The sequence below is a fragment of the Zingiber officinale genome, chromosome 5A (assembly GCF_018446385.1).
Source record: "Zingiber officinale cultivar Zhangliang chromosome 5A, Zo_v1.1, whole genome shotgun sequence".
Lineage (NCBI taxonomy): Eukaryota > Viridiplantae > Streptophyta > Magnoliopsida > Zingiberales > Zingiberaceae > Zingiber > Zingiber officinale.
The window spans coordinates 2,493,184-2,565,272 of record NC_055994.1 but is presented as its reverse complement, the minus strand read 5'-3'; the positions used below and the strand labels follow the sequence as shown (position 1 = coordinate 2,565,272).

The 72,089-nt window shown below is 40.9% G+C and overlaps 4 long non-coding RNA genes across 4 annotated transcripts; all 4 read right to left on the bottom strand.

The window, feature by feature from the left end:
• Nucleotides 1–46,913: 46,913 nt before the first annotated feature.
• Nucleotides 46,914–49,122, bottom strand: LOC121982576. The gene is made up of 3 exons (XR_006112135.1): nucleotides 48,569–49,122; nucleotides 48,375–48,490; nucleotides 46,914–47,090 (listed from the first exon to the last, which is right to left on the bottom strand). It is a non-coding gene; the product is annotated as an uncharacterized LOC121982576 (long non-coding RNA).
• Nucleotides 49,123–53,772: 4,650 nt separating this feature from the next.
• LOC121982575 lies at nucleotides 53,773–56,392 on the bottom strand. The gene is made up of 3 exons (XR_006112134.1): nucleotides 54,338–56,392; nucleotides 54,020–54,254; nucleotides 53,773–53,901 (listed from the first exon to the last, which is right to left on the bottom strand). It is a non-coding gene; the product is annotated as an uncharacterized LOC121982575 (long non-coding RNA).
• Nucleotides 56,393–59,898: 3,506 nt separating this feature from the next.
• On the bottom strand, nucleotides 59,899–70,183 carry LOC121982574. Its single transcript, XR_006112133.1, has 4 exons — nucleotides 70,105–70,183; nucleotides 69,684–69,948; nucleotides 69,253–69,310; nucleotides 59,899–60,117 (listed from the first exon to the last, which is right to left on the bottom strand). It is a non-coding gene; the product is annotated as an uncharacterized LOC121982574 (long non-coding RNA).
• On the bottom strand, nucleotides 60,999–62,581 carry LOC121982573. The gene is made up of 3 exons (XR_006112132.1): nucleotides 62,223–62,581; nucleotides 61,802–62,066; nucleotides 60,999–61,428 (listed from the first exon to the last, which is right to left on the bottom strand). It is a non-coding gene; the product is annotated as an uncharacterized LOC121982573 (long non-coding RNA).
• Nucleotides 70,184–72,089: the final 1,906 nt, after the last annotated feature.

Genomic DNA, 72,089 nt, shown 5'->3' with positions numbered 1-72,089 from the left:
ATAATTTATTAAAGAGAATTAGAATTAAAATATCTCTCTTGTAAAAGATCTACAAAAGATTAAAGAAAGAGATTAAATCTCTTTCCTTATTTGTAGATTGATGAGATATTTTATTTTCTCTTTAAAATTATCCACACGTTGATAAAATTAAAATTATAGAAATTTCCTTTTATCAACCATATAGAGATTTTTAAAGAGAAATTTTATTTTTAAAATTTCCGGAAACAAATTAGGAAGTTTTAATTTGTTGATTAAAACTTGTCTAATTTATTCCCTCTTGATGTGGCCGGCCATTAGAGATTAATTGGGGAAATATTATTTTATTTTTCTCAATTAAATCATGTCAAGGAAATTAAGAAAATTTTATTGTAATTAAATTTCCTAATTTGCCTAGGCCAAGGAATATAAAAGAAGGGGTGAGGTTGCCTTCAAGAGGAACAACATCTATTATTTCTCTCCCTCTTTTGTTCCTTGGTGTGGCCGGCCAACCTCTCCCTCTCTTCCTCTTGTCGTGGTCGAACCCTTCTCTTTTCTTGGAGCTCTTGTGGTGGCCGGATACTACTCGGAGAAGAAGAAGAAGAAGGAGAGAAAGATAGCATCTCTTGGAGCTTGGTTAGTGTTTTGATTTTCCTCCTTGGTGAAGCTTTTCCTTTGTGGCCGAACCTAGCTAGGAGGAGAAGAAGGTGGTTGGTGGTTTCTCATCTCGGAAGATCGTTGCCCACACAACGTCCGAGGTTAGAAGAGGAATACGGTAGAAGATCAAGAGGTCTTTCTAAAAGGTATAACTAGTAATTTTTCTTTCCGCATCATGCTAGTTATTTTTGGAAATAATACCAAATACAAGAGGCTTACGTTCTAGTATTTCGAATATGTTTTTCGAAGTTGTGTTCTTTTGTTTTGTATTTTTTTTCCCTTGTGATTTGATTGTTCTTTTCGGTTAACCTAAAGTTATTTTAGGAAATTAAATATTAGTTTTCTATAAAAGGTTTTGTCTAGTCGGTGGTGGTTGCTCCCATATCCAAGAAGGCCGTGTGCCTCGCCACGTCAGTACTGGGAACCAATTATGGAAATTAATATTTAATGGAATTAATAACTTAAGGTGATTTGGGTCGAACGTGTTAAGTTCCGCAGGAGACCCAAGTCAAAACCTAAAAGAACAAATAGATTAAGTTTTGGATCAAACGTGTTAAGTTCCGCAGGCGATCCAAAATTTAATTTAAAAGAACACGTGGTAGCTAGGAAAAGGTTCAGACCTTTGTACAAAATTTTTGTACAGTGGAACCTCTAGGCTTTCCGAGTAGCAACCAACAAGGTGAAAGACCTAGTGAGTGAAGCTAGGCAGAAGAGAAATCCTGGTGAGTGAAGCCAGGTGAAAGACCTAGTGAGTGAAGCCAGGTGAAAGACCTAGTGAGTGAAGCTAGGCAAAAGGGAAGTCCTGGTGAGTGAAGCCAGGTAGACATGAAGTCCTGGTGAGTGAAGCCAGGCAAGGAAAATCCAGATGAATCAAAGATGATCGGAAATCTGGTGTTGGGAAGTCCAAGTAGGTCGAAGGGATTGACAGGATACTTGGCACGAGAAAATCCAGATGGATCAAGGCTGATCGGACATCTGTTGTTCGAAAGTCCAAGTAGGTCAAAGGGATTGACCGGATACTTGGCATAAGTTGGAAAGACCAGGTAGGTCAAAGGGATTGACTGGATACTTGGCATGAGGAGGAAAAGTTCAAGTGGGTCAAAGTGATTGACCGGACACTTGGTGAGCGAGTCCTAGCAGGTCAAGGGTGATCGGATGCTAGGCATGATGGACCAATAGGTTATGGTTGACCGGATGTTGGTTTAGGGGACTTTTGACTTGTTTTTGGGCAAAAATAAGAAGCCGGATCAATTAGCCGATCGATTGGCACATGCCCAATCGATCGACCGATCGATTGGGTGAGTCCCTGCGACAAGCTTTCTCCCAATCGATCAGTGGATCGATTGGGGAGAAGTGTCGCGCGAATAGAAGAGCTCTGGATTGATCGGCCAATCGATCCAGAGCCCCCAATCGATCGGGCGATCGATTGGGAGGTGCGATTTCGCGCGATAAGCCCTGGATCGATCTGTTGATCGATCCAAGCAATTCCCAGGAGCACAGAGGCGCTCTGGATCAATCAGCCGATCGATCTAAAGCCTCCCCGATCGATTGAGAGCAATCCAATCGATCGGGATTCGACCGTTGGCGTCGATTAAAGTCGTTGTCGAGCTCTTTCTTTGCCAACGCTTCCACTGTTCAGCACCGATCTTCACAGCAGCTTCTCCACAACGTTTTCCACTATCACCGCCAGTTCTTGAAGGATCTTGGAGAGACATCCAAGTCAAGAGGCGTGACTACAACAAGAGGAAGAAGCTAGTGTTAGGGTTTTCACTGCATATCTTGTAAGATTCATTTGTACTTGTCTTCCCTTGCTTTCTTGTTGTATTGAGAGTTTGTAAGGCTTCTCTGCCGTCGGTAGTTACCGTAAAGGAGTGTTTTCATAGTGAAGAGTGCTCGTATGTGTGGATCCTTGGATTAGTCACCTCATCTTAAGGTGGATACCAAGTAAATCCTTTGTGTTAGCGTTGTATGTTTTGTTTCTTATATTTTCGCTGCATATCATTGAAGAAACAAGCAACGAAGAGCACGAGAAGTGCACCGAGCTATTCACCCCCCTCTAGCTACATAATCGGTCCCAACACTTTCGTATCATGGGACTAACTTCTCTCAAATTCTGCTTCACCTTGGGTGCCACTCTAGCCTTTTTCTTCATTAATTTGGGATATTTGTTCTTATAGTGTCTTTTCTCCCTACACATAAAACATATTATCAGAAGTTTATCATTATGAATTGTGTTTGCTATATCTTCTTTGATCGTAAAGGTGATACATGATTCTTCTTCATTGGTTCAGGATATCAAGGTTTCTTCTTGTTACGATGTCAATGACACATACTCCCCCTCAATCCTTGAAGTGGATACTTCTTCAATTTCCTCCTTGGATGTTGAATTCCTCTCAGAGTCCTCTTCTTCTTTATCTAATGAGTCTCCCTCTTTGGATCCGTCTTCATTTTGCATTGAGGTTGGATCTTCATGGAGTTTGACCAACATGCTTATAACTCATTTGCATCCTTGCATTTACCTATCTTGTATAATATGCCATTAGGAATCAAATTAACCAAAATGTTGGTTACATTTAGAGTTGCTACTCAGTCCATTTCTTCTTCTTAAGAAGTTTTCCTTGTCCATCGATTGGAGTTTCAAATCCCTCCATTAGGATCAACCACTCATCAATATTCATCATGAAGAAGTTCTCTATTCTTGCCTTCCATTGTTCAAATCCTCCCACTCTGAAGTATGGAGGTGCTTGAATGTCATATCCGAATCCATCCTGCGGTTCTATTATAAACTTGAGCTCCCTTGATACTATATGTATGCCTCATATGTTTTAACTTTTCTCTTCTACAAATGTTTAGATGCAGAAGATGACAACTTTTTATATCTTTATAGATTCAAATATACTTCCAATCAATTTATTTTAATAAATTATTAATAATAAAAAAAATAGCCTGATGCACGAAGCTTCTGTCATACGTGGTCTCGGGGAAGGATCCATTGTATGCAGTCTTACCTTGCTTTTTTGCAAGAGGCTGTTTCCTGAATTCGAACCCCGTGATCTTTTGATCATATGACAATAACTTTACCCTTGCGCCAATACTCCCCTTCTTAATAAATAATTAATATGAAATTAAAATTAGACTATAATAATTTTAATAAAAACTTAATTAATTATTTAGATGAAGGTGAAAGTCTGAAAGAGAAGAGCAAAAACGGAGCCAACAAACCAACCAAAATGACCTACCGCATGTCTATAGCTGTGGCTTGTGCAAAAAGGTCAAGAGTAGTGCAATGGATGGAGAAGATAAGATCACGAACACATCAAAGAAAGAAGTCAATTAATAATAGAGTTGTACGTGAAGTTAATTTAATGGTCACTTGGTTTGATTAATGGGGTTAAATATAACCATATTTGTTTAAGAGAATAATAATCAATTTTGAAAATTTTCGAAGTTCCCTGTGTAATCTCGAGAGAGAGCTTCACATGTCTTTAGCATAATAAATAGAAAATAATTAATATTAGACACGGTATGTAAGCTATTTTTTTAATAGGAAAAGAGAGTTAGTTTTTATTTAATATATATTTTTATTTTAAAAAAAAATATAAGAAATTTTAATATAGTAGATTTTTTTTATAATTTTTAAAAGAATAAATTTATTGTGTAAATAAATCTTTTTAATTTTATTTTCCAAAATAAATTTTAAACCGACATGAATTTTTTTTTATTTTGCACAAATTCTTTTGTTAAATTTTCATAAGAGGGACATCTTTTATTAAGCTTGCGATAAATGGCCGATCAAATGTTTAAAAACAAGGTGAGAGACAAATTTATTAATGATGAGTCCCCTTTAAAAACCTTCTCCTTTATGGAAAAACGCAAGATCCATGAGCTGCCAAATATGAATGCAAAAAAACTAATTAAGAAATTATCTAATAAAAGATGAACCCTATCTGAAGAACATGAACTATTAAAAAAATTATTATCGATCTTAATCAAAATCAACTTACATGGATTAGACACCGTTATGAATTCATCACCAGTACAAAATTATTGCTGAGACTGATGATTTTTATAGTTGAGGTTCAGGGCAACAGAGGCATGATCCGCTACTGTGTTGGGATTGTAGCATGAGCCCCCTGGTTGAATCGAGCTACAATCAACAATTCCATTGCATAAGCTATCGATGTCCCTTTGTAATGCAATTGGGCTTGCAAGGGGGTTTGCTATGCACCATGTTTTTGCCTATAAATACACAAACACTTATTCAATTAAAAATTACAAAAACCTTAGCTTATACAAGTTAATTGAGAAATGAAGTAACTTACGACGATGCGATATCCTCCATAATATCTCGACTCTTTACAAATAAGAGAAGTAAAGAGATATTGTTAGAACCAAAATTTACATATGAGAGTCAAATTTAAGCATGAATATCTCTAAAAAGCATGGTAAAATGATAACTCTTTCTATTGAACTATGATCAAACCTGTTACAATAATATAACACGAGCAAATGATCATATTGAAGAGCACACAAAGGATTACTCCTTTTGTCGATGCCATCCTTCACTCTAGTCTTCTTATGTGCAATGCTTGTTAAGTGATATGTATTTCCTCACTTCTTCGTTGACTTTTATAGAAGTGCTATGAAATTTCTCAAATGATTTATGGAAATCCAAAACAAGAAATAGTGACTATAGAAATTTACCATTGTCCATGTACTGGTCAGAAGGTATATTTTTGAGGCATATGTATTTGTTTAGATTTAAAATAAATATATTTTATTTATAATACCATCTATACCCTAACCATAGTAAGCATGCATTCATGTTTCACACAATTTATAATGAAAATAGTTTTTTTTTAAATCAATTTTAAACAATATTAGTCTTGTCACTTTTTAATAAAATAATATATTTTAATGCCAAGTACCACGTATATAAAAATAATAACATTGGAAGTTATGGTTTAAAAAACTAAAAATATTTATCAATAACTGTTTTTGACATATTCTATAATGAAAATGTGTGATAGTAAAATAGAAATATTTTAAAAATCATTTGATAATAAAAAATATAAATGAATAACGACAAGTTAATTTTTATTAACATTATTTATTATTAATATTATAATTATTCTTGCAGTTGTAATTTATAATTATCTTTTTAGAGTATTTTATGAGATATATAAATTTAGTTAAGTATTAAATTTATTATTATTTTAATGAAATATTTCTGTGTTTTGTTACGATTGGTGATGCCATTAGTCAGGGATGAATAGCGATACACATTATTTTTGTTCTTCTATTTTCTGTTGGTCTACAGAAGATTATCGAAAAATATAAAGAACATATACAAAACAAAACAAGAATAAAAATAAGAGATACAATGATATACTTGATTTAGAAGTATCTATTTTGACTCCATGGCCTAGATTTAGATCGATAGCATCACTATCTCTTTTCTTACCGAAGACCTTATAAAAATGAATAAAACCTCATATCAGACATATTCTTACCATCAAATACAAGAAAAATACAAAGATATTGTCACGCCCCAGAGGAGCCCCTGTCCGAAGAAATTTCGGCAACATCTCCCCTGTACGACGGACAATCTGAAATTTCTACATATCACATATACATCAGCCACAGGCGGCTGGAATAACAACAATAAGTAAAAGCAAACACCATGCAGTATTTATAATTTATTCAGCCTCTGGCTGTCACAACCACGCAGTTAAGATAATTAAACAGTAAAATAATACTCTGACTCGAAATCCACCCTACTCCACTACACTCGTAAAGCTCAAATCCGACGAACTCACCTCTTCTACCATCCAGGCAGGCATGTAGTAGAATAAAATCCAAATCCAAATCCATCGCAATAATAAAATCCATACAATAACCATAAGCAGAATAATCCAAAACATATCATGTTTAAAACAGTCTAGAACAGAAAAGAAACCAAAGAAAACCAAACATATCCTCGAGGTCTGCAGGGACCAGCACTACGTGCAGTGAGGACTAGCGACTGGAACTCCCTCCTGACAGCATCAACCTAAAAATAACAACAATGGAGGCAGGGTGAGTCCAACACTCAGCAGGTACAGTTGATATGCAAAGTAAAGAAATATCACCTAGTACTAATCATGCGTACAGTCTCCTGATAAGAAAGATAAAAATGCATCTGAAGTAAACAGGAGAATACTGTACTAACCAGGTCCTGAGTATAAGGTCAAACAGTCCGAGGGATAGGGAAATCCTGTATGCATGTCAAACATAGGTATCCAAACAATATGCAGCATATAAATGCAGCAAACACAAACACAAGCAATAAATGCATCATGCATATGATGCCAATGATGCGTCCTGGTCACCCCTGACGCCAGTCGATCATCTCACACAATAGTGAGGCCGAGTGGATAGGGCTGTGACAACCGTACACTCTGTCGTCACTACTCCTGATGAGTGACCGAGTGGACGAGATGCTGTCGGAGTACACCTATCCTCCTACCCCAAATCATAAATGGGGGAGCGCAATGCTCTCATCTTCCGGTGCTCAAAGACGGGGAGGAATCCCTGCCGGATAACACGTTGTGTCACACTACCCATGAGCGGACCAACGGTGCCTAACAAAGTCCCTGCTGCAACACACTCAGCCTGAATCGACCACTAACCCATGAGTGGTGGTGTGTGCAGATCCATGTAACTGGCGATGTGCTCAACAATAATGGAGCGAACTATTGCATAGCATGCAATCATGCAAATGGTGCATGGCAATAACCATAAAAACATCCTGACCTAATCCATATATATAGAAAAGTGCACCCTAAGTCAACGAATCATATCGAATCAAAGGTACACAGAAGGTATAAAAACCTAGGTCATGAACATGGTGAAGCATGGTATATCACTACCCCCTATAAGCATGTATAAACAGTTAAAATATACATGAGATGCAAACCAATCAATCAATCAAGCATGAACCAAGATTTGGGTAGTGATTAACCGAAACAGATAAGAAACACAATTAATGCAACATGTTAATTTCATTACTAAGCATATCAAAGACAAAAAGTCAAAAGTACCTGCCTCCAATAGGAAAAATCCAATCGTCCAAGTCCGACGTCAAGATACTCGTCTTGCGTCAAAGTCCTGTGTCACCAATACAATTATATTTTATTTAGCTAACTTCATATGAACAGCTAAATAAAATCCCTAGGACCAATTTAGGGTAAAACCCTAGTCATAAACCCTCAACCTACCTTAATTAAACCCAACGGTTAATTAGGGTTAGTTATCTAATCCCTAATCAACCCATTAGATTAATAATTCAAACCTAAATCAATTATACGCGCAACAAGGCATTTACCTCAATCCAAACTCACCCAAATTTGTATTCTTCGTCGTTAATTTGTCGATGGAACACCTATTTCTGGAACCGTGGTCGTAGCTAGAGTGAGTCACTGACCTACACATCAAACACCCAAAATTTGTAGTCAATACATCCACCTCTGTGAATTGAACCCTAACCTTACCTCCACAGTTCTAAACCAACAACTTACCCTAAAGCCAAAGCTCGGTAGAATCCAGGGCAGCAACTCACGCCAATATGAGGCTCGGCTAGGGCAGAAGAAAGGGTCGGTTCGGCACTGGGGCAAAGTGTGCAGCGGCAGTGGCAGGGAGTGGCGTCGGGCTCGCTAGGGCACAGCGACGGCACTGGGGCTCGGGTGCTGGCACAGAGAGTCGACCGCTGCTAGGGCTCAGATGCCGAAAGGAGAAGAGGAAGAGAGGTGCGGCGTCGGCACCTAGGGCACTCCTCGGAGGAGTAGCCAGCGACACTGCTGCTCGGCGCAAGACGGCGGCGTCGGGATCACTCCGTGAGGGCGGCTGTCGGCAGAGGAGAGGAAACTTCTATGGGCGTCGGCGCCGTCAACAAGGACACTAGGGCACATGTAACACCCATAAGGTCCTTAGCAAAATTCTAGAATATTCTATCATGAATAAAGAAAAATATATATGCTTTAGTTGAATTTTTGCTCCTAGCCGAACACTTAAATAAATAAAATAGAAATAAAAATACATAAGGTCTAGGACTTGAACTCTAGATCTCTCATTAGATACCTGAATAAGATAACCACTAGACCAAGAGAAATTATTGTTGGGAAAGAGAGGGAAATCATAATTAAATGTAAGAAGAAAAGGCTCTTCTCTTAGAAGGAGAAGTGAGAGTTGTCTTCTCCCTCTCTAATGAAGAGATGCTCTAGAATATTCCTTTCTTACTCACCAAGAAGGGATGTATCTAGACTTTTCTTAATTATGAAGAGAGTAAAAGAAAGGAGGAAGAAAAATATATTTTTCCTTCCTCCTCTCATGATGAATAAAAGGAAGAAATTAAAATGAGTTGGCATTTTTCTCATTCACTCTCTTACTCCTTCCTCCTTCACCGTGCCCCCTTCTTCACCCATTCCTTCTTCTTGCCGAGACCAAGGAGCAAGGAAGCTTCCCCTCTCTAGGAAGGATCCACAACAAAAGGTTAAATCTCTAAGGAAAACAAGCGCAAGGATGTGAGTATCCCCTCACTGCAGTACAAGTAGCTTCGGTTTTTAGAATGTTTTTCTCTTTCGAAACTCTAAAACTTTTCTTGAAAGAAGATGGTCAAGATAAAGAATAGGTAGTCACTTAGGGTTAACAAGTGATAAGAGATGCTTCATGTTATATATATAAAAAAAAAAAGAAATTTAGAACTTGTTGCATGATTCGGCCAAGGATGGAAGAAAGGATCTAGAACAAGTTTTTCTTTGATCACATGCTTAAATTTCTACTCTATGATATATGAATTTCATATGTTGTTAGTTTAGTCTTCATTCTTCATGTTGTGAAGAAAAAAAAAAGAGAAACCTATCTATATGGTTCGGCCAAATTGATTATAAGGCCTTAGGTCAAGAATTTTAGTTAGAAACCATACTAGTTGTACCTCTTTGTGATGTATGAATTTTTACATGTTTATAACTAAAGTTTTTATGCTTCATATGGAATGAAATGGTAGTAAACCCTACTGATATGGTTGGCCAAATTGAATAAATGGGTTAGGGTTTAAGTTTTTGAACTCAAATATGCTTAGAACATGAAGTACAATACCTTGTAGGCACTTAGATTAAATGGGCTTGTTATAAGTTTAAGTTTTATGCTTCTTACGGAATAAAATGATATGGAACTCTACTGATATGATTCGGCCAAATGAAAATAAAAGGGTTAGGGTTAGAGTTTTGAACTCAAATAGGCTTATTCATGAAGGATGGTTCCTTGTAAGTACTTGTACAATATTCTATAGGTACTTAGATTAAATGTGCATGCTACATGTTTAAGTTTTATGCTTCCTAAGGGATAAAAAGACATGAAACCCTACTGATATGTTTTGGCCAAATGAAAATAAAAGGGTTAGGGTTAGAGTTTTGAACTCAAATAGGCTTATTCATGAAGTATGGTTCCTTGTAGGTACTTGTACTATGCTCTATAGGAACTTAGATTAAATGTGCATGTTACATGCTTAAGTCTTATGCTTCTTATGGAGTAGAATGATATGAAATCCTACTGATATGTTTCGGCCAAATTGAAATAAATTGGTTAGAGTTAGAGTTTTGAACTCAAACATGCTAATTCATGAAGTATAATGTCTTGTATGTGCTTAGATCAAGTTTACATGCTATGTGGATAAGTTTTATGCTTCATATGGAACCAAATGATATAAGAACCCTACTGATATGTTTTGTCCAAATTGAGATAAATGGGTTAAGGTTAGAGTTTTGAACTCAAACATGCTTATTCATGAAGTATATTGCCTTGTATGTGCTTAGATCAAGTTTACATGCTATGTGGATAAGTTTTATGCTTCATATGGAACCAAATGATATAAGAACCCTACTGATATGTTTTGTCCAAATTGAGATAAATGGGTTAAGGTTAGAGTTTTGAACTCAAACATGCTTATTCATGATGTATATTACATTGTATGTGCTTAGATTAAGTTTTACATATTATGTGGGTAAGTTCTATGCTTAATATGGAATGAAATGAGGATGAAACCTACTGATATGGTTCGGCCAAGATGGATAAATTGGGTTAGGAAAGAGTTTAAACCTAACCAAACATGCTTAGGCATTTTCATGTTATGTAGTCTTTGATATATAAGTGGAGTAAGCTTTCATGCTTTATGATATGTTGCATTTCTATGTCTTATGATAAGATGTGCCATGTTGATGATATGACATGATAGACTTATGTCATGATATGCCATGTTAATGATATGATATGCTAGACTCATGATATGATATGCCATGTTCATGATATGTATGCTAAGTTCATGAGATGATATGCCATGTTTGATGATATGAAAATGACATGTTATGCTTTATGTTATGATAAGAACATGTTATGTTTCATAATGCATATATGAATGGCTTATGTAAGAAGAAAAGCCTAAAGAGTTGCTTCCCTTAAGCTGGGACCAAGAGCACTCTTCATGTTATGGAAAAGAGTTGCTTCCCTTAAGTTGGGATCAAGAGCACTCTTCATGCTATGGTAAAGAGATGCTTCCCTTAAGTTGGGATCAAGAGCTCTCTTAATGATATGACAAGAATTATGACATGTATGATATGATGAGATATGATATGCATGATATTTTACTTTGTATGGCTTGTACCAAGGGTGGGCTCCATAAGCGCCCCGGGGTCGACGGACTATGAACGGACCTCGTTAAGGGATGAGCTCCTCAGTACGCCCCTAGGTCGACGGACTATGAACGGACCTAGATCCCTAGTAGGTTCGGGGCTAGCTACCCTGTCCTAGGGATTGCGCGCATTTATGTTTACATGTGGTACAAGCCAGGGCCCTTCTCATGATGATGATATGATATTCAAGTATGTATACTATATGTTTTGAAAGAAGCATGATGCATATGTGCATTCCATGATACATGTTTTAAAAAAAAAAAAATACATATTGCATCTACATGCACATATTTATGAAATTATGTTGATGCACCCTTATGAACAGGTATGAGTTATGATACATGTTTACATGATATGATAGGCTTCATGATATGTGCTTATAGAATGTGATATGAATCATGATATACACTCACATGATAGACTTTGATATGTTATGCTCCTTATGTGATATGATATATTATGTTCTGCTTTCCCTCATGTTATGCTATGAGTTGTTATGGTTTTTACATGATAAGATATGTTCTATGTTATGACTCTCCATGCTATGTTATGCTATGCTATGTTTTCTACATGTTATGTTATGTTATGTGTTTTTCGGATTTATGGGTAGGCAAGGATCTCACTAAGCCTTTGGCTTATAGCTATACGTTTTCCTTGTACTGCAGATAAAGGCAAGGAATGGATTGTTTAAGGGGAGCAGAGCAGGAAAGGCAAGGAAGATGTGTGTGGAAGTGCTGGTGGATAGATCTATTTAAGTTTCTTTGAATTATCTAAGTTATGCATGTGAACAATGTTGGACCTATGCTTATGATGATGATTTCAGCTAGTATTTCATACACTTATGATATTTTACTCATGTTAGAATAATGATGATATGATGATAATGTTCAGTATGCTTTGACTCACATGCCATGATAAGTAAACTAAATGCATATGATAAAAGAAAAAAAAAATTTAAATAAGTCTTCCGCTGCCATGAATCCATATGCGTATAATTGATGTCTATGTTTCAGTGATGTCCGTCCCTCCGGGGTGGCCTTAGTGCTACCTGGAAGGGCGGGCGTTACAAGTATGGTATCAGAGCAGGTATACCTTCCACTACACACACATCAAGCCTTTATCCTGCCGCTCCAAGTAAGAATTTTATGCTTAAATTTTATTTTGATGTGATGCTTGATCTATTTCTTTATGATGTTTGATAATATGCATGCTTATTATCTTTTATCTTATTTATTTAGTTATCACATTTTTAGCTTAGATATATATGATGGTAGATTAGGAACAATAACAACCTTAGGGTAGTCTGGTTATGAATAATGATAACTTATATTAGCTTATTGTGATTATTGAAGATAAAGCATGGTTAGAACACGAACTACCCGAGAAAATGAGACGGTACCTCCACCCGATCTGATGCATGTGATTACCGAGCTCCAGCGTCAGGTCACGGAACAGCAACAAACGATCACTGCATTGATGAATCAGCAAGGGAATCCTGTTACACAACCAGGGAACCCAAATGCGATACCTATTATACCTGCGGCTGTACCAGTACCTCCGGCACCGGTACCACTGGTAGTTCCTATTCCAGTGGTCCGACAAGAGGCATACCTGATTCAGTGGCAGAGGTTGAAGCCAGAAGCCTTCTCCGGAAACTGTGAGCCATGGGATGCTCAGGCGTGGCTTAAGACTGTGGAAAGCATCGTGGAGCTTTTAGATTGGCCCGAACACGAGAAGGTTAAGTGTGTATCATTTTGCCTTACAGGCGATGCCAGAATGTGGTGGGACCGAGTCAAAGCAAAGAGACAAGTGAATCAGATGAGATGGACAGACTTCGAGACTGAATTCCTTGAAGAGTTCTTCCATATGTGGGTGACCAATAAACACTACGATGAGTTCACCGAGTTTCGGCAAGGTGACCTATCAGTGAATGAGGCCGTGAAGAAATTTAACCGATTAGCACGCCTATGTCCAGAGCTGGTCAGTACAGAAAGAGAAAGGGTCAGACTAATGCTGAAGATGCTCAGACCCGAGATAGCCCTAAATGTGGCCGGCGGCGTTAATAGACCACAGACCACCGAGGAATTAATTAGCAGTGCTCTGATCACTGAACACTATCAGAAGGCGATGAATGAGGGTAAGAGTCAAGTTCAGAAACCTCAACATAACAGAACCAACTGGAAGGGAAACTCCAACGGTAAGAGAAAACAATGGAGCAGTTCTCAGGGTGGTTCAGCGAACAAGCAACCTATGTTTCCTCAGTGCACCACCTGCGGAAAGAAGCATCCGGGAAAATGCCGTGTGGGCACGAATAAGTGCTACAGCTGCGGATTTGAAGGGCACTTGGCCAGAAATTATCCTACTCAGATGCAGACACCTCAGCAGCAGAGTATCCAGAACAGAGGTACCCCCTCACAGCTACATCTAATGCAAGCTGCACTAGAAGGCCCTCAGATTGGCCAAGGGAGACTGGAAGCCCCGCCAGCTATGACGAATGCCAGAATCCATTCCCTCACCAGAGAAGAAGGGACAAGTGCTTCGACGGTCATTACAGGTCAGATACCTATTATTGGTCATTATGCAAATATGTTATCAAATCCTAAATGCGAACCGAAATATGAATTTATCGGGAAGCTGAGAAACATTACCGGTCAGGGGATCGAGAATGTGACCGGGCAACTCTCTACCCTGACCCTAGCAACAACATTATTCGACAATATATTGGAGAAACAAACTCGTGACCCCAGTATCCAAAGGATCAAGCAAGAAGTCTTAGAAGGGAAGGATAACGGATTTCGTATCGCTGATAGTGGAATACTGTACTTCAAGGATCGCCTATGTATTCCCGACGATTCAGAGATGCGGAAAAAGTTATTAGAGGAGTCGCATGCGACACCATACGCAATGCATCCTGGATCCACCAAAATGTACCAAGACCTGAAGAAGAAATTTTGGTGGTTTGGTATGAAGAGAGATGTGGCTCAGCACGTCAGTACTTGCCTGACCTGCCAAAGAGTTAAAGCAGAACACCAGAGACCTGGAGGTGTACTGCAGCCAATTCAGATTCCAGAATGGAAATGGGAGGATATTTCCATGGACTTCATTTCGGGACTTCCCAAAACGACGAATGGCTACGATGCTATATGGGTAATCGTGGACAGGTTGACCAAATCGGCGCATTATATGGCAATCAAGATGACCTACTCGATCGAACAGCTAGCCCAATTATATGTCAAAGAGATTATTAGACTACATGGGATCCCTAAGACCATCATCTCTGATAGAGATGGCCGTTTTATTTCACATTTTTGGGAATGTGTTCAGAAAGCCCTGGGTACGAAATTATTATTCAGCACTGCCTTTCACCCTCAGACTGACGGGCAAACAGAAAGGGTGAATCAAGTATTGGAAGATATGTTACGAGCTTGTGCCCTGGACTTCAAAGGGAGCTGGTGCCGATATCTATGCTTAGCGGAATTTGCCTATAATAATAGCTATCAAGCTACCATTGGTATGGCACCGTACGAAGCATTGTACGAGAGAAAATGTAGATCCCCTATATGTTGGTATGAAGGCGGTGAAAAGAAGGAAATGGGATTTCAAACCGATCTTATCGACAGCACCACCTGTGCAATACAGAAGATCCGCCAAAGAATAGAGACTGCCCAAAGTCGGCAGAAGAATTATGCAGATAAGCGACGTAGGCCGCTGGAATTTAGCGTCGGGGATTCAGTATTCCTCAAAGTAGCTCCTATGAAAGGAGTGATGAGATTCGGAAAGAAGGGAAAACTAAGTCCTCGATATGTAGGACCATATCAAATTCTGAAGAGAGTTGGCAAGGTGGCTTATGAACTAGAGCTACCATCAGAGATGTCGGCTATTCACAATGTGTTCCATGTCTCAATGCTCAAGAAGTACATGGGTGGCACAGATCAAGTGATCGAACCACAGACAGTTCAAGTTCAAGAGGACCTGAGCTACGAGAGCCGACCGATGCAGATATTAGATCGAGATATTAAAAGGCTAAGGAACAAGGAAATACCTTTAGTAAAGGTTCTGTGGCAAAATCAACGGTTGGAAGAAGCAACTTGGGAACGCGAAGACAATATGAGACAGAAGTACCCCGAGCTATTTTAAGTTCGAGGACGAACTTTTATGAGGTATGGGAGACTGTAACACCCATAGGGTCCTTAGCAAAATTCTAGAATATTCTATCATGAATAAAGAAAAATATATATGCTTTAGTTGAATTTTTGCTCCTAGCCGAACACTTAAATAAATAAAATAGAAATAAAAATACATAAGGTCTAGGACTTGAACTCTAGATCTCTCATTAGATACCTGAATAAGATAACCACTAGACCAAGAGAAATTATTGTTGGGAAAGAGAGGGAAACCATAATTAAATGTAAGAAGAAAAGGCTCTTCTCTTAGAAGGAGAAGTGAGAGTTGTCTTCTCCCTCTCTAATGAAGAGATGCTCTAGAATATTCCTTTCTTACTCACCAAGAAGGGATGTATCTAGACTTTTCTTAATTATGAAGAGAGTAAAAGAAAGGAGGAAGAAAAATATATTTTTCCTTCCTCCTCTCATGATGAATAAAAGGAAGAAATTAAAATGAGTTGGCATTTTTCTCATTCACTCTCTTACTCCTTCCTCCTTCACCGTGCCCCTTCTTCACCCATTCCTTCTTCTTGCCGAGACCAAGGAGCAAGGAAGCTTCCCCTCTCTAGGAAGGATCCACAACAAAAGGTTAAATCTCTAAGGAAAACAAGCGCAAGGATGTGAGTATCCCCTCACTGCAGTACAAGTAGCTTCGGTTTTTAGAATGTTTTTCTCTTTCGAAACTCTAAAACTTTTCTTGAAAGAAGATGGTCAAGATAAAGAATAGGTAGTCACTTAGGGTTAACAAGTGATAAGAGATGCTTCATGTTATATATATATAAAAAAGAAATTTAGAACTTGTTGCATCATTCGGCCAAGGATGGAAGAAAGGATCTAGAACAAGTTTTTCCTTGATCACATGCTTAAATTTCTACTCTATGATATATGAATTTCATATGTTGTTAGTTTAGTCTTCATTCTTCATGTTGTGAAGAAAAAAAAAAGAGAAACCTATCTATATGGTTCGGCCAAATTGATTATAAGGCCTTAGGTCAAGAATTTTAGTTAGAAACCATACTAGTTGTACCTCTTTGTGATGTATGAATTTTTACATGTTTATAACTAAGGTTTTTATGCTTCATATGGAATGAAATGGTAGTAAACCCTACTGATATGGTTGGCCAAATTGAATAAATGGGTTAGGGTTTAAGTTTTTGAACTCAAATATGCTTAGAACATGAAGTACAATACCTTGTAGGCACTTAGATTAAATGGGCTTGTTATAAGTTTAAGTTTTATGCTTCTTACGGAATAAAATGATATGGAACTCTACTGATATGATTCGGCCAAATGAAAATAAAAGGGTTAGGGTTAGAGTTTTGAACTCAAATAGGCTTATTCATGAAGGATGGTTCCTTGTAAGTACTTGTACAATATTCTATAGGTACTTAGATTAAATGTGCATGCTACATGTATAAGTTTTATGCTTCCTAAGGGATAAAAAGACATGAAACCCTACTGATATGTTTCGGCCAAATGAAAATAAAAGGGTTAGGGTTAGAGTTTTGAACTCAAATAGGCTTATTCATGAAGTATGGTTCCTTGTAGGTACTTGTACTATGCTCTATAGGAACTTAGATTAAATGTGCATGTTACATGCTTAAGTCTTATGCTTCTTATGGAGTAGAATGATATGAAATCCTACTGATATGTTTCGGCCAAATTGAAATAAATGGGTTAGAGTTAGAGTTTTGAACTCAAACATGCTTATTCATGAAGTATAATGCCTTGTATGTGCTTAGATCAAGTTTACATGCTATGTGGATAAGTTTTATGCTTCATATGGAACCAAATGATATAAGAACCCTACTGATATGTTTTGTCCAAATTGAGATAAATGGGTTAAGGTTAGAGTTTTGAACTCAAACATGCTTATTCATGAAGTATATTGCCTTGTATGTGCTTAGATCAAGTTTACATGCTATGTGGATAAGTTTTATGCTTCATATGGAACCAAATGATATAAGAACCCTACTGATATGTTTTGTCCAAATTGAGATAAATGGGTTAATGTTAGAGTTTTGAACTCAAACATGCTTATTCATGAAGTATATTACCTTGTATGTGCTTAGATTAAGTTTTACATATTATATGGGTAAGTTCTATGCTTAATATGGAATGAAATGAGGATGAAACCTACTGATATGGTTTGGCCAAGATGGATAAATTGGGTTAGGAAAGAGTTTAAACCTAACCAAACATGCTTAGGCATTTTCATGATATGCAGTCTTTGATATATAAGTGGAGTAAGCTTTCATGCTTTATGATATGTTGCATTTCTATGTCTTATGATAAGATGTGCCATGTTGATGATATGACATGATAGACTTATGACATGATATGCCATGTTAATGATATGATATGCTAGACTCATGATATGATATGCCATGTTCATGATATGTATGCTAAGTTCATGAGATGATATGCCATGTTTGATGATATGAAAATGACATGTTATGCTTTATGTTATGATAAGAACATGTTATGTTTCATAATGCATGTATGAATGGCTTATGTAAGAAGAAAAGCCTAAAGAGTTGCTTCCCTTAAGCTGGGACCAAAAGCACTCTTCATGTTATGGAAAAGAGTTGCTTCCCTTAAGTTGGGATCAAGAGCACTCTTCATGCTATGGTAAAGAGATGCTTCTCTTAAGTTGGGATCAAGAGCTCTCTTAATGATATGACAAGAATTATGACATGTATGATATGATGAGATATGATATGCATGATATTTTACTTTGTATGGCTTGTACTAAGGGTGGGCTCCATAAGCGCCCCGGGGTCGACGGACTATGAACGGACCTCGTTAAGGGATGGGCTCCTCAGTACGCCCCTAGGTCGACGGACTATGAACGGACCTAGATCCCTAGTAGGTTCGGGGCTAGCTACCCTGTCCTAGGGATTGCGCGCATTTATGTTTACATGTGGTACAAGCCAGGGCCTTTCTCATGATGATGATATGATATTCAAGTATGTATACTATATGTTTTGAAAGAAGCATGATGCATATGTGCATTCCATGATACATGTTTTTTAAAAAAAAAAAATACATATTGCATCTACATGCACATATTTATGAAATTATGTTGATGCACCCTTATGAACAGGTATGAGTTATGATACATGTTTACATGATATGATAGGCTTCATGATATGTGCTTATAGAATGTGATATGAATCATGATATACACTCACATGATAGACTTTGATATGTTATGCTCCTTATGTGATATGATATATTATGTTCTGCTTTCCCTCATGTTATGCTATGAGTTGTTATGGTTTTTACATGATAAGATATGTTCTATGTTATGACTCTCCATGCTATGTTATGCTATGCTATGTTTTCTACATGTTATGTTATGTTATGTTATGTGTTTTTCGGATTTATGGGTAGGCAAGGATCTCACTAAGCCTTTGGCTTATAGCTACACGTTTTCCTTGTACTGCAGATAAAGGCAAGGAATGGATTGTTTAAGGGGAGCAGAGCAGGAAAGGCAAGGAAGATGTGTGTGGAAGTGCTGGTGGATAGATCTATTTAAGTTTCTTTGAATTATCTAAGTTATGCATGTGAACAATGTTGGACCTATGCTTATGATGATTATTTCAGCTAGTATTTCATACACTTATGATATTTTACTCATGTTAGAATAATGATGATATGATGATAATGTTCAGTATGCTTTGACTCACATGCCATGATAAGTAAACTAAATACATATGATAAAAGAAAAAAAAATTTTAAATAAGTCTTCCGCTGCCATGAATCCATATGCATTAGTATAATTGATGTCTATGTTTCAGTGATGCCCGTCCCTCCGGGGTGGCCTTAGTGCTACCTGGAAGGGTGGGCGTTACAGCACAGCCGACGGCTTGACCAGCAGTGGCTAGCGCTCACCGGCGCTTGGGCAGGCTTCAGGGAGAAAGAAGAAAGAAGATGTGGCTGCCGGAGAATCACTCGATGACGAAGAAGGAAAAAAAAAAGGGTCGGTGAGGCTTTAATCGCGAGGGAGAGGGCGGCGGTTAGGGCTCGGGTTCGCGAGGGGGAAGGAGTGAACGGCGACTCAAAGAAAAGAAAAAGAAAAATAAATAAAGAAAAAGGAATTTAGAAATTCAACTTTTCCTCATTTAAATGGGGTAGCCTAAACAGGCTTTTTCGGCCCCGTTTTTATCCTCGTTAACTCGTCCGTACGAACTCCGAAAAATTTCCGAAAAATGTCCAAAAATTCCGGAAAAATTCCCTTATTCATATTCGCCTATTTCCGGTATTTTACAGATATAGATAAAAATGACTACAATATAAATAAATAATGTACACTAGGAATGTCACGCCCCGGGGGAATCCCTGTCCGAAGAAAATTTAGGCAACATCTCCCCTGTACGGGTAACAATCTGAAACTTTTCTACAATGACCTCTGGGCCACATATACATGTTGGTGCGGTTAGCATTAACGATTTAACCTAGGTTTTGATGAATGACAAATCAGGTTAAGTTAGTTTGTTGTTGTCTGACACTTTGATCAAGTGTGTAGGAAAAGTCCAGACAGGTCGACGAGCTGACCGGATGTCTGGCACGAAGCCCAGCTAGGTCGACGGGCTGACCGAATAGCTGGCGAGAAGACCAAGCTGGTCGACGGGCTGACCGGACGCTTGGCGAGAAGTCCAGCTAGGTCGACGGGCTGACCGGATAGCTGGCACGAAGTCCAAACGGGTCGACGGGCTGACCGGACGTCTGGCAGGTAAGTGAGGTAAGTCACTGGAGGGGAGTGACTGCGAGGACGCATTCCCGGGAAGGGAACATTAAGCGTCGATCTGGCTTAGATCCATTTCGGATATCTAAGTCGAGATCATGACTAGATTCCGGTCTTGGAAAGACGGAATCTAAGTTATACTCTTTGCTATTACTTTGTTGAACTTTAATTGTGCTAACAATCTGTTTTACAGGATATACATTTGCCTCGGACTAACTCTATTTTGCAGGAGAAGGAGTTCCTGGAAATAGGAGGTCTGGGCGCCCGGAAGGGATCCGGGCGCCGAGAGGTAAGTTTTATCCAAACTCGTGCATCGCCACGTGGAGCTTGCTGGTTGGACCTGCCACATCCCACCAGGGCGCCCGGAAGGGATCCAGGGCGCCCCGAGCCTCATATAAAAGGAGGGTCAGAGGGGAGCTTCAAAACAACAACGAAAAGAAAGTCTTCTACTGCTTGCTCTACTGCTCTGCGCTCCAGCGACGCTAACAAAGATCCGACAATACGCTCCTTTCCTTTTCTTTAATTCTTGTCGGTATTTTCTTTATTTTGTTAGCATTCCCGTACTTTAAATTGTAATCATTTTCGAACTGCTAGTGATTGCCCAACGAAAGTACTCACGGAGTACGGGCCTTCGAGTAGGAGTCGTCACAGGCTCCGAACGAAGTAAAAAACACCGTGTTCAGTTTGTCTATGTTTTTTTATTATTCCGCTGCACTTAACTCTTATTAACGCTGTTTTTCGAATCGATATTCACCCTCCCCCCTCTATCGACATTTCACGATCCAACAATTGGTATCAGAGCAGGTACCGCTCTGATTTGGTGCAACCACCAATCAGACAGGGGGTGAAAAGATTTTTTTTTCTTTTTTTTATTTACGCTTAATTCTAAGTTGATATTATTATTAATTTGGGATTTTTTTTCTCGTTGCAATTAAATCTAAATTGGTGCAACACCAATTTAGACACAGCTATTATTTTTTCCCGCACTACTAATCCAAGACCAAGTCTTGGAATATCTTTTCGTTGTTTACTTGTGTGGAGAATGTCTCAACTAGAAGGCTTCAGCACAGTACGTCCTCCCCTATTCAACGGGGATGACTTCTCCTACTGGAAGAAAAGAATGGAAGTGTACCTAAAGACGGATTACGATCAGTGGTTCAGCGTTATAAAGGCCTACCGAGCTCCAACCGACAACTCCGGAAATCCACTAGACACAGAACAGTGGACTCCGGACATGAGGAAAAAGGCGTCGACAGAAAACAAAGCAATCAATACGCTACACTGCGGCCTAACACGAGAAGAGCTGAACCGGGTCGGACCGCATCAGAATGCTAAAGAATTGTGGGACAAATTGATCGAGCTGCACGAAGGAACGAGCGACGCAAAGGTAACAAAAAGAGATTTTTTTTAAAATAAAATATTTAATATAAAAATGCAGGAAGGGGAAACGGCAAGTCAACTGCACGCAAGAATCAAGGACATCCTCAACGGACTCCACGCGATAGGCCATCAGATGGAAAACAGAAATTTAATAAGGTATGCACTAAATGCCTTTCCTCGTAATAGCTTGTGGGCATCAATCATAGATGCCTACAAAATTTCGAAAAATCTATCTAAGTTAAAATTAGACGAGCTTTTCTGTGAGTTAAAATTACATGAACAAACTAATGCTGGAGCCGAGAAAGGTATTGCTTTATTTGCAGGACCATCCAAAGAAAAGAAGAGCAAGTCTGAATCTGAAGAGGATTCCGGTCAAGATTCAGAAGACAAAGAATACCTGGTGAACTTGGTAAGAAAAATGTTCACCAAGAGAAAAAAGAGCTTCAGCAAAAAGGACCTTGAAAAGATCAGTCCTCCTGCGGAACAAAAGGATGTGATTTGCTTCGGATGCAACAAAAAGGGGCAATACAAGAGTGAATGTCCAAAACTGAAGTTCGACAAACCGAAGCCAACCAAAAAGAAGGCTCTCAAAGCAACGTGGGATGACTCCTCGGATGAATCGGAGGTAGAAGAGCAGAAACACTAGAGCCACCTCGCGCTGATGGCCCGCGAAGCTGAAACGGAACACGAGTCAGGAGATGAATCGGAAGACGGGTCGGAACCCGAATCAAGCCACGAGTCCGTACTCGTTTCCGAAGGCCCGGATGAGGTATATTTTAATTTAAACAAAAAATTCTTTAAAATTATTTCTTGCTTAAATAGTAAGTTAATTAAAATAGAAAATGAAAACAAATCACTGCTTGAGGAAAATCAAGACCTTAAGGAACAAATAAAAAAAATCAAATCCAACTCAAGATCTAATACTTGAAGAGAACTCATCATTAAAATCAGAAATTAATAACTTAAAAGAAATACTAGAAAAATTCACTACAAGATCAAAAAATCTAGACTTAATCCTGAACAATCAAAAAGCATGTTATAATAAAACCGGACTTGGATACAAGTTGAACTCAAATAAAACCTTTAAGTCATTAATAACCCAATACAAATCAACTAATCAAGTTTGGGTTCCGAAAGCGTGTTTGACCACGCAAGTAGGAATGAATCAATATTACATACCTAAAGAAAAAATATATTATATAAACTCGAATAAACCAAATCAAAAATCAAAATACACGTCAAAGAAATAAAAAACTCAACAAAATATAAATTATCACCAAGTTAATTATAATTATAAAAGAAATCGACACAAACCTAAAGCGAAAATTTAAATTAAAAGCCAATAATTCAGGGGGAGGCTCCAGAATAGCTGGCACCAACTAACTTACTCAATAGGGTAACCTAAACAAACTAACCCGGCAGGGTAATTAGGATTAGTTAAAAAGAGACCAAGTTTAACTTGAATTATAGTACTAGTGAAGTTTTTGGATGATAGTACGTTAGGGAAGCTTGGGCATCGCATGTCTAGAAAGATATGGTTTCAATCTGGTGCATTTGTCCAAGTGGAACTGACCGAAACTACCCTTAAATAGATCCTAACTAGTTAGACCAAGATTTAGTACTAATCTCCGTGGATAGGACTATTCGGAAAACCTCGAAAGGTTGGTTACTTCTAATGACGTCCATGTGACTCACCAAGCTTAGAAGTTTATCCGAAGAATGCCTATTTGTAGAGACCAAAGCTAAATCTGAATCTAATACAAATTAAACCAAACTTCATAATTAAAATCCAACTCATCTCACAAAATCATAGGATTCCCTGATTGAAAACTTAAATCGGGTGAGATGACTAAGGATCAAAATTAAATTTCAAATTAAATTAAATTTCAAATTTCAAATGAATTAAAATTAAATTTTGAATTTCAAATTAAATTAAATTAAAATTAAAATTTGAATTTCAAATTAAATTTCAAATTTTAAATGAATTGAAATTAAAATTTGAATTTCAAATTAAATTAAATTAAAATTAAATTTTGAATTTCAAATTAAATTTTGAATTTTAAATGAATTAAAATTAAAATTTGAATTTCAGATTAAATTAAATTAAAATTAAATTTTGAATTTCAATTAAAATTCGAATTTCAAATGAATTAAAATTAAAATTTGAATTTCAAATTAAATTAAATTACAATTAAATTTCGAATTTCAAATTAAATTTTGAATTTCAAATTAAATTTCGAATTTTTTAAAATTAAAATTTGAATTTCAAATTAAATTAAATTAAAATTAAATTTTGAATTTCAAATTTAAATTAAATTTCGAATTAAAACTAAATTTATTTTAAACTTTAAAAATTTTAAAATTAAATTAACTTTAAAACTATTTTAAAGATTATTTTTAATTATCTTTAAAAATTATTTTAACTTTAAACTTTTAAATTAACTTTAAAAACTATTTTAAAATTATTAAATTTAATCGATATTAACTTTAAATTAAATTTCAAATTAAATAAAATTAAAATGGTGTTTTTTGAATTGAATCAAGTTAATTAAAATTCGATTTAAGTCAATTAAATTAGTTAAGTTAAATTTTGAATTAATCAAACTTCAATTAAAAAAAAAAAAAAAATCGGGGCGGGCGCCCTTGATATTCCCTTCCGGGGCGCCCCGGAAGGGATCCGGGCGCCCCGCCCAAAATCAACCCCGGGCGCCCGGAATGGCTCCGAGCGCCCGGAGCTCCCTATAAATAGGGGGCAGCAGGCGCCCCCAACAATTGCCCCACAACCTTTCACTCTTACCAAGGTTCTATCCGAACCTCAGTGTGAGAGTGCTCTAAAATTAAATTTTTTAGCGGTGAAGACGCTGCTGCGACTCAACCGAGGTCATCAATTCTATATTTTACGATGGCTCCTCGGTAAATTTTCTTTTCTTAGAATTCTTTTAAATTTGTCTTGATATTTTCATTTAGAATATCTCTTTTATATACAGTAGGAAACGAAAGAATACTGGTGTTGGGCCCTCTAATGCTAGTACTGACCCTAGGTTTCCCACAGATGAACTTAGAGTCAAGTTTGAGTCAACCATGTATATGGCCATTAGGACTAAATGTATAGATAGATCGTTCTTTCTAGTTTCTTGTGCTCCCATTATGGAGGTTATAAACCACTATAACTTACGGAACCTTGTTGAATGTACTAGTCCGATAAACATAAGTCTGTGTGCTGAATTTTATAACAACCTAGTGAAAGTAGACGACCTTACCTATACTACTAGAGCAGCGGGTACTGATATCACGCTATCCCCTACGACGATCCGGGAGTTTTTAGGGTTACGTCCATCCACTTGTTCCTTTTTGTGCTATCCTCCCGGGGATCTACCATTCGGAGATCCCTACTCACATATCACTCTTGATACGATTTATTCGTATTTTTTTGGGGGAGAGCGAGATCCCACTATGACTCAGTTTAGGTCGGTAGAACTTCGAGTCCAGGACTACGCTCTTTATAGGGTCTTAGTCTTCTGCATTTTACCACTGACTACACGGGACATCGCTGTGATGCGTCCATTCCATTCATTTTTACTCTATGCCCTGAGTCATAGGTTAGATATTGACATCAACCTATATATCTTCTCCACTATTATCTACTCTGCTGGATACGTGACTAATAGACGAGTCCACATGCCTTTCTGTCACATTCTGACAGCATATATGTCCTCGTTGGACATTGATGTCATTAGAGGAGACATTCGCTATATGACTGAGTTTGACGTCATAGCAGCTAGGAACTTCTCTCTAGCTAGTATCCACATAGATGAGGGTGACGGTACTATGCCTTGGCGGAGGGGGGCACGACACCAGCACGATCCAGACGCACAGGGGGAGGCCGAACAGGATGAGTTCATGCTTGCACTATTTCTGGAGGAGGTCGTTCCACCTCCACCACCAGCTCGAGCACCACGTCATGCACCACACACTCTAGCTGACCGCATGACCGGACTAGAGAGAGCCATGGCGAGTCTCCAGCAGGAGAACTCTGACTTTCAGCGTGGCATGCGGCGAGAGGTCTCCGAGTTACAAGCTGACGGGCAGACCCGACACACTGAGCTAATGACACTACTCCGCTCCTTGGGATCTGGACCACCCCCTTCCTCATCTCAGTAGCTCTAGTTATGACACTTCAGTTATCTGCATCACTTGTAGAATACTTTTTTGATCTTTCTAGTGTTCTTTCTGATATGGATTGATTATGTTCGTGCTTAATAGACTAGGAGTTTCAAATTTTAAAAATATCTTTAAAAAATGGTTATTCTCAAATTATAGGTTAAAACATATTTCATTTTCAAAACTTTCCTATTTTTAGACTTTAAAATATATTTTTAGCCTTAGACTAGTTCAAAATCTTTAGAAAGCATGTACTCATAGGACTAGTTTTGAGCATCTCACCAAAACTCTAGGCTTAACTTGCTTGTGATTGACGAACATAGAAAGGGGTGAGATGTATAGGTCACTTGCCTAAGACTTAAGATGCTTATTTCAGTGCATCGATATAAGTCTGGGCGTTAAATACAAAATATACATTAATCAAGTTAAGATTGAACTTAACTTGACTAACCAAGTGAAAGCTGCTATCTTCTGATAAGTCAGTCAGTAACAAACTGGTTAGACATTTGAGTTAATGTCAGGTTCAGGGGGAGAAATAAAACTACTTCAGTATTTCAAAGTGAATTGTTAAACTTATCTTTGAAAATCAAAGTCTAAACTCAACTTGCTTAAAAATGTGTAATTTTTTATTTTTGAAATTTTGATTCTAAAAAAAACAGAATTTTACAAAATTATTTTGAAAACTCCTTTGGTTTAAAAAAAAAAATTATGTTTTGAATATTTTTAGCAAATACTTTTATCATTTTATGTTAGTAATTGAAAAATATTTTCTTAAATATTTCTTAAACTTATTTTTGAAAACTAACTCTTATAAAACTAAGTTGTTTTGGGTTTTACTTTTTGTTAAAAAATTGATTTTGAAAATTATATCTAACTTAGTTTTGAAAATTGAATTTTTTTTTCACTTAATTTTGACAATTTGATTTGAAAGTTAAAATTTTACAAAAATTAGTTTTAAAAATTGCTTTGTTATTGAAATTGTGGAAATTAGATTTTTCAAAACTTAAGTTTACAAACTAAGCTTCTCAAAATCATTTTCCTTAATTTTGAAAATTGAATATTTTACAAACTTAGTGTTGAAAAATAAATTTCAATCAGTTTTGAAAAATAGATTTTTTCAAACTTAGTTTTGGAATTTTGATTTTGAAAACTTATGTTTGAAACCTTGAATTTTTAACTTTGGCTTTAAAAACTATACTTAAAAAAAAAATAGCTATCTTTCAAGACTTGGTTTTTTTTCAAAGATTTAAGAAATAAAAGCAAAATAATCTATGTTTTAAACTCCCCCAGATTAACTTGACAATATTTCTTACTTTGTCTGAAGTCTATGTTTATGCTTACTTAATCCATGCTTATTTTTTATGAATGCCAAAGGGGGAGGGTTAGGTGGTTAAGTTAGCTAAACCAATTTGAAAATACAAACTAACCTTTAAAACCACATAAATGCATGTTGTTTCTTGCATATGTTTTCACTAACTTAACCAGGTTGTCATTCCATCAAAAAAGGAGAAATTGTTGGTGCGATTAGCATTAACGATTTAACCTAGGTTTTGATGAATGACAAATCAGGTTAAGTTAGTTTGTTGTTGTCTGACACTTTGATCAAGTGTGTAGGAGAAGTCCAGACAGGTCGACAGGCTGACCGGATGTCTGGCACGAAGCCCAGCTAGGTCGACGGGTGGACCGGATAGCTGGCGAGAAGACCAAGCGGGTCGACGGGCTGACCGGACGCTTGGCGAGAAGTCCATCTAGATCGACGGGCTGACCGGATAGCTGGCACGAAGTCCAAACGGGTCGACGGGCTGACCGGACGTCTGGCAGGTAAGTGAGGTAAGTCACTGGAGGGGAGTGACTGCGAGGACGTGTTCCCGGGAAGAGAACATTAGGCGTCGATCCGGCTTAGATCCATTTCGGATATCTAAGTCGAGATCGTGACTAGATTCCGGTCTCAGAAAGACGGAATCTAAGTCATACTCTTTGCTATTACTTTGTTGAACTTTAATTGTGCTAACAATCTGTTTTACAGAATATACATTTGCCTCGGACTAACTCTATTTTACAGGAGAAGGAGTTCCTGGAAATAGGAGGTCCGGGCGCCCGGAGGTAAGTTTTATCCAAACTCGCGCATCGCCGCGTGGAGCTTGCTGGTTGGACCTGCCACGTCCCACCAGGGCGCCCGGAAGGGATCCAGGGCACCCCGAGCCTCATATAAAAGGAGGGTCAGAGGGGAGCTTCAAAACAACAACAAAAAGAAAGTCTTCTACTGCTTGCTTTACTGCTCTGCGCTCCAGCGACGCTAACAAAGATCCGACAATACGCTTCTTTCCTTTTCTTTAATTCTTGTCGGTATTTTCTTTATTTTGCTAGCATTCCTGTACTTTAAATTATAATCATTTTCGAACTGCTAGTGATTGCCCAACAAAAGTACTCAAGGAGTACGGGCCTTCGAGTAGGAGTCGTCACAGGCTCCGAACGAAGTAAAAAACACCGTGTTCAGTTTGTCTAAGTTTTTTTATTATTCCGCTACGCTTAACTCTTATTAACGTTGTTTTTCGAATCGATATTCACCACCCCCTCTATCGACGTTTCACGATTCAACAAGTGGTATCATTAATCAAGTTAAGATTGAACTTAACTTGACTAACCAAGTGAAAACTACTATCTTCTGATAAGTCAGTCAGTAACAAACTGGTTAGACATTTGAGTTAATGTCAGGTTCAGGGGGAGAAATAAAACTACTTCAGTATTTCAAAGTGAGTTGTTAAACTTATCTTTGAAAATCAAAGTCTAAACTCAACTTACTTAAAAATGTGTAATTTTTTTTATTTTTGAAAATTAGATTCTAAAAAAAAAAGAATTTTACAAAATTATTTTGAAAACTCCTTTGTTTAAAAAAAAAATATATATTCTGCTTTGAATATTTTTAGCAAATACTTTCAACATTTTATGTTAGTGATTGAAAAATGTTTTCTTAAATATTTCTTAAACTTATTTTTGAAAACTAATTCTTATAAAACTAAGTTGTTTTGGGTTTTACTTTTTGTTAAAAAAATTGATTTTAAAAATTATATCTAACTTAGTTTTGAAAATTGAATTTTTTTTTCACTTAATTTTGACAATTTGATTTGAAAGTTAAAATTTTACAAAAATTAGTTTTAAAAATTGCTTTGTTATTGAAAATTGTGAAAATTAGATTTTTCAAAACTTAAGTTTACAAACTAAGCTTCTCAAAATCATTTTCCTTAATTTTGAAAATTGAATCTTTTACAAACTTAGTGTTGAAAAATAAATTTTAATCAGTTTTGAAAAATAGATTTTTTCAAACTTAGTTTTGGAATTTTGATTTTGAAAACTTATGTTTGAAACCTTGACTTTTTAACTTTGGCCTTAAAAACCATACTTAAAAAAAAAAATTAGCTATCTTTCAAGACTTGGTTTTTTTTTCAAAGATTTAAGAAATAAAAGCAAAATAATCTATGTTTTAAACTCCCCCAGATTAACTTGACATTATTTCTTACTTTGTCTGAAGTATATGTTTATGCTTACTTAATCCATGCTTATTTTTGATGAATGCCAAAGGGGGAGGGTTAGGTGGTTAAGTTAGCTAAACCAATTTGAAAATACAAACTAACCTTTAAAACCACATAAATGCATGTTGTTTCTTGCATATGTTTTCACTAACTTAACCAGGTTGTCATTCCATCAAAAAGGGGGAGATTGTTGGTGCGGTTAGCATTAACGATTTACCCTAGGTTTTGATGAATGACAAATCAGGTTAAGTTAGTTTGTTGTTGTCTGACACTTTGATCAAGTGTGTAGGAGAAGTCCAGACAGGTCGACAGGCTGACCGGATGTCTGGCACGAAGCCCAGCTAGGTCGACGGGCTGACCGGATAGCTGGCGAGAAGACCAAGCGGGTCGACGGGCTGACCGGACGCTTGGCGAGAAGTCCAGCAAGGTCGACGGGCTGACCGGATAGCTGGCACGAAGTCCAGACGAGCTGACGGGCTGACCGGACGTCTGGCAGGTAAGTGAGGTAAGTCACTGGAGGGGAGTGACTGCGAGGACACGTTCCCGGGAAGGGAACATTAGGCGTCGATCAGGCTTAGATCCATTTCGGATATCTAAGTCGAGATCGTGACTAGATTCCGGTCTCGGAAAGATGGAATCTAAGTCATACTCTTTGCTATTACTTTGTTGAACTTTAATTGTGCTAACAATATGTTTTACAGGATATACATTTGTCTCGAATTAACTCAATTTTGCAGGAGAAGGAGTTCTTGGAAATAGGAGGTCCGGGCGCCCGGAGGTAAGTTTTATCCAAACTCACGCATCGCCACGTGGAGCTTGCTGGTTGGACCTGCCACGTCCCACCAAGGCGCCCGGAAGGGATCCAGGGCGCCCCGAGCCTCATATAAAAGGAGGGTCAGAGGGGAGCTTCAAAACAACAACGAAAAGAAAGTCTTCTACTGCTTGCTCTACTGCTCTGCGCTCCAGCGACGCTAACAAAGATCCGACAATACGCTCCTTTCCTTTCTTTAATTCTTGTCGGTATTTTCTTTATTTTGCTAGCATTCCTGTACTTTAAATTGTAATCATTTTCGAACTGCTAGTGATTGCCCAACGAAAGTACTCACGGAGTACGGGCCTTCGAGTAGGAGTCGTCACAGGCTCCGAACGAAGTAAAAAACACCATGATCAGTTTGTCTAAGTTTTTTTATTATTTTGCTGCGCTTAACTCTTATTAACGCTGTTTTTCGAATCGATATTCACCCCCCCCCCTCTATCGACGTTTCACGATCCAATAATACATCAGCCAAAACGATCAAAATAATAACAATAATATAAGTACAACACACAGGCATCCACGCAGTTTAATAGTTAACAAACTAGCACAGTAATAAAAAGACTCAAAAACAACTCTACTAATCTACACCCATAAAGCACAAATCTGATGTCCTACCCCACTACACCCATAAAGCTCAAATCCGACGATAAAATCAACTCACCTCTTCTGCCGTCTAAGCAGGCATGTAGTAAAACAAATCTAATAAAACTCATAGGCAATATCCAAAAGTAAACTAATACAAGTCCAGATGTCAAAAGCTGAATAAGTCTAAACACAGTCTAAACAATAAAAACTAAAAGAGCAACACTCGTCTTCGTGGACTGCAGGGAACTCGCGACTAGAACTCTCCGGACAGTATCAACCTGAAAATAACAACGGAGGAGGGTGTGAGTCCAACACTCAGCGGGTATCAACTGATATGCATAATAAAGAAAATAACATCCAACACTAATCATGCGTACAGTCTCCTGAAACAAGAAGGATAAATGCAACTGAATAAAGTAGGAGAAAACTGTACTAACCAGGACCAAGGTATAAGTACAACAGGGTCGTCAGACCGAGAGTGTCATAAATCATGCGAATGGTGCATGGCACAATACTGGGCAGCATAGCAATATCCATGTATAAATATAAAATGTATACCATTGGAAAATGAACCAAATTAAAGGTACACAGATCAGATAAGGTATCAAAAACCCTAGGACCTTAACATAATAAATAACATGGTTGTGTCACTACCTCTATAAGTATGTATAATCAGGTAAATACTAACATGATGTGCATAACAAGTAAGCAAACAAGCATGTAACAGATGGGGTAGTGATCAACCGAAGCAAATGAGCAACACTATCATTGATATTTGTTAAAAATATTACTATGTATATCAAATGAGATAAAGTCAAAAGTACCCGCCTCCAATAGAAAAGATCAATCCGGTCCAACTCGGACGTCGAGATGCTCGTCTCGTGTCAAAACCCTAAGTCACCAATATATATACATTTTATTTAGCTAAAATTCAAAGGAATGGCTAAACAAAATTCTTAAGGCAAAATTAGGGTAAAACCCTAATCAACCTAACCATCGAGTATAATTCACCTACAACAAAAATGATCATACCTAACGAATATCTAGTTCGAAACATGAACTATAATTTACCATGTATCAAGAGCGTGCCAACTCAATCTATACACCAAACCCTTACCTTACGACTGCTGGAGCAAGATTCTGCTGGAGAACTTCTCTGCTGGAAACAGAGGTTGTTGTTGGAACACTTCTCTGCTGGAAACAACAGTTGTTGCTTGAGCAGGAATCCACCGACTGGTCCAAGCAAGATCAAGAACTGAGATCAATAACAGAGATCAAGCCACAACCCTAATTCCACACCACACATCTTACCTCAACACCAAACACTACTGTTAACAGAAATCCACATGTGTACGCTTCAAACCTAGGCAAAGGGGCTGAGGAAACCGAGAAAAAGAGATGAACCGAGGCAGCACTAGGGCACGGGATGGCAACGCACAGTGAAGTTGGCGTCGGCTGCGGTGGCCGGTGGCAGCACAAAGGGAAGAAGTCTTGGTTTCCGACACTAGAGCAGAGGGTGCTAGGGCACAGGGGAGTGTCGGCGGCGCCACTGTGATCTCCACGGCGAGGGGCGACGGGCGTCGGTGGCTAGCTAGGGCACGAGCATAGATGAAAAAAAAGATGAGAGATGGCCGGCGTTCGGCTGGCGTCGCTGTGCTAGCTTCATTTTTGTGGCATCGGCGGTGGTAGAAAAAGAGAAGTGGGTGGCAGATTTAGGGCACGGGTAGGAGAAGATGAAGAGGAGAAGAGAAAGAAATGAGAACTCGGCCACGGCTTATACGCGAGGAAGGGGCAAGAAACCACCGCGGCGCCGGTTAGGGCAAAGCACGGGTTCGCGGGGAAGAAGACTCGGGCGAAAATGGCGTTCGGCTGAGGAAAATAGGAAAATAAAGAAAAAGAAAAGGAATTAAAGAAAATCAATATTTCCTCGCTTAAATGGGTAGCCTAAACAGGTTTTCCCGGACCCCGTTTTCATCCCCGTAAACTCATACATACAGTCTTCGAAAAATTTCCAAAATTTCTGAAAAATTCCCTTATCATTATCTACCCTTTTTGGTATTTTACATTCTCCCCCACTAATAAAAATTTGGTCTCCAAATTTCGTTATCTGCCATCAGCAAATACGAACAACAGGTAAAGAGTATAAAATGCTGAATAGAAAATAACTCATGCACCTCATGTGAAAAGATGGGGATATCGAGCTCGGATAGTATCCTCGAGCTCCCAAGTAGCCTCCTCGTCCGAATGATGCTACCATCCGACTTTAACCAGCCGGATAGTCTTGTTCTGCAACTGACGTTCCTTCTGGTCTAAAATCCGTACCGGAACCTCATCATAATTAGCATCAGGCTGAAGGGGAACAGGGATATCTGTCAGCACATGTGTAGGGTCAGGTATGTATCTCATCAGCATAGATACGTGGAATACATCGTGCACGCCTGCCAGGGACGGTGGTAGTGCTAGCCGGTAAGCTACTGCTCCAATCCTCTCCAAGATCTTGAAAGGGCCAATGTACCGCGGAGCTAGATTACCTCTGAGGTCAAATCTCTTCACCCCTTTCGTGGGTGAAACTCGTAGAAATACATGGTCGCCAGTAGAGAACTCCAAAGGTCTGCGTCTCCAATCAGCATAACTCTTCTGGCGGTCCTGCGCCTCTGATCCGTCTAATAGTATGGACCAACTCTGCCTCCTGCTGAGCTCTATGAGGTCCCAACAGCTGGGCCTCTCCAACCTCATCCCAGAGGATGGGTGTCCGACAAGGCCTACCATACAACACTTCAAACAGTTCCATCTGGATAGCCGAATGAAAGTTGTTGTTGTAGGCGAACTCTACCAATGGCAAATAGTCCTCCCAACTGCCTCCAAAATCCAATACACATGACCTCAGCAAGTCCTCTAGAGTCTGTATGATCCGCTCTGACTGTCCATCTATCTGCGGATGGAAAGTTGTACTGAAACGGAGCTGCATGCCCAAGGCCTGCTGCAGACTCTGCCAAAATTGAGACGTGAACTGGGGGTCTTTATCTGAAATGATAGTCAAAGGGACACCATGCAAGCTGATGATCTCCCGATAATATAGATCTGCCAATCGATCCAGGGAATCTGTCCTCCGAATCGCTAAGAAGTGCGCGGATTTGGTTAATCGATCAACGATTACACAAATCACGTCATGGCCTCATCGTGTCCTCGACAAACCCACCACAAAGTCCATAGTAATGTGTTCCCATTTTCACTCAGGAACAGGAATCCGCTGAAGTAAACCGACAGGTCTCTAGTGCTTAGCTTTCACCTGCTGACAGACAAGACATCTAGCTACGAATTCCGCGATGTCTTTCTTCATACCGTTCCACTAGTAGGAACGCCTCAAATCTCGATACATGCAGGTCCCGCCTGGGTGGATCACAAATCGAGAGCGATGAGCCTCCTGAAGTAGCTCCTATAAGATCGGATGAGACTGAGGTACGCATAATCTGCCTCGGAAGTATATAATACCCTCCTCGTCTCGTATGAACTCGGTTTGCTGTCCGGAAGCTATCTGTGTCACGCCCCGGGGGAGTCCCTGTCCGAAGAAAATTTCGGCAGCACCTCCCCTGTACAGCTGATAATCTGAAGCATTTCTACAGACATAGTATACATCAGCCACATACGGTTGGAATATATACACAACCACACAGTTAATAATCTCAGCCTACACGGCTGGACAAATATAACAACAACCACACAGTTATATATATTTTTATCAGCAAACTCGGCTGAAATCAAAACCAACACAGAGGAAAAACATAAAGACAAGTCCATACAAAACAAAAACAAAACACTGCTAGCCGGCTAGACTTACACCACACAAGAACATAACACTCCGGAAACAAAATCGGAGCACAAATCGAAATACAGAAATTTCATATACCAAAAATGCAAATAGATAAAAACAGAGACAGGTCTTCTGATGTGATGTGGGGACCGGCAGACAGGATACTCCAAGCGACTCCATAAACAACCTGGTACCTGAAAAAGATAGTGTCCACGTGGGTGAGTTCAACAACTCAGCGAATACCAATAGACATGCCTAGTAAGATATATCTAACAACAATAAACATGGAATACAGCTTCCTAATCATGTATAGGAAAAATGCAGAACTGAAAGGCAACTGAGGAAGTTGTACTCACCAGGAACTCCTATCCAGAACAAAAGGGTCGTCAACTCAAGAGTGTCACAAATCCTGTATGCATGTCAAACATATGCATCCAACCAAATACAGCAAATAAATGCAGCAACCACAAGTAATAAATGCATCAATCCATATGATGCCAATGACATGGTCACCCCTGACGCCAGTCAATCATCTCACATACAATGGTAAGACCGAGTGAGTAGGGCTGTGACAACCGTGCACTCTGACATCACTACCCCTGATGAGTGACCGAGTTGACGGGATGCTGTCGGAGTACACCTATCCTCCTACCCCAAATCATAAATGGGGGAGCTCAATGCTCTCATCTCCCGGTACACAGTGACGGGGAGGAAATCTCTGCCGGCTACCACGTTGCCTGACACTACCTATGAGTGGACCAACAGAGCCAAATAAAATCCAACCGCCTGCCGGCTACCACGCTGCTACACTAAAACCAGCGGAGCCAAACAAAGCAGAACGGTCTGCCGGCTACCATGCTGAGTCACCAGACCAACGGAGCCAAACAGCAGAACTGTCACACACCTGTCTGATCAACCACTAACCCATGAGTGGTGGTGTGTACGGATACATGTAATTGACGATGTGCTCGACAATAATAGAGCAGACTATCGCACAGCATACAATCATGCAAGATGATGCATGACACTAAACATGGCAATATCATGAACACATAACAAGATCCATATATATAAACATAAAATGTGTACCATGGGACAATGTAACAAATGAAAGTTACACAGATCAGATAGGATATCAAATAAACCCTAGGTCCTGAACATATCCACCTCTATAAAATATGTACCAACAATGTACATGTATCAAAGCAAAAGGTCTAGGTACACAGATCAGGTATGATGTAAAAATATAGATACACATGTCAGATAATGAAAATCCAGAGTCTAGTCCTAAACTCAGTAAAGCATAGTATGTCACTTACTCTAGAAACTAAAGTACTCATGGTAATAATCATGAAGTATAAACATGGATACATAACAAGCGACCAAACAGATCATGCTATGGGTATCAAACCGTGACATACCGAAGGCAAACATGATCATTGCTTGCAGCTATAAAATACTATGCATATCTAATTGACAATATCATAAAAAGATAAGTCAAGAGGTACCCGCCTTCAATAGGAAGGATCGTATCCGGTCCAAATCTGACGTCGAGATATCGTCTCGCGTCAAGGTCCTATGTTAATCAATATATTTTTTTATTTAGCTAACATTCATAAGAATTTAAATAGCTAAATAAAATCCACAAGCATAAATTAGGGAAAACCCTAATCCGCACAATATAAATCAATACACCCTAATTAAATCTCATGGTCAATTAGGGTTAGTTACCTTAACCCCAAACAAACCATTAGATAGTAATCCAAAGACCTAAATCCAATTACACCTGAATCTAAAACATGATCAACCACATGTTCCATTCTAAATTCATAGACCACATCAATTACAAAAGGTATTAAGATTCCTACATCATACCTCAAGTTCACAGCCGATAGGGTTACTGGTTGAAGTGCTGCCGGCACAGAAACACTACTGAAATTTACCTCTCTGCCCTGATCAAACATGCTATCCACCAACCGAATACCCTAGTACCAGTAACCTCACCTTTTGGAATTCTTCCCTTTTGTTCGATTCTCAACTATAGGTGGTTGTTGCCGGAAGAAGACTCCACAACCAGATTACCTCAATAATCCACACCTCTGGTAAACAAGGGAAAAATATGAATCGATCACACAACATCTCAACAACCCACACGATACGTTGCTTACCTCCAAGATCCGGCTAGAGCACGGCTTGGCACAATTAATCAAGCATAAAGCTCGGCACTGGTCTGCCGTCGGAGAAGGTGGCGGCAGCACTGAGGGAAGGGAGGTCCGGCGAATCAAATCCTGGGTTCGGCGTTGTGCGGAGAGGCTAGGGCACATCCTTGGTTGCGACGACCGATGTGGTTCCCCGGTGGCTCGCAGAGGAGATCAGAACCGGCGCTAGGGTTCGGCTGTGAGTCGCATAAGCTATAGGGTGTCTGCTAGGGCACGACGTCGACGATCACTGTTGGCGTCGATGCCACGTAGAGGAGAGGAGAAGAAAGGGTGGCTCTCGTCGCTGGCGGCCTGGTTTCGGGTGGAAGAGAGGGAAGAAGAGGAGAAGAACCGCCGAGCGGTTAAGGCAAAGGATTGGTGGGAGAGGAGAAGGAAGGGCGTGGAGGGGGAAAAAAACTCGGGTTCGGCAGGAATCGGGGAGAAACGACGACGGGAAATAAAATAAAAGAGAAAAGAAAACAAAAAGAAATAAAACATTTCCTCGCTTAAATGGGGCAACCTAAACAGGCTTTCCCGGGGCCCAGTTTTCACCCGTAAACTCATCCATACGAGCTCCGAAAAATTCCAGAAAAATTTCTAAAAATTCCCTTATCATTTTTCACCATTTTCCCGGTATTTTACATTCTCCCCCACTAATAAAAATTTGGTCCCCAAATTTCATTATCTACCATCAGCAAATAATAGCAAAAGCTATAACAATATAAATGTTGAACGGAACCATAACTTACATACCTCAAGTGAAAAGGTGGGGATATCAATATCGAGCTCGGATCGTATCCTCAAGCTCCCGAGTAGCCTCCTCATCCGTACGATACTGCCATCCGATTTTAACCAGCCGGATAGTCTTGTTTCGCAACTGACCCTCTTTCCGGTCCAGAATCCGTACCGGAATCTCCTCATAAGTGACGTCAAGCTGAATGGAAACCAAGATATCTGTCAGCACATGCGTCGTGTCGGGTGAGTATCTCCTCAACATAGACACGTAGAATACATCGTACACGCCTACCAAGGACGGTGGTAGTGCTAACCAGTAAGCTACCGCTCCAATCCTCTCCAAGATCTGGAAAGGTCCAATGTATCGCGGAGCTGGCTTACCTCTGAGGCCAATCCCTTCACCCCTCTCGTGGGTGAAACTCGCAGAAATACATGGTCGCAAATGGAGAACTCTAAGAATCTCCGACTCCGGTCAGCATAACTCTTCTGACAGTCCTGTGCCTCTGACATTCTCCGTCTAATAGTACGGACCAACTCTGCCTCCTGCTGAGCTCTATGAGGTCCCAACAGCTGGGCCTCCCTAACCTCATCCTAGAGGGTGGGTGTCCGACAAGGTCTACCATACAATGCCTCAAACGGTGCCATCTGGATAGACGAATGTAAGCTGTTGTTGTAGGTGAACTCTACCAATGGCAGATGGTCCTTACAACTGCCTCAAAAATCCAATACACACGATCTCAGCAAGTCCTTTAGAGTCTGAATGGTTCGTTCTGACTGTCCATCTGTCTGCAGATGGAAAGCTGTACTGAAACAGAGTTGAGTGCCCAAGGCCTGTTGTTGACTCTACCAGAAACGAGACGTGAACCAGGGGTCTCTATTCGAAATAATAGTCAAAGGGACACCATGCAATCTGATGATCTCCCGGCAATACAAATCTGCCAATCGATCCAGGGAATCAGTCTTCCGGATCGCTAAGAAGTGCGCGGATTTGGTTAATCGATCAACGATTACCCAAATCGCGTCATGGACTCGTCATGTCCTAGGCAAATCCACTATAAAGTCCATGGTAATAGGTTCTCATTCCCACTCAGGAATAGCAATCCGCTAAAATAATCCGGCAGATATCTGGTGCTCTGCCTTCACCTGCTGACAGACAAGACCTCTCTCTATAAATTATGCGATGTCTTTCTTCATGTCGTTCCACCAATAAGAACACCTCAAATCTCGGTACATACGGTTCCCGCCTGGGTGGATAGCAAATATGGAGCAATGAGCTTCCTGAAGTAGCTTCAACAAAACCGGGTGAGACTGAGGTACGCATAATCTGCCTCGGAAGTATATAATACCCTCCTCGTCTCGTGTGAACTCGGTCTACTTTCCGGAAGTTATCTGACTGCTAATGAACTGCAAATGCTGATCACCAACCTAAGCCTCTCGGATCCTCGTCCTGATCGACGACTGAGCAACCATGGTAACCAGAATACCCTGCTCTATCTGTCCTGATGTCTGACTCGGCTGCTTCCTTTTCCTATCTGGAAAAACTCTCTGCTGAGCTGACTCAATAATGAGGGCTCTGTCCAACATCTCCGCATAAGATGTGATACCAAGACCGGCAAGTCTTAGTTGCAAATGTCCATCCAGCCCCTGAATGAACTGCTACATACGTGAATTGTCCTCAACAACTAGCTCTGGACAAAATATGGCCAATCTGTCAAACTATGTATTATACTCTGTCACCGACCGGTTGTTCTGTCGCAAACTCAGAAAATCCTGCTGGCGAGCCATCTGATAAGCTCGTGGAAAGAAACGGCTCTCAAAAACCTCTCTGAATCTGGCCCAAGTGATGTTCTGCTCGCCGATGATGGAACGCTGAGTAATCCACCAGGTGTCGGCCGCGTCCCGTAAGTGAAAAGCAGCCAGCTCTGCTTTCTCCCACTCGGAGCAAGCCATATAGAAGAAGGTCCGCTCCATAGTCTCAATCCAAGACAGAGCCACACTTGGATCACGGTCTCCTTGGAAGAGTGTAAATCGACTCTTCATCGACTCTGCCAACACTGGAATTCTGGCTCGTGCCGCAACAATGTCAGTGAGGTGTGTCGGAACAGTTGTCGGGACTGGCGGAACCACTGGAGCTGGTGCTACAGGTGGTACCGCTGCATAAACCGGAGGAGGTACTCCCGGTGCTGCTGGGTAAACTGGAGCATATGCCGTCGGTGGCACTGTAGGGTGTACATATGTGGCCGCGACTGGAGGTACAGTAGGTAATGGTACCGGATGTGGAGCAGCCGGTATCCCTGATGCAGGCGCTGCTGGGTACACTGTATGTACTGGGGGCACAGGTGCTGCTGGTGCCGGATACACGGTGGGTCCAAGTGGCGGAGGTGCCGGGTACGCCGTAGGCTGCGCTGGAGCAGGTGTCGGGTATGCCAATGGTACCCTGATGGTACCGTAAATACGGTAGGAGTGGATACCGTCGGTGCAGCCAAAGTAGGTACCTCTAAAGGAGCCATCGGGGTCTGAGAGCCCGACGCGCCTGCAGTACCCTGAGTCTGTCCCTGACTGACAGGCTCATCAACAGTAGACATCTCTGGCATATCCAGAGATCCCGAGGTCCTCGTACGTGGTCGTCTAGCACCACGTCTCGCAGCAATACGAGTAGATCTTCTCATATCTGTTAAATTATATTACAGATATTACTACAAGTATCAACAATTACCAAAATAATTTCATACCTAATTGCTGTCTGGAGATGTTCCATCGCTGTCCAGTCCCCAAATTGATCTCGGAATTCCGTACGAGAAAATCACCGGAAATCCATATAAATACAAAACGAAAGTCCAAAACATATACGTAATGGAAAATCCGTGCAACCAAAATAACTACCCAGTTTGACTCGCAAACTTGGGCTAGCACAATATATCCAGAATACTAAAAACAGGCATCACACCCTGCTCTGATACCAATAAATTGGTATCAGATAAATCTCAAAAATCCAACACACGAAAACCAAACAAGTATCGCCAAACATTGGCGCTCTGATACCATATAAATTGGTATCAGGTCATCCCAAATATCCAAAATACAAAAACAACGATCGTAAAACCTCGCTCTGATACCACTAAATTGTCACGCCCCGGGGGAGTCCTTGTCCGAAGAAAATTTCGGTAGCACCTCCCCTGTACAGCTGACAATCTGAAGCATTTCTACAGACATAGTATACATCAGCCACATGCGGCTGGAATATATACACAACCATGCAGTTAATAATCTCAGCCTACACGGCTGGATAAATATAACAACAACCACGCAGTTATATATATTTTTATCGGCCCACTCGGTTGAAATCAAAACCAACACAACGGAAAAACATAAAGACAAGTCCATACAAAACAAAAACAAAACACTGCTAGCCGGCTAGGCTTACACCACACAACAACATAACACTCCGGAAACAAAACAGGAACACAAATCGAAATACAGAAATTCCATATACCAAAAATGCAAATAGATAAAAACAGAGACAGGTCTTCTGATGTGATGTGGGGACCGGCAGACAGGATACTCCAAGCGACTCCATAAACAACCTGGTACCTGAAAAAGATAGTGTCCACGGGGGTGAGTTCAACAACTCAGCGAATACCAATAGACATGCCTAGTAAGATATATCTAACAACAATAAACATGGAATACAGCTTCCTAATCATGTATAGGAAAAATGCAGAACTGAAAGGCAACTGAGGAAGCTATACTCACCAGTAACTCCCATCCAGAACAAAAGGGTCGTCAACTCAGGAGTGTCACAAATCCTGTATGCATGTCAAACATATGCATCCAACCAAATGCAGCAAATAAATGCAGCAACCACAAGTAATAAATGCATCAATGCATATGATGTCAATGACATGGTCACCCCTGACACCAGTAAGTCATCTCACATACAATAGTGAGACAGAGTGGGTAGAGCTGTGACAACCGTGCACTCTGACATCACTACCCCTGATGAGTGACCGAGTGGACGGGATGCTATCGGAGTACACCTATCCTCCTACCCCAAATCATAAATGGGGGAGCTCAATGCTCTCATCTCCCGGTACACAGTGACGGGGAGGAAATCTCTGCCGGCTACCACGCTACGTCACACTACCCATGAGTGGACCAACGGAGCCAAACAAAGTCCAACCGCCTGCCGGCTACCACGCTGCTACACTAAAACCAGTGGAGCCAAACAGAGCAGAACTGTCTGCCGGCTACCACGCTAAGTCACCAGACCAATGGAGCCAAACAGTAGAAGTGTCACACACCTGTCTGATCTACCACTAACCCATGAGTGGTGGTGTGTACGGATACATGTAACTAGTGATGTGCTCGACAATAATGGAGCAGACTATCGCACAGCATGCAATCATGCAAGATGATGCATGACACTAAACATGGCAATATCATGAACACATAACAAGATCCATATATATAAACATAAAATGTGTACCACAGGACAATGTAACAAATGAAAGGTACACAGATCAGATAGGATATCAAATAAACCTTAGGTCCTGAACATATCCACCTCTATAAAATATGTACCAACAATGTACATGGATCAAAGCAAAAGGTCTAGGTACACAGATCAGGTATGATGTAAAAATATAGATACACATGTCAGATAATAAAAATCCAGAGTCAAATCCTAAACTCAGTAAAGCATGATATGTCACTTACTCTAGAAACTAAAGTACGCATGGTAATAATCATGAAGTATAAACATGGATACATAACAAGCGACCAAACAGATCATGATATGGGTATCAAACCGTGACATACTAAAGGCAAACATGATCATTGCTTGCAGCTATAAAATACTATGCATATCCAATTGACAATATCATAAAAAGATAAGTCAAGAGGTACCCGCCTTCAATAGGAAGGATCGTATCCGGTCCAAATCTGACGTCGAGATATCGTCTCGCGTCAAGGTCCGGTGTCAATCAATATATATTTTATTTAGCTAACATTCATAAGAATTTAAATAGCTAAATAAAATCCACAAGACTAAATTAGGGAAAACCCTAATCCGCACAATCTAAATCAATACACCCTAATTAAATCTCATGGTCAATTAGGGTTAGTTACCTTAACCCCAAACAAACCATTAGATAGAAATCCAAAGACCTAAATCCAATTACACCTGAATCTAAAATATGATCAACCACATGTTCCATTCTAAATTCATAGACCACATCAATTACAAAAGGTATTAAGATTCCTACACCATACCTCAAGTTCACAGCCGATAGGGTTACTGGTTGGAGTGTTGCCGGCAAAGAAACACTACTGAAATTTACCTCTCTACCCTGATCAAACATGTTGTCCACCAACCGAATACCCTAGTACCAGTAACCTCACCTTTTGGAATTCTTCCCTTCTGTTCGATTCTCAACTATAGGTGGTTGTTGCCGGAAGAAGACTCCACAACCAGATTACCTCAATAATCCACGCCTCTGGTGAACAAGGGAAAAATATGAATCGATCACACAACATCTCAACAACCCACATGGTACATTGCTTACCTCCAAGATCCGGCTAGAGCACGGCTTGGCACAATCAATCAAGCATAAAGCTCGGCACTGGTCTACAGTCGGAGAAGGTGGCGGCAGCACAGAGGGAAGGGAGGTCCGGCGAATCAAATCCAGGGCTCGGCGTTGTGCGGAGAGGCTAGGGCACAATCTCGGTTGTGACGACCGACGTGGTTCCCCGGTGGCTGGCAGAGGAGATCGGAACCGGCGCTAGGGTTTGGCTGTGAGTCGCATCGGCTGTAGGGTGTCGGCTAGGGCACGGCGTCGACGATCACCGTTGGCATCGACACCACGCAGAGGAGAGGAGAAGAAAGGGTGGCTCTCGTCGCCGGCGGCCTGGTTTCGGGTGGAGGAGAGGGAAGAAGAGGAGAAGAACCGCCGAGCGGTTAGGGCAAAGGATTGGTGGGAGAGGAGAAGGAAGGTCGCGGAGGGGGAAAAAAACTCGGGTTCGGCAGGAATCGGGGAGAAACGGTGACGAGAAATAAAATAAAAGAGAAAAGAAAACAAAAAGAAATAAAACATTTCCTCGCTTAAATGGGGCAACCTAAACAGGTTTTCCCGGGGCCTAGTTTTCATCCCCGTAAACTCGTCCATACGAGCTCCGAAAAATTCCAGAAAAATTTCTAAAAATTCTGAAAAATTCCCTTATCATTTTTCGCCATTTTTTCGGTATTTTACATTTTGGCTGCCAATGAACTACAAATGCTGATCACCAGCCTTTGCCTCTTGGATCCTCGTCTTGATCGACGACTGAGAAACCATGGTAACCAGAATACCCTACTCTGTATGTCCCTGCTCCTCAAGGTCTAACTCGGAGAAACCCTGAACCAAGTCTGTAACCGAAACTCGGTGGCAAGCCAAAGTCCCTTTGGACTTCCTGCTGAGTGCATCGGCAACCACATTAGCTTTCCCCGGGTGGTAGCTAATGGTACAATTGTAATCCTTCAGAAACTCCATCCATCTCCTCTGTCGGAGATTAAGCTCCTTCTGGATGAAAATATATTTGAGACTCTTATGATCAGTGAGAATCTCAAACATAATGTCGTACAAATGATGTTGCCAAAGCTTTAGAGCAAAGATGATAGTAGCTAACTCCAGATTATGAACTGGGTAGTTCTTCTCATACTCCTTCAACTGTCGAGAAGAATAAGAGACTACTCTATCGTGCTGCATCAGAACAGCACCCAAACCCTGAAGAGACGCGTCGGTGTAGAGTACAAATCCATCCTCTCCAGAAGGTAAAACCAAAATTGGAGCCGACACTAATCTCCGCTTCAGCTCCTGGAAGCTGGTCTCGCAATTATCAAACCACGTGAACTTCACGCCTTTCCTAGTAAGGTGTGTCAGTGGCATAGAAATCTGGGAGAAACCCTCGACGAACCGTTTGTAATATCCTGCTAGTCCCAGAAAACTACGGATTTCCTGTACTAATTTCGGCTGCTCTCAACTGGTGACAGCCTCGATCTTCTGAGGGTCTACTGAAATACCTCTGCTCGAGACTATATGTCCCAGAAAACCGACTGAGGATAACCAGAATGCACACTTGCTGAACTTTGCGTACAGCTGATGTTGTCGAAGATTCTCCAAGACTGTGCGAAGATGCATGCATGTTCCTCCTCGGAACGCGAGTAAACCAATATGTCATCGATGAAAACGATAACAAACTGATCAAGATACTCCAGAAAGACACAGTTCATCAAATCAATAAATACCGCTGGAGCATTGATAAGCCCAAATGGCATTACCAAAAACTCATAATGACCGTACCTGGTACGGAAAGTTGTCTTCTGAATATCAGATTCTCTGACTCTCAGCTGATGATACCCGGATCGCAGATCAATCTTAGAATACACTGATGCACCTCTGAGCTGATCAAACAAATTCTCGATCCGTGGTAAGGGATACTTATTTCTGACGGTCACTTCATTCAACTGTCTATAGTCAATGCATAATCTCAGTGTACCATCCTTCTTCTTGACAAATAACACCGGAGAATACCATGGAGAAACACTAAGGCAAATAAATCCCCTGTCTAAAAGCTCCTGGAGTTGAACCTTCAGCTCATTCAACTCTTTTGGTGCCATACAATAAGGAGCTTTCGATGCCGGCACGGTCCCTGGAATCAACTCAATAGCGAACTCCACTTGCCTTCTGGGAGGCAAACCTGGTAGCTCCTCTGGAAATATATCTCGGTACTCTCGGACTACTGGCACATCGGAGAGCTGCGAACTACTGCTGTCCTCAGTACTGATCAAAGATAACAGAAAACCCTAACAACTATGCGACAGCAGCTTCTGAGCCTGAATCGCTAAAATGATTGATATGCCATCGTCTCTAATGCCAGTGAAATCCCACGAGGGTTGGTTCGGAGGTCGGAATGTGACCACCCTCGTCTAGCAACCAACAGTGACATGATATGCTGACAAACAGTCCATGCCAAGTATAGTATCAAAATCGACCATTTCCAATACTAAAAGATCCACCATAAGTATCAGGTTGCCAAAATCTAACGAGTAACCTCTGACCTCCTGAGTGACGTCCAATGAATTACCGGACGGTAGGAAGACGGTCAGTCGCTGTAGTCTCAAAGTGGTCAGCAGATAATGCATAAACAGAAATCGTACCGCAAAAAACGGATCCGTCGGCTCGCTGCACATCCTCTCTAGTGACCGCATGAATACGCCCAGTCTCTGGTGGAGGAAAATGTGGTAACACTGCATGTGACTGCTGTGTCTGGGCAGGAGCCTGCCACTTGTGTCGGGTACCCGATAGGTCCAGGTAGCGGTGGTGCCGAGTACACCATAGGCTAGGCTGGAGCAGGTGCGGGGTATGCCGGTAGTACCCCTGGTGGTACCGTAAATACGGTAGGAGTGGGTACAGTTAGTACAGCCGAGGTAGGTACCTCTAAAGGAGCCATCGGGGTATGAAAGCCCGACGCGCCCGCAGTATGCTGAGTCTGTCCCTGACTGACAGGCTCAACCCCAGTAGGCACCTCTGGCAAATCCAGAGATCCCAAGGTCCTCGTACGTGGCCGTCCAGCATCACGTCTGGCAACAATACATGTAGATCTCCTCATATATGTTAAGTTATATCACAGATATTACTACAAGTATAACAATCATAAAATAAACATCATACCTATTTGTCGTCTGGAGATGTTCCGTCGCTGTCCAGTCCGCATTTTACCTCAAAATTCCGAACGAGAAAATCGACGGAAATCCATATAAATTCGAAACGGATATCCAAACATATACATAATGGAAAATCCGTGCAATCCAAAATAACTACCCAGTTTGACTCGCAAACTTGGGCTAACCCAAATATCCAGAACACCAAAAGCAGGTAACATAACCCGCTCTGATACCAATAAATTGGTATCAGTTAAATCTCAAAAATCTGTAACACGAAAATCAAACAAGTATCGCCAACTTTGCGCTCTAATACCAAATAAATTGGTATCAGGTTGTCCCAAATATCCAAAATAGAAAAGCAAAGGATCGTATACCTGTGCTCTGATACCAAATAAATTGTCACGCCTCGGGAGAGTCCTTGTCCGAAGAAATTTCGACAGCATCTCCCCTGTACGGGTGACAATCTGAAACTTTTCTACAATGCCCTCTGGGCCACATATACATCGGCCAACACGGCCGGAACAATAACAATAATATAAGCACAACACACAGACATCCACACAGTTTTATAGTTAACAAACTAGCACAGTAATAATATGACTCAAAAATAACCCTACTCATCTACACCCATAAAGCACAAAACCGATGTCCTACTCCACTACACCCATAAAGCTTAAATCCGACGATAAAATCAACTTACCTCTTCTGTCGTCTAAGCAGGCATGTAGTAAAACAAATCCAATAAAACTTATAGGCAATATTCAAAAGTAAACTAATACAAGTCCAGTTGTTAAAAGCTGAATAAGTCTAAACACAGTCTAAACAAGAAAAACTAAAAGAGCAACACTCGTCTTCATGGACTGCAGGGAACTAGCGGCTAGAACTCTCCGGACAGCATCAACCTGAAAATAACAACGGAGGAAGGTGTGAGTCCAACACTCAGCGAGTATCAACTGATATGCATAATAAATAAAATAACATCTAGCACTAATCACGTCGATCTCAAACAAGAAAGATAAATCTGTTGAATAAAGCGGGAGAAAGCGTACTAACCAGGACCAAGGTATAAGTACAACAGGTCGTCAGCGAGAGTGTCATAAATTTTGTATACGTATCGATCGATGCATCCGTATAAACGCAGAAGTAAATCGTGAACAAGCAATAAATGCATCATCGTATACGATGCAAATGTCTACGGTCACCCCCGACGCTACCACCATCTCATGGTGAGACCGAGGTGGGTCAGTGACAACCGAGCACTCGATATCACTACTCACGATGGTGGCCAAGTGGACGGGATCTTTGTCGGAGTACACCTATCCTCTACCCCAAATCATAAATGGGGAGCTCAATGCTCTCATCTCGCGACACACCGGGGAGGGATCCTCGACGTCACCACTGCGTCACTACCCACGAGCGACAAACGGAGCAGGAGAGCGACGTATACCACGCCGTCACGCTACCCACGGCGGACCAACGAGCAAGCGAGAGATGAAACCGACGATGTGCTCAACAATAATGGAGCAGACTATCGCGCAGCATGCAATCATGCGAATGATGTATGACACTAAGCATGACACAATACTAAGCAGTATAGCAATATCCATGTATAAATATAAAATGTATACCATTGGAAAATGAACCAAATTAAAGGTACACAGATTATATAAGGTATAAAAACCCTAGGTCCTGAACATAATAAATAACATGGTTGTGTCACTACCTCTATAAGTATGTATAATCAGGTAAATACTAACATGATGTGCATAACAAGTAAAAAAACAAGCATGTAACAGATCGGGTAGTGATCAATCGAAGCAAATGAGCAACACAATCATTGCTATTTGTTAAAAATATTACTATGCATATCAAATGACATAAAGTCAAAAGTACCCGCCTCCAAAAGAAAAGATCAATCCGGTCCAACTCGGACGTCGAGATGCTCGTCTCGCATCAAAACCCTAAGTCACCAATATATATATATTTTATTTAGCTAAAATTCAAAGGAATGGCTAAATAAAATCCTTAAGGCTAAATTAGGGTAAAACCCTAATCAACCTAACCATCGAGTATAATTCACCTACAACAAAAATGATCATACCTAACGAATATCAAGTTCGAAACATGAACTATAATTTACCATGTATCAAGAGCGTGCCAACTCAATCCATACACCAAACCCTTACCTTACGGCTGCTGGAGCAAGATTCTACTGGAGAAATTCTCTGCTGGAAACAGAGGTTGTTGTTGGAACACTTCTCTGCTGGAAACAGCAGTTGCTGCTTGAGCAGGAATCCACCGACTGGTCCAAGCAAGATCAAGAACTGAGATCAATAATAGAGATCATGCCACAACCCTAATTCCACACCACACATCTTACCTCAACACCAAACACTAATGTTAACAGAAATCCACATGTGTATGCTTCAAACCTAGGCAGAGGGGCTGAGGAAACTGAGAAAAAGAGATGAACTGAGGTAGCACTAGGGCACGGGATGACAACGCACAGTGAAGTTGGCGTCGGCTGCGGTGGCCGATGGCAACACAAAGGGAAGAAGCCTTGGTTGCCGACGCTAGGGCAGAGGGTGCTAGGGAATAGGGGAGTGTCGGCGATGCCACTGTGATCTCCACGGCGAGGGGCGACGGGCGCCGGTGGCTAACTAGGGCACGAGCACAGATGAAAAAAAAGAGGAGAGATGGTCGGCGTTCGGCTGGCGTCGCTGTGCTAGCTTCATTTTTGTGGCATCGGCGGTGGTAGAAGAAGAGAAGTGGGTAGCAGATTTAGGGCACGGGTAGGAGAAGATGAAGAGGAGAAGAGAAAGAAATGAGAACTCGGCCACAGCTTATACGCGAGGAAGGGGCAAGAAACCGCTGCGGCGCCGGTTAGGGCAAAGCACGGGTTCGCGAGGAAGAAGACTCGGGCGTAAATGACGTTCGGCTGAGGAAAAAAGGAAAATAAAGAAAAAGAAAAGGAATTAAAGAAAATCAACATTTTCTCGCTTAAATGGGTAGCATAAATAGGCTTTCCCGGGCCTCGTTTTTATCCCCATAAACTCGTCCATACAGTCTCCGAAAAATTCATGAAAAATTTCCAAAAATTCTGAAAAATTCCCTTATCATTATCTACCCTTTTTTGGTGTTTTACAAGGAAACCTCTGTTGCTTTTTCTATTGGATAATATCCTAATTTTGTCCCTAATGGAACTTCCCATGCTCAATTAGTGGTTGCACCAATTCAGAGCAGTACCTCCTCTGATGCCACTTATTGGATCGTAGAGCTCGCGAGAGGGGGGGATGAATAGCGATCGTTCAGAATTCAAAAATCGATTCGAGTATGCAACGGAAATAAGATAAGTAAGTGTGATGCTAACACAACCAATTTTACTTGGTTCGGAGCCTTCAGTGACTCCTACTGCAAGGCTTGCACGTGAGAGTTCTTTTAGTGGGAAATCACTAATATATCACAAAAAAATGATTACAAAATAAGTACAAGAACTATGAAAAGAATACCGACAACAATTGAAAAGAAAATCGAGCTGCAAGTTGTCGGAGAAGGCTTCGTAATGTTGTAGGAACAGAGCGTAACAGAGCAATCGTAGCAAAAGTTATTGTTTGTAGCTCTGGAGGAAGGCTCCTTTTATAGGAGTTCTCCGGGCGCCCGGATCCCTTCCAGGCGCTTGGACCGTGATGTTGGCCCAGCCAATCAACGCGCTCCACATTTGCGACGAGATAAGTTTTGCACTCCGGGCGCCTGGACCCCTTTTTCCAGCAAAAGCTTTTTCCTGCAAGAAAAAGATTAGTCCGATACAATAATTATTATGCTACCCTACAAAACAGAAGTTAGCATAAATATAATAAAATAGAGTAGAATCTAATCAAAATCTCAACTTAGATTCCTGAAATGGTTCTAAATTGGATCGACGCCTAAGTTTCCTAACTGAGAACGCGTCCTCACCAAGTCACTCCCCTCCAGTGACTTACCTTAACTTACCAGTCAGATATCCGGTCAGTCCGTCGACCTGTCTGGATATCATGCCAGCTATCAGATCAGCTCGTTGACCAAGCTGGACTTTGTTCAAGACATCTGATCAGCCCGTCGACCTATCTAGACTTCGTGTCAGCTATCAGGTCAGCCCGTCAACTTAGCTGGACTTTGTGTCAGCTATCCGATCGGTCCGTCGACCTAATTGGGCATCCTGCCAACTATCCGATCGACCCGTCGACCTAGCTGGACTTTGTGCTAGACAACCGGCCAGCCCGTCGACCTATTTGGACTTCGTGCCTGCTATCTGGTCGACCCGTCGACCTAGCTGAGCTTCGTGTCAACTATACGATCAGCCTGTCGACCTAGTTAGGCTTCGTTCCAGTTATCTGATTGGCCTATCGACCTAGCTAGACATCTCCTACATACTTAGTTAAAGTTTTAGATCAAAATAAACCTAACTTAACCTACTTTATCATTTATCAAAACCTAAGTTAAACTGTTAGTGCTAACCACACCAACATTATTAAGCTGAATGGTCAACGTTTAAAAGAATATGTCCATGGTATGCAGTTAGAGGAGAAACAAAAGTTATACTTCTCTGATCCTCTCCCCCTAGAATGAACTCACACTGATTGAGCTAATGACCTTAAACAAGCGCTTCTTGGGAGGTAACCCAAGGATTCCTTTAGTTAGAATTAATTTTAGCTTTCTTTTTCATTAGTTAGTGTTTTTAAATTGTTGTTGTTTTTGTTTTCAGGTTGTGCATTGCTTCCATGAGCTGACCACGATTATTTCATTAGTATTGAGGCATAAGATAAGTCAAAAAGGAGGAAATTTAGCAATTCTATACCTAACAGAGCCCAACCGTGTACCTTACACGGTCGTGTGACACTTACAGAGGGAGAGAAGTAGCTGGTCGTGTGACTCGCATTGACCGTGTGAGCTCACCTGAGAAGAAGAGGGTAAAGGTCGTGTGATTTCACATGGCTATGTGAAAATTCTAGAAAAGAAGAAGAAAGAGGTCGTGTGACGCACATGGTCGTGTGAGCTCAACCAAGAAGGAGGCGACACAGCCCGTGCCAATTGACACGGCTGTGCGTAAAAGCTGACAAGGAGAAGGAGCAGGTCGCGCCTTAGACATGACCGTGTGAAGGAAGAAGGAACACGACCCAACACAGGTTTTAAAAGTTAGACTTCCAGCCCAATCCCTTGACCAGGACTTCATGCTCAATCCTCTCGACCAGGACTTTATGTACAATCCCTTGACTAGGACTTCATGCCCAGTCTCTTGACTAAGACTTTGTTGTCTAGTCTCAACTAGGTCTTGCCTGTACACTCAGGTAGAATTGTTAGATCATAATACAGTTTAACTTTGAACCCTTCTGGCACTAACACGGTGCACTTTTTAGATTTATGACAACACTTTCTAAATCTTGGTTTTACCTCTTCGATCCTTTAATATTATTCGTCATGTTCTCTAAGGTCTTCTCCAATTTATCAAGTCTTGACCTCAAAACTTGATTATTGATCATTAAATCCTTAAATTTTGATTTTTCAAGTTTGCATGGAATATTTCTCTTATTAGGCATATATCGAAAATGCTTAGGGATCTTGTCTAAAATATTTTCTACCTTCCTATCATTAGGTATAGTTGTTCTAGCATGATATGACCTAAAATTTTTATTGAATTATCATACTTCCTATTCTCATGATAACAAACTCTTAAATCATAAAATTTAAGTCTAGCATGCTTTTTATCATGACACAAGGGAATTGCATTATTAAATGATACCTTAACTTTGTTCTTAAGAGCTCCCCCTTGATTTCAAATCCCTCCTTCGTTCTTAGTCGAATTTCTCCCCTTGGACATTGATTCTGATAATGCCCTCATTGATTCATGAGAAGCACATAATGTACTCCATGCCCTTTCGCATCATGGGACTAACTTCTCTCAAATTCTGCTTCACCTTGGGTGCCTCTTGAGCCTTTTTCTTCATTAAATTGGGATATTTGTTCTTATAGTGTTTTTTCTCCCTACACATAAAACATATTTTCAGACGTTTATCATTATGAATTGTGTTTGCTATACCTTCTTTAACCATAGAGGTGATACATGATTCTTCTTCATTGGTCCAGGATATCAAGGTTTCTTCTTGTTACGATGTCAATGGCACATACTCCTCCTCAATCCTTGAAGTGGATACTTCTTCAATTTCCTCCTTGGATGTTGAATTCCTCTCAGAGTCCTTTTCTTCTTTATCTAATGAGTCTCCCTCTTTGGATCCGTCTTCATTTTGCATTGAGGTCGGATCTTCATGGAGTTTGACCAACTTGTTCCATAACTCATTTTCATCCTTGCATTTACCTATCTTGTATAATATGCCATTAGGAATCAAATTAACCAAAATGTTGGTTACATTTAGAGTTGATACTCAGTCCATTTCTTCTTCTTAAGAAGTTTTCCTTATCCATCGATTGGAGTTTCAAATCCCTCCATTAGGATCAACCATTCATCAATATTCATCATGAAGAAGTTCTCTATTCTTGCCTTCCATTGATCAAATCCTCCCAATCTGAAGTATGGAGGTGCTTGAATGTTATATCTGAATCCATTCTGAGGTTCTATTATAAACTTGAGCTCCCTTGATACTGTATGTATGCCTCATATGTTTTAACTTTTCTCTTCTACAAATGTTTAGATGCAGAATATGGCAACTTTTTATATCTTTATAGATTCAAATTTACTTCCAATCAATTTATTTTAATAAATTATTAATAATAAAAAAAGCAGCCCGATGCATGAAGCTTCTGCCATACAGGGTCTCGGGAAAGGATCCATTGTATGCAGTCTTACCCTGCTTTTTTGCAAGAGGCTGTTTCCTGGATTCGAACCCGTGACCTTTTGATCATATGACAATAACTTTACCCTTGCGCCAATGCTCCCCTTCTTAATAAATAATTAATATGAATTAAAATTAGACTATAATAATTTTAATATAAACTTAATTAATTATTTAGATGAAGTTGAAAGTCTGAATGAGAAGAACAAAAACGGAGCCAACAAACCAACCAAAATGACCTCCCGCATGTCTATAGTTGTGGCTTGTGCAAAAAGGTCAAGAGTAGTGCAATGGATGGAGAAGATCAGAACACGAACACATCAAAGAAAGAAGTCAATTAATAATAGAGCTATACGTGAAGTTAATTTAATGGTCACTTGGTTTGATTAATGGGGTTAAATGTAACCATATTTGTTTAAGAGAATAATAATCAATTTTGAATATTTTCAAAGTTCTCTGTGTAAACTCGAGAGAGAGCTTCACATGTCTTTAGCATAATAAATAGAAAAATAATTAATATTAGACACGGCATGTAAGCTATTTTTTTAATAGGAAAAGAGAGTTAGTTTTTATTTAATAATATTTTTATTTTAAAAAAAATATAAGAAAATTTAATAGAGTAGATTTTTTTTTATAATTTTTAAAAGAATAAATTTATTGAATAAATAAATCTTTTTAATTTTATTTTCAAAAATAAATTTTAAACCGACATGAATTTTTTTTTATTTTGCACAAATTCTTTTGTTAAATTTTTATAAGAGGGACATCTTTTATTAAGCTTGCGACAAATGGCTGATCAAATGTTTAAAAACAAGGTGAGAGACAAATTTATTGATGATGAGTCCCTTTAACAGCCTTCTCCTTTATGGAAAAACGCAAGATCCATGTGCTGCCAAATATGAAAGCAAAAAAACTAATTAAGAAATTATCTAATAAAAGATGAACCCTATCTGAAGAACATGAATTATTAAAAAAATTATTATCGATCTTAATCAAAATCAACTTACATGGATTAGACATCGTTATGAATCCATCACCAGTACAAAATTGTTGCTGAGACTGATGATTTTTATAGTTGAGGTTCAGGGCAACAGAGGCATGATCCGCCACTGTGTTGGGATTGTAGCATGAGCCCCCTGGTTGAATCGAGCTGCAATCAACAATGCCATTGCATAAGCTATCGATGTCCCTTTGTAATGCAGCTGGGCTTGCAAGGGGGTTTGCTATGCACCATGTTTTTGCCTATAAATGCACAAACACTTATTCAATTAAAAATTACAAAAACCTTAGCTTATACATGTTAATTGAGAAACGAAGTAACTTACGACGATGCGATATCCTCCATAATATCTCGACTCTTACAAATAAGAGAAGTAAAGAGATATTGTTAGAACCAAAATTTACATATGAGAGTCAAATTTAAGCATGAATATCTCTAAAAAGCATGGTAAAATGATAACTCTTTCTATTGAACTATGATCAAACCTGTTGCAATAATATAACACGAGCAAATGATCATATTGAAGAGCACACAAAGGATTACTCCTTTTGTCGATGCCATCCTTCACTCTAGTCTTCTTATGTGCAATGCTTGTTAAGTGATATGTATTTCCTCACTTCTTCGTTGACTTTTATAGAGGTGCTATGAAATTTCTTAAATGATTTATGGAAATCCAAAACAAGAAATAGTGACCATAGAAACTTACCATTGCCCATGTACTGGTCAGAAGGTATATTTTTAAGGCATATGTATTTGTTTAGATTTAAAATAAATATATTTTATTTATTATTCAATCTATACCCTAACCATAGTAAGCATGCATTCATGTTTCACACAATTTATAATGAAAATAGTTTTTTTAATCAATTTTAAACAATATTAGTCTTGTCACTTTTTAATAAAATAATACATTTTAATGCCAAGTACCACATATATAAAAATAATAACACTGGAAGTTATGGTTTAAAAAAATAAAAATATTTATCAATAACTGTTTTTGACATATTCTATGATGAAAATGTGTGATTGTAAAAAAGAAATATTTTAAAAATCTTTTGATAATAATAAATACAAGTGAATAACGACAAGCTAATTTTTATTATCATTACTTATTATTAATATTAAAATTATTCTTACTGTTGTAATTTATAATTATCTTTTTAGAGTATTCCATGAGATATATCAATTTAGTTAAGTATTAAATTTATTATTATTTTAATGAAATATTTCTGTGTTTTGTTACGATTGGTGATGTCATTAATCAGGGATGAATAACGATACACATTATTTTTGTTCGTCTATTTTCTGTTGGTCTATAGAAGGTTATTGAAAAATATAAAGAACATATACAAAACAAAACAAAAATAAAAATAAGAGATACAATGATATACTTGATTTAGAAGTATCTATTTTGACTCCATGGCCTAGATTTAGATGGATAGCCTAACTATCTCTTTTCTTACCGAAGACCTTATAAAAATGAATAAAACCTCATATAAGACATATTCTTACCATCAAATACAGGAAAAATTACAAAGATATAGATAAAAATGACTACAATATAAATAAATAATGTATACTAGGAAACCTCTGTTGCTTTTTCAATTGGATAATCTCCTAATTTTGTCCCTAATGGAACTTTCCTTGCTCAATTGGAGGTTGCACCAATTCAGAGCAGTGTCTGTTCTAATGCCACTTGTTGGATCGTAGAGCTCGCGAGGGGGGGGGGGGGGGGGGAATAACGAACGTTAGGAATTCAAAAATCGATTCGAGTATGCAACGGAAATAAGAAAAGTAAGGGCAATGCTAACACAACCAATTTTACTTGGTTCGGAGCCTTCAGTGACTCCTACTCCAAGGCTCGCACATGAGAGTGCTTCAGTGTGAAATCACTAATAATTCAAAAAAAATGATTACAGAATAAGTATAGGAACTATGAAAAGAATACCGACAACAATTGAAAAGAAAATCGAGCTGCAAGTTGTTGGAGAGGCTTCGCAGTGTCGTAGGAGCAGAGCGTAACATAGCAATCGTAGCAAAAGTTATTGTTTGTAGCTATGGAGGAAGGCTCCTTTTATAGGAGTTCTCCGGGCGCCCGGATCCCTTCCAGGTGCTTGGACCGTGATGTTGGCCCAGCCAATCAACGCGCTCCAAGTTTGCGACGAGATAAGTTTTGCACTCCAGGCGCCTGGACCCTTTTTCCAGCAAAAGATTTTTCCTGCAAGAAAATGATTAGTCTGATACAATAATTATTATGTTACCCTGCAAAACAGAAGTTAGCATAAATATAATAAAATATAGTGATAATTAGATTCTGTCTCACTTGTTGGTGCAGCGGGGACCGGCAAGAGGGGGGTGAATTGCCTGCAGACAAAAATTATACCCTCCTCAAAGCTTTCCAACTTTTAAAATAAAGCAACAATATTAAATCGACTACAGAAATAAAAGGAGACAGAAATTAACCTGGTTACAACCAAAAGGGTTGTTAATTCAGGGCAGTAAGAAAAGCGCAGTAAGAAAAACACCTTCTCAGAAGGCGGAGAAGTCTTTTACACTTTGACAGCATAGTAGTTGCTTAAATAGAGATTACTAGAGTTATTTCATTCGTGATCGTTGTATATCAATAGCTACCCGAGACCCCCTTTATATAGGGGTTCTAGAGTCTATCTGTTAACCTGATCTTCGGGATCAGGTTAGACTAGAGAGGGATCGGTCGACCGATCCCCAGGTTCGGTCGACCAAACCTGCTGTACCTGCCCATCTTTCTATCCAGGTGCAGTCTCTGTGGATCGAGCTCAGGTTCGGTCGACCGATCAGCCAAAGGTCTTCCTCTACGTTGGCCCGATTAAAACACTCGACTGAGTCTCTGGATAAGTGTTGGTTCGTTCGACCGATCAGTCCCCCAACTGTTGGCTTGCTGACGTGGCTTCTGACGTGTCACCAGCGGTTGGTCTTCTGAGGATTGGGGTTCGGTCGACCGATCATGGGGTTCGGTCGACCGAACCGTTGACAAGTCAACTCCAGTTGACTTACTCCGGTTCAGCTCCTTGGGTGATTGCGGCCATCCGGAATAGGGCTCACCCGAACCCAGTTCCCGACCTTCTCCTCGAGCAGGCTTCCGTCCGACTTCTCGTCCCTCGAACGCCGCGCACGTTCTTCTCGCTCCACCGGAGTACTCTTCCGCAGCTCTCTTATCCTTCGGACGCACCGAGCCCGTCGGCTCCCTTCCCGTGACGGCATTCTCGCTAGCTGCGTCTTCCGCTCGACTTCCTGTGCTCCTAAGTTCCTGCACACTCAGACACAGAGGTCAGATAAAACGCATAACCTAACCAACTTGGTTGATCACATCAAAACTATCACGGGGTCTAACAATCTCCCCCTTTTTGATGTGCATCAACCCAAATTCAAGTTAGGGTTAAAAATAAACCTACGTAATTTTAAGAAAATTACTAAACTAACAGGTATAGCATAAATTTGCAATTAATAAAATTGCAACACAGTTTAGAGAAGAAACAGATTAAAATTTTAAAATTTTTCCTAACTCCCCCTAAAATTTGTACTTATATTTATTCTCCCCCTTTGATCACAGCAAAAACGGGGGCAAACAAGTTACAGAAAAAAATTTTCTAAGTGTTAAAAAAAAATTTCTAAGTTAAGATGAATTTTTTTTTTGAATTTTCAAAGGAAAATTTCTAAGTTAAAATTTCAAGAAACAATTTTTTAAAAAAAATTTAAAGAGTTCCTAAGGATATGTTTAATAACTTTTCAAAGCATTGTTTAATTCTAATATTAATGCTTTTATCAGAAGGTTAATTAAACATTTTTTTTTGATATTTCAGCTTCCAGGTCGTGGCGAGGCACTAGGCCTTCTTGGTTATTGGAGCAACAACCACTTCCTTAGACAAAGCTTCCATAAAGAAACTCAAAGTTTAATTTTCTCACTATAAGCTTTTTAATTTTTGAAAAAATTAATCAAGTACAGATTTTGGAACCCAGTAAAGGTTCCTTCCTATGGGATTCTTTAAAAACATAGGGGGTATATAACTTTTAGGAATTTTCCTAAGTTGACCCTGATGTTGTTTAATGTACCAATTCAATTTTCCATAAATTCTAACTTTTGATTTTGAAAATCTATTTAAGCATGCATCAGTTTTCAATTTTTCAATTTCTAATTTGAATTTATCATTCTCTGATTTTAGATGATCATACATTTCTAACGGGCATGCTCTTGCTAGGTTCAACTTTAGTTCAACATTCTCTTTTTCTAATTAATCTAACTCTCTAGAAAGAGACTTGATAAATTTAAAAGATTGAGTTGGGGTTAGATTGCGTACCTTACTTACCTGTTCTGGTGACGCTCCCCCTTCACTGTTGCTTTCTTCTTCTGATGTTCCTCCCCCTTCATCAATGCTCATTTCTGAGCTAGATGTTTCTTCTAGCTGATGGTTGGCCATCAGTGCTAGTCCCGAGAATTTTTCGACTTCTGACTCGGAGGATGAAGAGTCGTCCCATGTCGCCTTCAGATTTTTGTGCTTGGGTCGAGCTGGCTTCTTGCTTCTTTCCTTCTCTTTCTGTTTGCTCTTCAATTTTGGGCAATCATCCTTGATGTGCCCTTCTTCGTTGCAATTGTAGCACCGGACTGTCCTTCCTTTTTGATGACGCTTACTTGACTGCGATCTAAACTTGTTAAATTTAAAAAACTTATTAAAATGCCTTACCATTAACGCAGCTTCGTTTTCGTCAATTCATGCTTCGGAGTCGGGATCGTCCTTTTCAGCTCGTAGGGCAATGTTGAGGTTTGACTTCTCTACTGGTTTTTCTGCAAGTCAAGACTCGTGAAGTTCGAAAGTTGAAAACAAGTTTTCTAAACTACCTACCTCAAAGTCCTTAGAGATGTAGTAAGCATCTACTAAGGACGCCCATTCTGAAGTCCTCGGGAAGGCATTGAGCGCGCATCGGATGGAATCCCGGTTGGTTACTTCTTCTCCAAGGTTCGTTAGTTGTGTTATCAGCTCCTTGATTCTTACTTGGAGTTGCGCTACCTTCTCGTCGTTGTTCATCCGGAGGTTTGTTAGTTGTGTCATGAGGATATCGCGCCGCGCCAACTTCGCTTCAGAGGTACCTTCGTGAAGCTCCATAAATTTCTCCCAGAGATCCTTCGCTGAATTGTAGCTTTCGATTCGGCTTACCTCCTGAGGTGGCAGAACGCTGAGGAGGTGGAATTCAGCTTTTCCGTTGGCGACGAAGTCGGCTTGCTCCCTCTTGCTCCATGTGCTTTCTTCTTTATCTTTTGGCGCTGCAAAACCATATTTCATAGTAATTAAAATATCAAAGTCTGTTTTAAAGAATACCACCATTTTTCGCTTCTATGTAGCGAAATCTCCGTCAAACTTTAGGGGATGGATGTTCACGCCGGCCATTGTTCAAATCTTTGTGCTTCAGATGGCGGTTAGTCCCTCTGAGGCTGTTGGACTCTGATACCACTTGTTGGTGCAGCGGGGACCGGCAAGAGGGGGGTGAATTGCCTGCAGACAAAAATTATACCCTCCTCAAAGCTTTCCAACTCTTAAAATAAAGCAACAATATTAAATCAACTACAAAAATAAAAGGAGACAGAAATTAACCTGGTTACAACCAAGAGGGTTGTTGTCACGCCCCAGGTAGTCCCTGTCCGAAGAAAGTTCGGCAGCATCTCCCCTGTACGGGTGACAATATGAATCTCAGTATACATATATCAATACCTCGGCCACACTCGGCCGGAACAATACAGACAAATAGTAAAACAATCCACGCAGTTATATTCAATATTTCTACACAGATATAATATGAACAACCCACGCAGTTATATACAGAAAAGATGATATAGAAATCAACGAAGATATACGTACACATCCTACTCCACTACAACGAAGAAACGAAATCCACGAAGTAATGAAATATTTGCAGCGGAAAACAAAAGTAGTAAACCCAATGTGCATCATAAAGTCCACAATACAAAATCCACATCACGAGTATATATGATGCAAAAACAAAACAGATCCCGACAACAGGCAAATCCTCGCGATAAAGGGGCTAGCGACTGGAATATCTCCCGATGGCCTCAACCTGAAAAAATAGTAACAACGGGGTGAGTTCAAAGAACTCAGCAGGTAATCCAATAGATATGTACAGCAACATATAACTACTAGCAACATCCTGTGGTACAGTACACTAAACCATAGAGCCTACAGTACAGTCTCCTAACAAGACAACCTACTAGACGGTCTCCTAACAAGATAACAGATATGCATAGCTGAAATAAACCGTAATAACCAAAAAAAGGCATAAAGTACACTCTATAGCAAGAATAATAAGAAAATGCATAATCGAAATAAATGGGCTCACTCGAGGCTTGGCAACCGATCACAACATACGTAGATAAAAGTAGTCGAGCAAAGCATGTATCCCGTATGCATGTCAATCATACGCAATCACCAAAATGCATCAATCATAACGAATGCAATCCGTGCATATGATGCAATATGACAGGTCACCCCTGACGCCAGTCACCATCTCACACACAATGGTGAGACCGAGGGGGTAGGGCTGTGACAACTCTGCCGTCACTCCTCCTGAAGAGTGACCGAGTGGACGGGATGTTGTCGAGTACACCTATCCTCCTACCTCGAACATAGTGAGGGAGCGCAATGCTCTCATCTCACAAACCCCGGCGTGCTACCACGCTACCATCGACTACCCATGAGCGGACCAGCGGAGCACTACAGAGCAACCTACCATACACACCCTAAGTGCTGTGCCACTACCCATGCATTGGTCACGTGTGTAGAGGGCCATGTAGCCGGCCGACGAGCTCAACAACAATGAAGTCGTCAATCGCCCAGCATGCAATCATGCGATATGGTGCGTGCGACTACAGTATGTCATACCTGAACATATCCTCCTCCATATGCGTAGGTGCCGAAAAGGTAAACACATATATAACAAAGACATAAGCAACATGAATCCAACAACATATAACAAGTATCTACAGCAACTAATCATGTGTAGATAAGCACTATAAATATCCATCTCTATAAACATACGTACACATGGTAAGCAGTAAAGGTATACAAGACGAAAGTATAGCAGATAACAGTAGCAACAAGTATCAAATAACTAAACCAGGGAGGTGCTAAAGCTACCAATACCACTAGTCATATATATACTAGACTAACGTATAGCAGACAACAGTAGCAACATGTATCAGGTATCAACTAACTAACACCAGGAAAATGCTAAATCTACCAAACACTAGTAATTATATATAAGCTACACATATCATAAGACAATATCAAAAAGATAAGTCAAAGGGTACCCGCCTCAAATAGAAGGTACAATCCAAATCTGAAGTCGAGACGCCCGTCTCGAATCAGCGTCCTGCGTCAAACACATATAAATATTTTATTTAGCTAAATCCAAAAGAATAGCTAAATAAAATCCCTAATAACAAATTAGGGCAAAACCCTAATCAAATCATCGCAACCTACCTAACTTAAATCTAACCGTTAATTAGGGTTAATTACCCTAACCCTAATTACCCCATTAGATTAATTCAAACAATTATATCTAATCACAATCAACTAACCAATTACAACCTCCAATCAAACCTACACATAAATAACTAATCAATCACACTTAACCTAATCATTCCATTAGACTAATCTAAGCAAATAGATCTAATCACAAACAACCACTGATCATACCTAATTCAACACATAACTAATTATGTATCAACCTCACTATACCATACCTCAATCCAACTGCTGTTGATTCTGGATCAAGGGAATACTGATGGATGGGTTGCTGCCGAGTTGATTCTGGATCAAGGGAACACTGATGGATGGGTGGCTGCCGAACCAAAAAGTCCACAGAACAGCAAGGTGTTGGATTCCACTCCACAATTCGGATCAAGAAAGAATCAAGCAGGGAGATTATTGATCAAGCATCAACCCCTTTGATCTCTGCTCGACAGCCCAAGCACAACTCACTAATACCCAACGTCTCCAATCCGAGACCTAGTTCAGCCACAAAGAAAAATGAGGATCAAGATCATCGGATAGGATGAAAATCCAGCACCAATGATCCGAAGGGGCAATGCACCGGCGATGGATCTAGGGCATGGAGTGCAACAAGAACGCAACCACAACGAGAAAGAAGATTCGATTGCTTACCCTTGAAGCCCTAATTGCCCCTTCACGCCGGCGATCAAGTGGATCTCGCTTGGTCCAGTGGCATCAATGATCGGCACAAGGGGACGCGAGTGTCCACAGCCCAGAGATGAAAGGCGTCGGCCGGATCTGAGCTCAATCCAGCGCCGAAACAAGAACTAGGGCTCGGTAGGCAGGCATGAGAAGAGACACGACGCTATGCTGCGGCCCGGAGAGGGAAACGCCAGCCGGCCTAAGCTCAATCGGAGATGATGCCGGCGAAGAAAGATCGCCGGAGTTGGAGCCTTGCTTCCATCGTCGTCGCCGTCCGCGAGAGAGAACAGAGAAGGCAGAGAGGGGAGATCGGGGAAGGAGAGGGTTCGGGCAATCGGCGTTTTAGGAGAGGAAATAAAGAAAAAGAATTTATATATTAAAAACATTTCCTCACTTAAACGGGTATCCCAAACAGGCTTTATCTGCGCCCGAACTTAATCCCCTCAAAACCCGTCGTACGAACTCCGAAAAATTCCCAGAAAATTCCTAAAAATTCCGAAAAAATATTATAAGGCTATTTTCCAAATAACCCTATTAAATAAATTTTCCGAGATCTCACATCCTCCCCTACTAATAAAAATTTGGTCCCCAAATTTCGCTATAACCAACAGCAACCACTGAAATATAACCATGCAGTATAAATGCTGAAAGGACCTCTAACCCACATACCTCAAGTAAAAAGATGGGGGTATCGAGCTCGGATCGTATCCTCCAGCTCCCACGTAGCCTCCTCGTCAGAATGATGCTGCCATCCGACTTTAACCAACTGAACAGTCTTGTTCCGCAACTGACGCTCTCTATGGTCCAGAATCCGCACAGGAACCTCCTCGTAAGTAACATCAGGCTGAATAGGAACAGATATATCTGACAGAACATGTGCCGGATCGGATACGTATCTCCTCAGCATAGATACATGGAATACATCGTGAATGCCTAGAGAGATGGTAGCCGGTAAGCTACCGCTCCAATCCTCTCCAAGATCCGGAATGGCCCAATATATTGGGAGCTAGCTTACCTCGAGACCAAATCTCTTCACCCTTTGTGGGTGAAACTCTAAGAAATACATGATCACCAACGGAGAACTGTGGGTCTCCGCCTCGATCAAGATAACTCTTCGACGGCCCCGGCCTCGACATCCTCCGTCGATAGTGCGAACTAACTCGCATCCCGCTGAGCTCGAGGTCCTATCACTGGCCTCCCAACCTCTTCCCAGGATGGGTGTCCCAAGGCTCTACCATGCCATCTGGATAGCCGAATGATAGCTGTTGTTATAGGCGAACTCCACTAATGGCGAATGGTCCTCCCAACCGCCTCCGAAATCCATGACACAAGATCTCATCAAGTCCTCTAGAGTCTGAATGGTCCGCTTTGACTGTCCATCTGTATGCGGATGGAAAGCTGTACTGAAATGGAGCTGAGTGTCCAAGGCCTGCTACAGACTCTGCTAGAATCGGGTTGTAAACTGAGGGTCTGTATCCGAAATAATACTCAATGGAACACCATGCAATTTGATGATCTCTTGGCAATATAGATCTGCTAATCGATCCAGAGAATCAGTCTTCCGGATCGCTAAAAAGTGTGCCGATTTGGTTAATCGATCAACGATTACCCAAATCGCATCATGGCCTCGTCGAGTCCTAGGCAGTCCTACCACAAAATCCATAGTAATATGCTCCCACTTCCACTCTGGAATAGGGATCCTCTAAAGTAAACCAGCAGGTCTCTGGTGCTCAGCCTTCACCTGCTGACAGATAAGACATCTAGCAACAAACTCTGCGATGTCCTTCTTCATACCGTTCCACCAATAGGAATGCCTCAAATCCCGGTATCCCACCTGGGTGGATAGCAAATCTAGAACGATGAGCCTCCTGAAGTAACTCCTCCATGACCGGGTGAGACTGAGATACACACAATCTGCCTCAGAAATAAACAATACCCTCGTCATCTCGTGTAAACTCGGTCTGCTGTCCGGAAGCTATCTGGCTACTGATGAACTGTAAATGCTGATCTCCGGCCTGGGCCTCTCGAATCCTCATCCTGATCGACGACTGAGCAACCATGGTAACAAGAATACCCTGCTCTGTCCGTCCCTGCTCCTCAAGGCCCAACTCGGAGAATCCCTGAATCAAGTCCGTGACTGTAACTCGATGACAAGCTAAAGTCCCTCTGGACTTCCTGCTCAGTGCATCAGCAACCACATTAGCTTTACCCGGATGGTAGCTAATAGTACAATCATAATCCTTCAGGAACTCCATCCATCTCCTCTGTCGGAGATTGAGCTCCTTCTGGGTGAAAATATATTTGAGACTCTTATGATCAGTAAGAATCTCAAAAGTAATACCATAAAGATGATGTCGCCAAATCTTCAAAGCAAAGATAATAGTGGCTAGCTCTAAATCATGTACTAGGTAGTTCTTCTCATGCTCCTTCAACTGACGAGAAGCATAGGAGACTACCCTACCGTGCTGCATCAAAACAGCGCCCAAGCCCTGAAGAGATGCGTCTGTGTAAAGTACGAATCCGTCATCACCAGAAGGTAAAACCAAAACTGGTGCTGATACTAATCTCCGCTTCAGCTCCTGGAAGCTGGTCTCACAAGCCTCCGACCACGTGAACTTCACGCCTTTCCTAGTCAGACGTGTCAATGGCATAGCAATGCTGGAGAAACCCTCAACGAATCGTCGGTAATATCCAGCCAAGCCCAAGAAACTACGGATCTCCTGGACTGACTTCGGCTGCTCCCAGCTAGTGATAGCCTCGATCTTCTGAGGATCTACTGAAATACCTCGGCTAGACACCACATGTCCCAGAAAACCAACTGAGGATAGCCAAAATGCACATTTGCTGAACTTCGCATACAGCTGATGTCGTCGAAGAGTCTCCAAGACTATGCGAAGGTGCTGCGCATGTTCCTACTCGGAACGTGAATAGATCAATATGTCATCGATAAACACAATCACAAACTGATCTAAATACTCCAAAAAGATACGGTTCATCAAATCCATAAATACTGCAGGAGCATTGGTAAGCCTAAATGGCATTACCAAAAACTCGTAATGTCCGTATCTTGTGCGAAATACTGTCTTCTGAATATCAGAATCTCTAACTCTCAGCTGATGATATCCCGACAGCAGATCAATCTTAGAATACACTGATGTATCTCTGAGCTGATCAAATAAATCCTCAATCCGGGGCAAGGGGTACTTATTTCTGATAGTCACTGCATTCAGCTGCCTATAATCGATGTACAACCTCAGAGTACCATCCTTCTTCTTGACGAATAGTACAGGAGACCACTAAGGTGGAATACCGTGGGGTTCTCCACAAGGACACCGGAATGCTCCTGCCCGTGCATGTCATATGCAGCTGCTACAGGAGGAGCTATCCTCTGCTGACGATGCGAAGATTGGGCTTTCGGCCCGCTTCGCTGAGTCCCGGATTGACCAAACTGTCCTCCCGGAACATAAATCCCGGAAGCTACATGTTGATCCTTCAGCGAACAGTCTTGGCTCAAGTGCTCAGGCAGTTTGCAATAATAGCAAACTGACTGTCCCAGGGAGCATGTAGAGGTGACGTGATCTCAAGATCCACATCGGGTGCAGTGAGAGCCACCGGTGGACAGTTTCCGGTTCTGCTGAGAAGACCGAAAACGTCCTGATGAAGATCATCCTGACTTCTGGGGTCGACCAGATGACCCAGAAGTACCTTGACCTGTCTGAGTGCGACTACTCTGCTGCTGTCCAGTAGTCTGTGGCTACTGGATCTGTCCGGAAGTCCGATTAGTCCGCTTTCTCTTCTTGTATGCATTCACTCTCTAATGAGCAAACTCAATCATAAGAGCTCTACCCAGTGCCTCTGTGTATGATACTATACTAAGACCGGCAATCTTCACCTGAAGATGCCCGTCCAGTCCCTGGACAAACTGAAGCATACAAGATCTGTCATCGGCAACTAACTCAGGACAGAACCTGGCCAACCGATTAAATTCAGCATTATACTCCATCACTGAGCGGTTATTCTGCCGCAGACTCAGGAAATCCCGCCGACGTGTCATTTGATACGCCCGGGAAAAGCACTGACTCTCGAATGCCTCTCTAAATCTCGTATATATAACATGCTGCTCGCCTATAATCGAGCGCTGTGTGTCCCACCAGATCTCTGCCCCGTCTCGTAAGTGGTAAGCAGCCAGCTCAGCCTTCTCCCACTCGGAGCAGGCCATGTAAAAGAATGTCCGCTCCATAGACTCTATCCAAGATTGAGCCACGCTCGGATCAGTCTCCCCGCGAAATAGCGTGAATTGGTTTTTCACCAACTCCGCCAAGGCTGGGATCCAAGCTCGTGCCACAACCATATCCGTAGATATCGCTGCGGTACTGGGCAGAATCACTGGAGTTGATCTTATGGGTGGTACTGATGATAGGTTGGAAGAGGTACCACTGGTGCTGCCACATAAACAGGGTAGGAACCACTAGTGGAACTACAGAGTAGGCATAAGTAGGGACGACTAAAGGTACGATGGGCCGTACCGGGTAAGATGTAACCGGTACTGCTGGTGCAGGTACCGAGTATGTAGTAACCGGCGCAGGTATCTGGGGTGCCAAGTACGTAGTAGCAGGCGCGGCTAGAGGGGCTGCCGGGTATACTGCGGGTACTACTGCTGGGGGAGGTGCTGAATATGCCGACGGTGGTACCACTGGTGGTACAGTCAAGGTAGGTACCTTCGAAGTCGGAGCTATCGGGGTCTGATAAGCACCCGTACCCACAATGACCTGAGGAGTCTGCCCCTGATGGACAGGCTCAACGCTAACAGACCTCTCTGAAGACTCTGTCTCAGGAGAATCAAACGGCCACTTACGTGGCCGCCCACGTCTCGGTGCCGGTACACGTGTAGGTGGCATATCTGTAAAGAAAATGTTACCCAGATATCACTACAGGTATAAGAACTGAAAAATTACCTAAATTACCTATTTGCCGTCTGGAGATATCCTGTCGCTGCTTAGCCCCAAATAGAACCTCGTCAAAATACCTCGGAATTCTGAAACGAGTAAGTCGACGAAAATCCATACAAATCCAAAATACCGAGAAATGCTCACGAAAGTAAGCCTCGTAAATCCGAAACCCGACAAGTAGGTATCGCAAAACTTTGCTCTGATACCAAATAAATTGGTATCAGATAAAATCTCAAAAATTCGGATACGCTAACAAACTCCAGGACACAACAATCCGAAATCAGAGTCTGGCTCTGATACCAAATAAATTGTCACGCCCCAGGTAGTCCCTGTCCGAAGAAATTTCGGCAGCATCTCCCCTGTACGGGTGACAATATGAATCTCAGTATACATATATCAATACCTCGGCCACACTCGGCCGGAACAATACAGACAAATAGTAAAACAATCCACGCAGTTATATTCAATATTTCTACACAGATATAATATGAACAACCCACGCAGTTATATACAGAAAAGATGATATAGAAATCAACGAAGATATACGTACACATCCTACTCCACTACAACGAAGAAACGAAATCCACGAAGTAATGAAATATTCGCAGCGGAAAACAAAAGTAGTAAACCCAATGTGCGTCATAAAGTCCATAATACAAAATCCACATCACGAGTATATAAGATGCAAAAACAAAACAGATCCCGACAACAGGCAAATCCTCGCGATAAAGGGGCTAGCGACTGGAATATCTCCCGACGGCCTCAACCTGAAAAAATAGTAACAACGGGGTGAGTTCAAAGAACTCAGCAGGTAATCCAATAGATATGTACAGCAACATATAACTACTAGCAACATCCTGTGGTACAGTACACTAAACCATAGAGCCTACAGTACAGTCTCCTAACAGTACAACTTACGGTACGGTCTCCTAACAGTATAACAGATATGCATAGCTGAAATAAACTGTAATAACCAGCAATAGGCATAAAGTACAATCTATAGCAAGAATAATAAGAAAATGCATAACTGAAATAAACTGTACTCACTTGCGAGGCTTGTGCAACTGACTGTGAACATACAAAGATAAAAATAGTCAAAGCAAAAGCATGTATCCTGTATGCATGTCAATCATATGCAATCACCAAAATGCATCAATCATAAAGAATGCAATCCGTGCATATGATGCAATATGACATGGTCACCCCTGACGCCAGTCAGCCGTCTCACACGCAATGGCGAGACCGAGTGGGTAGGGCTGTGACACCGTGCACTCTACCGTCACTACCCCTGATGAGTGACGGAGTGGACGGGATGCTGTCGGAGTACACCTATCCTCCTACCTCAGACATAGTGAGGGAGCGCGAATGCTCTCATCTCCCGGCACAACGGGAGGGACCCTGCCTGCTACCACGCTGCAGTCACACTACCCATGAGCGGACCAGCGGAGCACTACAGAGCAACCTACCATACACACCCTAAGTGCTGTGCCACTACCCATGCAATGGTCACGTGTGTAGAGGGCCATGTAGCCGGCCGACGAGCTCAACAACAATGAAGTCATCAATCGCCCAGCATGCAATCATGCGATATGGTGCGTGCGGCTACAGTATGTCATACCTGAACATATCCTCCTCCATATGCGTAGGTGCCGAAAAGGTAAACGCATATATAACAAAGACATAAGCAACATGAATCCAATAACATATAACAAGTATCTACAGCAACTAATCATGTGTAGATAAGCACTATAAATATCCATCTCTATAAACATACGTACACATGGTAAGCAGTAAAGGTTTACCAGACGAAAGTATAGCAGATAACAGTAGCAACAAGTATCAAATAACTAAACCAGGGAGGTGCTAAAGCTACCAATACCACTAGTCATATATATACTAGACTAACGTATAGCAGACAACAGTAGCAACATGTATCACGTATCAACTAAACTAACACCAGGGAAATGCTAAATCTACCAAACACTAGTAATTATATATAAGCTACACATATCATAAGACAATATCAAAAAGATAAGTCAAAGGGTACCCACCTCAAATAGAAGGTACAATCCAAATCTGAAGTCGAGACGCCCGTCTCGAATCAGCGTCCTGCGTCAAACACATATAAATATTTTATTTAGCTAAATCCAAAAGAATAGCTAAATAAAATCCCTAATAACAAATTAGGGCAAAACCCTAATCAAATCATCGCAACCTACCTAACTTAAATCTAACCGTTAATTAGGGTTAATTACCCTAACCCTAATTACCCCATTAGATTAATTCAAACAATTATATCTAATCACAATCAACTAACCAATTACAACCTCCAATTAAACCTACACATAAATAACTAATCAATCACACTTAACCTAATCATTCCATTAGACTAATCTAAGCAAATAGATCTAATCACAAACAACCACTGATCATACCTAATTCAACACATAACTAATTATGTATCAACCTCACTATACCATACCTCAATCCAACTGCTGTTGATTCTGGATCAAGGGAATACTGATGGATGGGTTGCTGCCGAGTTGATTCTGGATCAAGGGAACACTGATGGATGGGTGGCTGCCGAACCAAAAAGTCCACAGAACAGCAAGGTGTTGGATTCCACTCCACAATTCGGATCAAGAAAGAATCAAGCAGGGAGATTATTGATCAAGCATCAACCCCTTTGATCTCTGCTCGACAGCCCAAGCACAACTCACTAATACCCAACGTCTCCAATCCGAGACCTAGTTCAGCCACAAAGAAAAATGAGGATCAAGATCATCGGATAGGATGAAAATCCAGCACCAATGATCCGAAGGGGCAATGCACCGACGATGGATCTAGGGCATGGAGTGCAACAAGAACGCAACCACAACGAGAAAGAAGATTCGATTGCTTACCCTTGAAGCCCTAATTGCCCCTTCACGGCGGCGATCAAGTGGATCTCGCTTGGTCCAGTGGCATCAATGATCGGCACAAGGGGATGCGAGTGTCCACAGCCCGGAGATGAAAGGCGTCGGCCGGATCTGAGCTCAATCCAACGCCGAAACAAGAACTAGGGCTCGGTAGGCAGGCATGAAAAGAGACACGACGCTATGCTGCGGCCCGGAGAGGGAAACGCCAGCCGGCCTAAGCTCAATCGGAGATGATGCCGGCGAAGAAAGATCGTCGGAGTTGGAGCCTTGCTTCCGTCGTCGTCGCCCGTCCGCGAGAGAGAACAGAGAAGGCAGAGAGGGGAGATCGGGGAAGGAGAGGGTTCGGGCAATCGGCGTTTTAGGAGAGGAAATAAAGAAAAAGAATTTATATATTAAAAACATTTCCTCACTTAAACGGGTATCCCAAACAGGATTTATCTGCGCCCGAACTTAATCCCCTCAAAACCCGTCGTACGAACTCCGAAAAATTCCCAGAAAATTCCTAAAAATTCTGAAAAAATATTATAAGGTTATTTTCCAAATAACCCTATTAATTAAATTTTCCGAGATCTCACAGTTGTTAATCCAGGGCAGTAAGAAAAGCGTAGTAAGAAAACTCCTTCTCAGAAGGCGGAGAAGACTTTTACACTTTGACAGCACAGTAGTTGCTTAAACAGAGATTACTAGAGTTGCTATTTCGTTCGTGATCGTTGTATATCAATAGCTACCCGAGACCCCCTTTATATAGGGGTTCTAGAGTCTATCTGTTAACCTGATCTTCGGGATCAAGTTTGACTAGAGAGGGATCGGTCGACCGATCCCCAGGTTCGGTCGACCGAACCTACTATACCTGCCCATCTTTCCGTCCAAGTGCAGTCTCTGTGGATCGAGCTCAGGTTCGGTCGACCGATCATTGTGTTCGGTCGACCAACGGTCTTCCTCTGCGCTAGCCCGATCAAAACGCTCGAATGAGTCTCTGGATAAACGTTGGTTCGGTCGACCGATCAAGGGGTTCAGTTGACCGATCAGTCCCCCAACAGCTGGCTTGCTGACGTGGCTTCTGACGTGTCACCAGCGGTTGGTCTTCTGAGGATTGGGGTTCGGTCGACCGATCATGGGGTTCGGTCGACCGAACTGTTGACAAGTCAACTCCAGTTGACTTGCTCCGGTTCGGCTCCTTGGGTGATTGCGGCCATCTGGAATAGGGCTCACCCGAACCCAGTAACCGGCCTTCTCCATCGGAGTACTCTTCCGCAGCTCTCTGGTCCTTCGGACGCACCGAGCCCGTCTGCTCTCTTCCCGTGTCGTCCTTCTCGCTAGCTGCGTCTTCCGCTCAACTTCCTGTGCTCCTAAGTTCCTGCACACTCAGACACAAGGGTCAGACAAAATGCAGAACCTAACCAACTTGGTTGATCACATCAAAACTGCCACTGGGTCCAACATCACCGAGATCAGAATCTAATCAAAATCTCAACTTAGATTCCTGAAATGGTTCTAAGTTGGATCGACGCCTAAGTTTCCTAACTGGGAACGCGTCCTCACCAAGTCACTCCCCTCCAGTGACTTACCTTAACTAAACTTTCAGATATCCGATCAGTCCGTCGACCTATCTGGACTTCATGCCAGCTATCATATCATCTCGTTGACCTAGCTGGACTTTGTTATAGACATCTGATCAGCCCGTCGACATGTCTAGACTTCGTGTTAGCTATCAGGTCAGCCCGTCAACCTAGCTGGACTTTGTGCCAGCTATCCGGTCGGTCCGTCGACCTAATTGGGCATCCTGCCATCTATCCGGTCGGCCCGTCGACCTAGCTGTACTTTGTTCTAGACAACCGGTCAGCCCGTCGACCTATTTGGACTTCGTGCCTGCTATCTGGTCGACCCGTCGACCTAGCTGAGCTTCGTGTCAACTATACGATAAGCCTATCGACCTAGTTGGACTTCGTGCCAGTTATCTGATTGACTTG